Here is a 71,117-nt window from a genome sequence, read left to right as displayed (position 1 = left end):
GCTCCAGAGTTTCTTGAGTAGTGAAGTGCATAAGAGAGTGTTTTCCAAACCAGGGCAGCCCTTTGGAGGGCTGAGCAGGGTATGAGCATATGGCTTGAGCTCATGGGCATGACCTCAAGCTAATGAGCTCTGGGCCTGAGCTAGTGTCCAGGCCCAGAGGAAATCCCTGTGCGTCCCATCAGCATGGCCCTTGCTGCAGGCTAGCCAGTGAGTGCGGGAGCCACACTGCTCACTCAGGAGAGGACCACCACACCGATGAGCCTGGGAAACACGGGCTTAAGCACAGTTAACTGATTGCATTCTCTAAGGATGCAAAGCAAACACAGGCACTTAAAAAAAAAAAAAAAATCTGTACAAATGTGATGTTTTGAAGACAAATAGCTTTTCTATACACTTCTTCATTGCCTCTCATGTTGCCTTTGACTTTCTTTTCAGGCATCCTGTTGTCCCTCTATGCTATTGACTTGCTACATGCCTCATAGTGAGAAACACACCTCAGCCAAAATCTGCTGATTTTATGAACATACAGATTCACGTGAGTAACTGGATAACAGCTGACACTTCTATGCTCAGAGATAGAGGGGCTCTGAATACGCACAAAAATAAATGAGTGCAAAAGCATAGCAACATGAGGAAGGCATCCTTGTGCTGGGGAGGGAAAGAAGAACAGATGAATTAACCGAAGAAAAAGATATAGTAGCTGGGTGTTGAATCCTTCATTCAGCATCCCTCCAGTTATGCTGAAATGCATCATCCTTTCAGCCCACTGGAAATTCAGAGATCATTTACTGTGTGAAGGAACGCTTTTAAAGATCTTTGGATGTTTTCCTGCCTAACTGGGAAAATTATTTAAAGAACAATCAGAGGGGATTTTCAATACTCTTCTACAAATCTGAAATCTCCCACATCTTGCGTCCTTTATGCCTAAGCATTTGCACCACACTGCAGTCACAAATCTAAAACCCAGCGCACATCTAACACACAGGCAGCCAGTAAGGCTGGAATATCAATTTCAACCTCAGATACACTTAACTTGGTAGAGGTTTTTCCCTAACCTACTTTTATGAGGGTTAAATCCCACTCTGGATATAGATCAGCAAGTGTTTTGTGTTGAGTTGCATATTTCAGACCCAAGGTAAAATTTGGTCTTTTGCTGAGAGTGCTTTCACGTGTGCTTGCACAGACGCCTCAAGGAACCGCCTTAGCAAGCGGGTGGTGCTCCGGAAGGAGCCCGAGCCGTCGCTGCGGTGCAGCATCCTGCTCTTCAACCACTGTTTCATGGTACTTGGATACCCTAAGCAGTCGCGTAATAACACTCACTCTGGAACTACCCACGCCAGTGCAGATGTTTATCAGGGAACAGCCATATAACGTCAGGATTTTGTGGTGCTTAAACTTTTATGTTTCCCCAAGATATATTTGAACTCTGTCCATGGTGTTTGTAGAACACTGAGATATTTGGATAGCATTAGAGTTTGCTGTGTTTGAAATGTTCTCGCGCTGCATAAATTTGTCATGACTGAAGATTGTATTAAACATAAACTAGCACAGCAAAATCACGCAGCCAGACTTCCCTCCCCCAGACACTCTTGCTCACTAGGTGCACAAAGAACCCTTTTAGCCTGAGTTCATGATTCAGTGAACCAACTCAGAAATGAAATTCCACTTTTGTGAGAGGTGCTCTCATTTTACTCCCATATCTGCAAAGTTTTACCTCTTTTTTTCTTCGTCTGCCCTGGTGTTTTGCCTTGATGTAGGCTTATACTTCATTGCAAAGAATGATACACTTGAAAGAAAATCTGGGGGCAATCTGAAAGGTATCTTAGGAAGTTTTGACTGTTGCCAGAAGGCCTCAAAAGAAACAACTTAGCTGGCAGATAAATTGGTGTAATAAGTGACCTGATATTTCTTTTCTGTTTGACCATGTTACACAGTTAAAATTGACAAAAATATTGTTCCAAATGAAAATATTTTCTGCTGGTTGTATAGTTGGTTAGTCCAGGTTTTTCATCCCATAGCAGAAGAGCTCAGCTATAAGTGTTGCTCACTATTCCCAGCTGGATGATATTATTAATTGTTCTCATTCTGGGGTATTGTTCTAGTTCACCTTACACCAGTTACATTAAAAACATCTCTGATAATGGCAATGGCACCATTTTCTGTGCAGTTGAGGACTCCAAAGCATGACAACCAAACTGGCAGATGGAGTCAATCTGCAAAAGTCAGCTCAAAATCAATAAGATGACAGATACCAGGTGAGAAGATGCTGAATAGTTATTTTTAAATGCCTTGGGATTAGATAAAACGTACTTCACATCCCATTCATGTATAATAAGTTGTCGGCACTTTCTGCATGACTGAATTTCATTTTGTATCTGTGTTGTACATTAAGGTTCACCTCCACTTGTATTTTTCCTTCAGCCCACAGCATATTGCAGAGGTGTTTTTGAAAATAAAACAATATCAGCACACAGAAGGCAATGAGAGCAAATAGTTCTCTGGGATCTACTTGCGGTTAAAGACCTTTGCTTGTAACGAGACTTCCTCAGTAACCCTTGGAGAAGATGGATGAAACATCCCCACGGGAAAGAACAGCCACGTGAGTTTGGTGGGGATGGGAGCGTCTGATACTCTGCCTGCTTGCCTGAGGGCACGGGCGCAAGGCCGGGATACGCCAGTTGTGTGGGTTTCACAGGCACCTGCATAGAAGGGAATGATTTTAGTAAAAAGTAATACCAGCTCAGTCCAAAAGTGATTTAGTTACCTCCAAGATTGATGATTCATGAAGAAAAGGTTAATAAGCTGAGTAAAGAGAAAATACACGGATTTCTTTATTTAAGTTTCTTCCAGTCAGTTTGGGCATTATATATGCACTGGATGCCAGGCAAGCTTCCAACTGAAGTTAATGGGTATTTTGCCTTTGGCTTGGCCAGTCCTTGAGTTGAATCTAGCACAGCGAGGATCTCATTTCGGAAACGAGGACAATAGTGCAAAGGAGAAGGGCCTGCACAGCGGTCCAGGCTTGGCTGGCTCCGAGTAGCCCAAAGATAGTGAGGGGCTTCACTTCCCCAGGTAGGGGCATCTAGGACGCATGACTGGCTCTGTAACCTCCATGTTTGGTCCTCCACGTCCCAGCACAGGAGGCTGACTGCTCTTGTCTGAGTTCAGGGGATGGGGGAGATCTCCCTGGGCACAACAGCATATTTGCAATCCTACCAGTTTAACATTTTCCAAACTCTCTGCTCTGTGGGACACAATCCTGATTTCCGTGTTTACAACCAGCTTTCGTGTTTTCTACAACAAAAAGCAGCCCATGCCAAGCAAGCTCCATCCCCTGTGTATGACTCCCACACTTTTCCAGGGGCACTGTCCACTGCAAATAAATATCAGTCTTAGAGTTTACTAATAATTTCAATGGATTAATATTATGATAAAAAAAATTGTAGCACGAAGATATACATTTTGCCTCTAGTAGTTCTTCCATCTGTTGATAGGCCTAGCAGGGTGTGATGCTCAGCCTCTACAAATTTCAAATTAAAGGTTTGCCAAGACACTTAACAGAGTTACAGGCAAATCAAATATAGCAGCTTTAGGAAATTACAGCAACAGCTCCATTGTTTCATTTCGACAGTCTATTTCAAGCCTTCTGATTCTTAAGCAAATCAAATTCAACTTATTATTTTAACAGTATGAAATTCTGGGCACTGATCACAGGTGGAACGACTTGTCCTGTGAGAGCAAAGTGACTGCTCTCCCACTGTCAGTGCCCAGCATACTTGTATATAACCAGTAAGGTCTGCTCAAGCACTTTTTAACCAGCACTTGAATCACAGTTATGGGAATTACTTACGAATTTTTTTAAAACCTTCCAGTTGATATGAGTAAATAATAATAACGTAATTTACACATTAATGAATATAGGGGTGGAGTAAGTTGTCCAAGAGTGATAAAGAGAAAGTAATGCCTTTTCCTACATAGTTAATGACTCATGAAATGGCATATGAATGAATTAGCAGTCACAAATTTACAAGTAGGTGAGCAATTTCCTAAATATAATATTGATTTTAAAGATTAACAACATTTTCAGAGCTTGTATACAGCCAAGAATTTTCACCAGATGTCCAAATACCTAGCTGTGTAGCTAGAATAAAGACTTAAATAAGAATCTGAATTGAAATAAATGTCCTATTTCCTACTCTCTAATCCTGTTTGAAGCTCTGGGAGTCCTGCCGTTCTCAACACCAGTTGGTAGTCAACAAGTAAATAAAGCCTATGTTGGATTAGTGGATTTTATTCCCCCCTTAGGACCTGAACATTTTTCTTTTCTTTAATGTTCAGACTGAAACACTTACTGCATAATAACAACAACCTGAGTCAGATGCAAGATGCATAACTGTGAAAAATATGTTCACTGCCTTCCATGCCGACTGCCAGTTTGGGAAAGAGAGAACTTGGCTTATGCTCAAAGTTTTGGAACTGTATCATAATTTTGAATGGAGCCCAGAATGGATCTGGAACGGGAAGTCAAACAGCCAGTTCACGATATTAAAATCACTACTGGAGAAATATGAAATGTCCAAAGGAAAAATCAATTAGATGAAAGCTGTAATTAGTCCATGTGAGCTCCTTGAACGAAGGGCCATGCTGTTCTCTGTGTACAGTTCTAATGAGCTATATAGTACCAATGTGTACTACAGAGCTAATGCCAGTTGTGTTCATTTTCCTCACGTTACCCCGCTCAGCGGGTCATCAGAGACATCAGCTATGCAGGGGCTGGCTCCTTGTTCAAGAGGAGTGAAGTTGGTAAAACCAAGCCTATAGCCAAACTCCTCCTTTAATCTTCTCTCTTTCGTATTACAAACCTTCTTCCTATGAAACAGCTCCCCAGCTTGGATGAGTCTGTCCAAAGACATCATTTGGGTTCTTACTTAGGAGATGGCTGGCAGGAGAAAATGCCTCAGTACTGTGCTATGTGAGTGCTTCAAACTGCACTCATCTTGGCAGCAAGTAATCTGCAGTTCTGAAATAAATGTCCATGCATCTCTATTGTATAGGAAATAATTACAGATATATGCATCTTGTTCCTATGTGGCCAAAGAAAGAGTAAATAGGCAAGAACTGGTGCTATTTTCCAGATGTAAACTCATGGTTCTCAGCAATCTGTCATCCTATTCGGTGCAAATGGAGCCAGTCAATATAGCTCTTGACTGAAGGACTGGCAGGCTCTGAGTCTTCTTTCAAGGGAATTTTTTTGTGGGTCTTGCTGCTTTATTGAGTGTCCTCCAGACTTCTCATGTTTTTTTTCTTGATGAGGAAAGAAGACCCTTGGTGATTTTTCCCACTGATAGTAAAAGACCAAAATTCTGCTGCTTATGCTAATGTAGCATCACAACCTATTCTGCAAGTATTGTCACCAAAAACATTGATATTTGTTTTGATGGACATAAAAATAAAGTGAACCCTCGAAGTGTAGGTCTGTAGGAATTCTTCTCCCTTTATGGCTACGGCAGGAATCTTATAGCACTGCACTGACTGCCCTTCAGGCAGAAGCATCTCTTTCTTCACCTGGCTCATGAATCTCACCACTTCACTTGCTTCTTCTGCGAGGGATGAAACTTATTTTATTACCCTGAACCCAGATACTCTGTTTCAGCATTTTTGTATTTTACAACTTGTAGGTGCTGAGTTCTTCCCGGTGAAGTGTCACACCGAGGGTGCCGTCCTTGCACACCATCGCCTCCACGGGCCTGCTGAGACAGGAACGATGTCTCTCTCATGTTTCTGTACTGTGGAGTCACTGTGCTGAAAGTCACACTACTGCAATTGCTCAAAGAGGAAGAGGATTTCCTTTGGCTATTTTTGAAGAAAGAAATAACATCTGAACCATGGCTATTCTCTGATCAGGCTCTGATCTCCAGTAGTAGTTTGATGTTCAGATCTTCAAAATAGCCTTTACTCAGTAACTCTACCTGTATAGTTTGTGCTGCTTTGCTCCTCAGTTTTGTGTATCTTCCCAGTGAGTTTCTTGCTAGATTTTGAGACTGTATGTGATAGAAACCAGGAAAATTTGGCACAACAAGCTACCTATTTTTAATTTTTCTGAAGACAACTAACCCCCTTCCATATGTTCAGCCTGCCGACATCTCCTCTCATTATTCTCTTTGTTAAATAATCTTGAATAGCATCTTTCTCATTCCAAGAAAGCTGTGAAGCAGCCTCTTCCCTGGATAACACTTCTCTGGTCTAGTTCAACTTCTTGAAGTTATTTTCATATCCTGTGCACAGTACTTCTCTACTTGCAGGGACAGATTCCAAGAAATGAAGAGGTTTAAGCTCACGTATTGTACCTTACACATATAGTGACCAAATAGTATGGTTGGCCTAGCTCATTCTGCTGGTGCACAGTAACCTGTTATGTCACGGTGAGTTAGTTAGTTGTGTTTCTGACCTCTCAATCCTGTCCTTCAACTGCCTTCAAACATGCAGCCTTCCTTCTTTGCTCAGCCTTGCTGCTTGATTGTCTCATCAATACATAAATGAACTTCTTCTGAGGACTTCTGCTGAGTTCTCTGCACAGACGATTGGCATCATGAAAGCTGTACAAGCAGCTGTAGCTAGATGAGATACCCTATCAGTCAAGGCCAAATCTTTTTTCCCATTTTAGAGATGATGAAATGAAGACATCTGCCTAACTTGTCTCTTAAATGAGACATTCTGCTTCCATTTCTTCCGGCTTTCTCCAAAAAGAGGGGTCATCAGTGGTCTCTTCACATATTCTATTGTCTATGTGAAGAAAACTGTAAGAAGGGGGAAGTATGGAAATGATAAACAAGAATTCCAGCTCTAATGTGAGGAATGGAGTAGCCTTAGGTGAAAACAAAAATCATCATCTTTACCACCAGCACCAGGGAATGCAGAAAATTTTTGAGATTTTTATTATCTTTCCTGTAAAGCTTTTCTGAGAGTTGTTGACTTCTATGGAGCCATTGAAGGAATGAAAAATGGAGCTAGAGACCACAGGGAAGTCCAATCCCACCATGAGGGTGAGTATGTTCCCCAGGGAGCCCCAGTTTTAATCCCTGCTTTAACTCTGCAGCAATTCCAGGGACACATCAGTTGAGATATTTAAGACTTCCTCCAGTTTTCTTCCTGTATGCTGTTCCTTAGGGATTGCCTGAATGTAGCCTAAAGCCATGCAACTTCTGCCGTGTTACCTAAGGAACAGATCTGAATGACCAGTAAACGTTTTTCCTTTACACCTACCTGCATGTTAGCTCCTCTCTGGGGCTGTTTTACTTGATCTCAGCTTTTCCAGCTGCGCAAATTTTTCTCCATTATGTTCCTATTCCTCTTCGCTCTTGATGGGTCAGCAGCACTTTATAATGATAATGCTGGCCTGTCATTGAGTTTTCAAAGTGCTACAGTCAGCAGGTTGCTCCAGCAGAAACCTCTTCTCCTCCCCACTGAGCAGAACTGCCCCAAAGCTTGATCCAGCCTTTGAATATCAGACACCTGAGGATCCTACAGCTGGACTCTAGCCCAAGTCCCTTCAATAACAGCACAGTGTGAGCCCAGATGAGCTGTCAAGCTGGCTGATGATACTGTTTTAAATTCATGATAATATATTTTTCTAATTTAATCTCTGAAATGGAAGTGCACATTTCAGCTCATGATTTCCAACTTATCTTCTGTTTCCTTTCAGCTTTTCAATGTTTCTGAAATGCCTTATGCTACAGGCAAAACACACTGATTATGATGGGGCTTTTCTTTTAGCAGCTGCCACTGAGCAGTGCCACACATGGAGAAAATGGAAAGTCATCTCTGCTCGGTTGTGTCAAGCATTTAAAAAGAAGAAAGGAAAAAGAGCACATGGGAAGAAACAGGTGGCAACTGTTGCTGCTGAATCCTCCTTTAAGGAAGAGTATAGGAGGGATTTTTTAAGAATTTAAAGACAGTGACTATCCGCAAGGTAAGTAAGCTAAAAAAAATCAGCCCATCAAAAATGCACAGTAAGTTAGACAAAACAATTAACTCAGCATTGGCTTTATGACATTAAGATAAATGCACCTGTATATCTTCAAGAAGGAAGGGGAAGACAGGAAGAAATTAATTTCCATAATGTGTCTGAAAGCGGTGTAGCCATAGTCTTGTTTATGTGAATGTAGCAATTTTCACCCCCTCCCCAATAGGGAAACATTTTTGTCTGGCCCAAAGTGCGAATGGCGCAGTAGGATTTCCATTCTGAAATTAAAATAAGTTCATGTGCATGCCTACTTTCGCAATATAGCCTTCAAAAATACTGCTGATGTACACGTCTGCTGATCCCATCCTCATCGTGAAAGCCAGGCAGACAATTGCTACTCGTAGGAGAGCTGCGGAAGTGGGTGCTTAATAATGATGTAAAATGTATTGTGCAGCATTGCAGGAGACAAGATTTTTCAGTTCAGAGTGTCCTCTGCCTATACACGTAGAAGATATTGTATTTGTACCCAAACTGGGGGAAATGCAGCAAGACATGTTGTTACTTGTTGCCTTCAAATAATAGCTCTTTGGAAGCGCACCTCTCTCTGACTTTTTGCTACAGAGAGATATTGCGTTCCCTGGGAGGGCAACCTCGATTAGGAGGAGCCCGTTGCGGCAGCCGAGGGAACGTCCGCATCAGATCACCAGCTCCCATCTTGCCTTCCGAGAAGGCTCTGCCTCCATTTTTAGATGTAACCTGCTCTGAACCTTTGCTTTGTGCTGTCACCTCCATTTTGGATTAAATCATTCCCCCTTAGCTGGAGTCCAAGCCCTCCAGGTAAACGGCCAGGAAAGAGGGAGCCATCAAACCCAGCAGCTGCGAGTGACTTTCTTCCTGCAACAACAATTTTGTCGCTGATAGGGAGCATTGATTTTGAATGGATTCATCACCCTGAGCCTATCTGGGAACTGCGAGCTGGAATTTCTTGGTCTACCTACATGGCCAAAAGTTTCCTCTGCTTTGAAGGAAAGGGCTGTCTGTGCAGCTGGGAATACCACGTAAGAAAAGGTTGATGGAGAAAGCAAAGATGAGGAGAAACTCTAAATCCCTGAAACAAAACATCTGCTGTGACTTGCGCTGCCACAGACACAGCTGAGGGAGCACTTGGCTGTTGGCCATAGAGACATATTTCTCTCTGTTTTAAAGAGTAAAGAGGTTGTGGAGCAGAAATTCCTGTACATGTCCCGTTCATGCCCTTGTAGGTGCCGATGTAAGGACTGGGACTGGGACAGCAGCCCCACGGCGGGTTCCCGTTGCAGACGCAGCCCTGCCGTAGGGCCGTGCACTCAAGCTGGGAGCAGCAACACATCGCCGCTCAGACCCAGAGGACGTAAAGACATGGGCAAGGGCTGTTGCACCTGCAAGCGTTGCCTGCATGCGAGGCGGCCTGGCACACCACACTTGGCAGAATCGGTGGCTTTCCAGCTCGCTCGCCGCCCACTCCGAGGGCACCTATGGCCTGGCAAAGCAGCAACGCAGCTGCTTTTTGTGGCCATTCCTCCCGCTCTTGGCTGCTGTTCTCCCACAGCTACAACATCCCCGGCGTGTTCAGTCCTTTAAGCCCATAAACGCTGCTAGCTCGAAGCAAAGAGCACTCAGAGATGCAATTTAACATCAGCACAGCTGCACTCTTTGCCCATGCGACACATTTTTAAGGAGCGAGAGTCAGTGTGTACTCCTAAAATGCTGCATTCTGCGGATTTTTTTCTTGTACAGCTCCAGCCTTTCCAGTTAGGGGATTGGAAAAAACATTGCCCCAAGCAACGGTAGGAAGACACACCCGGCAGGACCGCAGACGCACAGGCTGCCACCCCACTGCCCGCGGACCAGAGCGCAGCGGAGATTTGCCACGTGTCACCCTGTGGCTCGGGGAAAGAGTCAGGAATTAAACCCAGGGGAGCTCAATGCCTGTTCTTGCTTTAACCATTGGGGGAGTTGGAGTTCAAATCTGTGCCATGCACTTTGAAAATGTGAGGGATTAATTTAGTCTCTTGAAATATCCCTGCCTTCTAAAGTACGCAGGCTGAGCACGGCTCTCATTTAGTGCTCGTGCTCTGCAAAGAGGTTTTAACGCTTGCTGAGGGGAAGTGGGGATTGTTTTTATCCAGAGCAAGCAAGGAGGGTGCATCTGATGTATGGCCAACAAAAGATGCGATAAAAACGTAGTGCTGGGAAGGGAAGAGGGATGACGGAGCACTCATAGAGAATTGCTTTCAATTAGGTGGCCTATTTTGTTCCCAGGGATGGGGAGACATTTTAAAGTGTTTGCAGGTATATAGCGATTGCACAGGACCGGTGCCCTCTCTGAGGACGCTCATATCTCACATGAAAGCGAAAGGGAGAGAGGTACTTTCAAACAAACGTTAAATAATGAAAGCAGCCGCACATGCCTATTAATGGCTGGCAGAGCTTTGCTGCATCTGCTCTGCTGATAGATCTGCACTTTCAACTTAGGTTCACAACGCAGGAGACGTTCGTGGTGTGCGTTGCTCAGCCATCTGACACAGCAGCAATACCGACTCCTCTTACATTAGCAAGAGCTGGATATTACACTTTTTTGCTGCTGGCCAGTAGTTTTCAGAGTGGATTTGGCCTATAGGGTGGAATTTAAGAGCCTCTTCTTACAAACCAGGTTGAAATCCTAACTATCTGGTAGAATTAATGCATTTGCCGAGTTGTTGAAGACAGTTCTGGAGATCTGAAAATATATTGCTTATGAGCTGCTTTTCATAGTTTCTTCAGTACAATATTCCTTTAGATAAAATTTCCGTCATGACCAACTGACACTGTGGCTGGATGGTTTGTTAGGATATACCATGGCCCTTGTCACTCACCTTGCTCTGTATTCACCTTCCTGGATACAGCCATCTAATATAATAATTTATCCTGACAAGATGCCCCAAGAAAAGGCTCAGAGATACAGATCTGTTAAGAACAGCTTTGTGCATGGTTCAGGGGTCAAATCCAGCAGGGAAGATGGCCAAGTAGCCCCTGGAAGGAGCTGAAAGGGCCGATGTGGCATGAGAGTGCATGGAAAGTGGCCGCTCAGTAAAACCAAACCTCAGTTTCAGTCTCTGCATCCAATGCCGTGCCAATGTCAGGGATATAGCACTGTTTGACTGTTGCTGTGTAAGATTTCTTTCTTTTTTTTCTGGAGAAAAAAATGTGCCTTCAAGGAAGCCACTTCAGTTCTGCCTTTAGGCCCTCTTGGGCGATGGGAACAGGCCAACTGAGTTATGCAGGAATACAGAAATGCCAAGTTCATAATCCCTGTTTATGAAACCCAAACAAAAATGTGCAAAACTTCCAGAATTTACAAATATTGTCCAAAGCAAATCAGCAGATATCCAGGTACGTTATACAATCCCTCCCTTCTTCAGAGTCTGTGAATTCAACACATTCCTTAGTTTCTCTGTGCTTCAGGTTTCTGATTGTAAAAGGTTATTATACATTAGGAATTGCAATCGTAAGGACAACTCAACACTGAAATAGATTATTTAGGGAGGTTGTGGGAATCTCCATCTCTGAGGGGCTCAAGAACAAACTAGATCTAATCAGGAACACTTTTGGCACAGCTAATTCCACCATGGTGCACAAGGGTGGATGCGTTGTCTTCTTGAATTCTCTTTCAGCTCTGTTTTCTCTGAATATGTGTCAGCAGCCTAAGAGCAGGCTTCAAAGGAATACATAATGTGTATTTAAAGAGCACCAGGAGAGGCGCTCTAAAGAGAATACACCCCAGAAACTATTATATTTGTTCTCACCCAATTCTTGGATTTGACCTACTGCATGTCATTGCACGTTGTTCTCTCCTTACAAACAGCGGAGAGAAAGGCAGGGAGAGCAGAAACGGGCAGATCGGGAGAATTGGATCAATTTACAGGCCGACGCTTACCTGGCAGAGCCTGCTGCTCCTAATACCTGACATTTATATTAGCTCCACTCTGACATTGCACTCAGAAGATGGGACTCACCTTACCTAACTTTAAACATCTACAGTGATTTGTCTCTTCCCCAAGTTGCTCAGATGAATTATACTTTAGCAGAAACTCTTTCTCCCAATTTTCTGCAGAGGGAGTCTAGACAAGTGGTTCAGCTGTAGAGCACTGGAAGATGCATTAAGTTAGGCAAAATGAGTCTCCGCTACCGATTGCATCTGTGCTGTCAGGGAATGCTCTGGCCCATGCAATGAGTTCCACTGAATAAAATTACATTTCCATAAGAGATATAAAAACATCTAACTCCAAGACTGCATAAATCCCTTTGTGAGCAGCAGAACCGATAAAAAATAGTTCTCGGGTCATTCCATCTTGAAATTGAACTCTTGTGTGAATTTTATGATGTCTAATAAGATCTAAACTAACATTGCAATGTTTTATGCTTGGCACTTGTATAAAACTTGTAAAAACTAAATATTTCCAAGATTGTACCCCCCAGTCAAATTTGGTTGCAATCAAGCAGTAGGTTCAAAATGTACACAAGTACAGTTGTGTTGGTTTGATTTCTAACAAAACTGGGATGAGATTCTGTCCCTGCCTAAGTCAATCATATCTATACGTCCAGGAGTTTCCTCAGAGTAAATCTGAAATGATTTCGTTCTACAGTGAGTAGATGTTGCCAACTGAGCTCTTTAAAAATGCAAACACTTCCCCATCATGCTTTATTTTCCCATTATCTGGAGTACCCATAAACATATTGCCTTAATTTGAAAAAGATTTCAAAGTTCGGTATAAATACCTTCTATCCATCACAACATTAGAAGAGAAACAATAACACCTTAATTATGTCTTATGCAGAAACTAATTATAACTTTCTGAGTTCCTAATCAATACTTTAAAGCTGTTCTAGCTCAGAGAACAGTTTGTCAATATTTTATACACTGTTAATAATTCATGGTTTTATTATATAATCAGACAGGAATCTCACTACAGAAGATCTCAGCAAAGGAGGAAACAGCAGAGGGAAAAATGAAGTGGAAGAACCCAGAACCTTCAAGGTATTGAGTGGAAGACTGACAGCCAGTTGTGCATGCATCACACCATCAGTCTGCTCTTCAAGTCTCAGCCGTAAGGGTGAGGTCATGTTCATAAGACAGAAGATTTGGTTAGAAGAGAGAAAGAATATGCCAAAAATCCACCTTGGAAAAATCAATTGTAAGGCAGACTGGCATTTTGCAAATTTGCTGTTTCGATGAAAGCTGCTGCAGTTTAGTATTCCCACCAGGAGTGTGCATTCGGGAGTGGAGGAGAGAAGGGAACAAGACTGCCCCTTTTCAGTGGCAACCAGCAGGATATTGGCTCAGCTCTTTCATCAGCTCTATCCAAAAATATGCAAAGAGGTGAGATTAAATCATGGAGTGCCCTTTCTCAACAGCACTCCCTTTCTAACTCAGATGCTCGGTCCTTATTACTGCAGTACTGCAGGTGTTGCCTCCTTGGCCATATGTCTGAAACCGAACTACCTGAGATGACAGTCAGTGGTAAAATGCTGTTCAGGAGTAACTCCCACAGCAGTCAGCTCAAGAGGTACAAAGATGCCTGCAATCCATAAGACACATGAAAGCACAGTTTCTATGACACGAAAAAAAAAGTGGAAGATGATTTATGATGATCTAATTGGCATTTGAAAGAGCTCATCCTCACCTTTTGAAGAGGAGAACCCCAGGGAAACATAGGGAAAGTGTACTCCTGAGCATTTGTTAGCCCATGCATGGGAAAACATTTTCATGGAAAGGAATATGTTGGAGTCATGAGGACTTGGAAGCAGAATGGGGAGAGGAAAGTGTTGACTGTGATCCCGAACATGTAGGGACAGCTGCCTCTACAGCACCAGTAGTGCTGGTGTTGCAGGAGAATGGGAAGACCACAACGGAGACAAAGGTCACCTCAGCCCTGCACAGATACATGAGGAAAGATGGCCTCTGCCTTCTCGAGTGCAGCCTGAGCAGGCGGAGCAAGGAAATCAAGGCTTAGCAGCGCTTCTTTACCAAAGAGAAACCCCAGCAGAGAAGCAGTAAGTGCTCTTGTTTGCACAGGCACTGTGCAACTCTCATCTTCAACGTGCTGCCGCAGTGCTTTACACACAAAATCACCCTTTCTGACAGTTTCTTTTACTTTAATGAGTGCAGAATGGGAATGCTCTCTATTTTTTCTCTCCCTTAGAATTTGTATTGCACTTCATTAGGAACAGATTTTGTATGTCTGTAGTACCGTCCTGGACAAAGTGGTTCTCACTGCATACTTGTCATTTTTTGATCATGTTATTCTTTTTATACCATTATCAACTTCTCTAAGTGTCTATAAAAATAGGTGTAGGGAAGTCTTCAAAGTGAACGGACATTGTGCTAAATGAGTTATGTCTTGGGTGCTATTATCTCTAAATCAGCATAGATTATTCAGACTAGGGGCTTTTAGAATCATAAGTGGTTGAGATCATTTCTCAGTTCATCATCCCATTACCCATAATGAGAAAATACTTCTAAATATGACGATTACTCTTCCGAAAGATCCCTCGTGAATAGTTCCCTAGGCACTAACAATATTTATTAACTCTTTTCTTTCTGCATGGAAAGGGCTGAGAGAAACTAGAAGTCCTGAAGGATTACCTTGAAACATTTAGTAACTCTAAATTTAATATTCCTCTCCTGGGACACCTTTGGTTCTGCACTCCTGTCTCTAACAGCATTCTCTGAGTTTCCACCTCTGTGGCTGCTTTTTTGCAGTATGTAAATTCAGCTGCTGATGCTGAACCTAGAACGCAATAAAGCCTCTTAAAACTTCATTTCATTATTTTGGACTTGTTCTGTTTATGCCAGTTTTATGTTTCCATTTCATCAAGCCCAAGCTTTATTGTTTCTTCAGCTAATGATGTCTGCTTGCAAGCTTGATAAAATGACAGGCCTCCTTCCCTGCCCAAAGTGGGAAAGAACCTCAGCGTATGCGTGATTAAGCTTCCTTGTCATTACTTTATTTTTCCATGCTGTCACTGACTCACTTTCTCATTGTATGGGTAGAACTATTAGTTTTATTTATTGGGCTGCACATTTCTAGGAATCTATTAAATGCATAGTTTCATGAGACAGTTTTCATGGAATATAAGCTTCATATTTCAACTTTTGTGCAAATGATTCCTTTTACCTTGCGTTCCACTGAAAAGGGCAAGGTGAGAAGTTAACATACCATGCCTACAAACTGATCCCACTGGAGAGAAAGCTTCTGCTCTTGCTGAATTTGGAGCCATGGGATTTCTCGGGAAGAAGTTCAGTTCAGTGGTTAAAGGGGTGAGCAGGTATCAAAGGCCTCCACACAGTCTTCCTGCACGTCCCTCCCTACATCACTTAACATCCGCTTCTGCTAACTATCATCACCTATAATGTCCATTTACTCAGGTAGTACTAATAAGAACAGCTACAATAAGGTCAAAATCTGGCTTAATTGTAAATGATTGGGCATCACAGAGAGGTTCTGTAAGAGCTTATACAATATAAATAGAGTCTGCTGTGCAATGCAGAGCACTTCCAAAATTACCATGCTAATGTTTATCACATCGGTGCAGTATTTTCATTTGTGTAAAACTGTACTTATGTGTACTGAACATGAAATATCTTTCACTTTTACAGCAGTAGATGAAAGAAATGCAAATATGTGTCTTGTTCTGTGCGACCTGTTAGACTTCGTGTGTAACACGAAGAGTAATTACAGCTTCCCACCTTTGGCTAGCTTTGCTATTGTTTTGTAACTCATTCTTTTAATGGAAAACTACCTCAGCTGGTGTAATTATTTGCTGTGATTTGCTTGATGGTGGTGGTGAGAGATACATCTGTAAGGAGCACACAATATTTGCAAATGTTTTATTTCAGAATTGTTCGAATGGCCTTGCAAGCAAATATCAGTCTGACCATTCACAAACTGATTTTTTTGTGATGGTTTATGTTAGAAACTTTTTTTATAACATCACAAAAGTGGAACAAGTCTCTTGTTCACCACATGCCATACCACAAGCCTGAGGATTATTTGTTGTAATCATTTACTCATATAAAAATTGGGTAGCAAGAATTTTCAAAAAAGGACAGCTGAGACCTAATGTGAAGGGTGAATTATTTTACAGTAGCCTGCTGCGTAATCTTCACACTTTCATCGGCAGTATTTCACATTGGCTGCTGGCAAGGCCAACGTATTGGATTAGATGGACCTCACATCTAAGGCAATATGACAAACCGTAAGGTCTGAAGTGTAATAAGAGCCATATTCATAAAAAATACCTTCCTGCCATCTGGCCAGACTTTCATCATGAGATAACTTTTCATTATTCTCCAAATGTAGCTCCATAATTACAGGTGGGATAAACTATAAAAGGTCTAAGTTTAGAAAACCATCACTGGAACTATCAGTTTGTCAGAAGATCTGCTTCACAGTAGTCCTGTACACACATACACACGATAGGGAGATAGCTAGATGTGACAAAATTTAGTTTAAAGTGAAATTTGGGGGGGGGGGGTTTAATACATCTGTTTTATTTCATACTATCGTTCTCCAAGTCTTTGAAATTCTGTGTGACATTACCCCATAATTATTTCTTTGTTTAGGCAGAGATGGATAAAGTAATCCGAGCATAGCAGGGCCACACATCTTGGCCCTCTTTGCATACAGTTGGAGTTCAAGCCATGTTCCTGGTATTGTAGCCGCTCTTGCTATTATTAACTTCTGAGTAGGCAAAAAACACCGTGTTGACTTTGCATTAGTCAGAACTGCTAATGCTACGACGCTAAGCCATGATGCTGTGCTAATTTAAATAGCTAGTGCTCATGGTGTGTGCTTCAGGCACCGTGGCTTTGCTGTGAGCGAGAGCTGGTGGCCAGCGGTGAGCGCCGCAGAGCTGCCACGCTTTGGAGCAGACCGCTCTCCTTTGCAGGATCTTTAAATACGGGTCTCGGTGTCGCAGAGGCGCCTGGGCTCCAGCAAAAGGTCGCTCCGGAGCAGAGGCCAGCAGCTCACCTGCAGGGGACATTTTTGGAGACACGTGAGTATAGCTTATTGTATAGAATGATAGAATTTGGCTTTTTCTTTTTATGTAGAAGACACCCTCCTAAACAGTAAAACTCCGTGTATTATTTTATTAAATTTTACAGACATGTTAGATGACAGACAGAAAAGAAAAGATCCGTGGGTGGTACCAAAGAGTACAGTTATGTCCCAGCAAAGAACAATTTCAAACTTATTCATCTAATCTGGAGCTTTTTTCTTCTGAACTGAATTTTCTCCTGATTTAGTGTTAGCTTCTGAATTTAAAATAATGTATGTCAGCCACTTTCAGCTGCAGACAGCACTATTTCACTTCTCCTGTGTCATGACCCCCTCCCCAATAAAGCACATAAATTTTCATTTAAAAAAATAGAAAGAATGGTCCAACAATCTCTTTTTCCAGAAGATATGAATTTCACAATGGCACGCCTGTCTAATAATCATTATCCAGCCATTTAACATAAGGTCTTCCAGAAAAGATATCTTCATCATAAAGAAGATTTTAAATTGATTTTCTATTTTTATTGTTTAAGATTCAGTTAAAGAAAAGCAGAGGCTGCTTTTCAGTACAGCTATGCTCCCAAACATATATAGCCAAAGTCTGTAACCGTCATTCTTTCAGTGGGAATAGAAATGTTTATATATTATCAAAATTAGGTTCCAAAATGAGGTACGGTATCTATAAAAAAGGGGATAATATTATTTTAGAGAAACTAATTGGAAACTTGTTTTTGGCTAAAGTAGTTATTATTTCCATTATGGCAAGCTGGAAGTAGATGAAATTCACCTTTATCTTTCCCAGCCTGGTGTCTTACATTATTTATTTAAACTGAAATTAAAACCTGACAAAACCCCAGCGAGGCATTTCATACCAGTTAAAGATTATTCTTCTGGAAAAGAACTTTTGTTCAAAAATTTCATTATGTTGTTACAAATGTATTTATTATTAAAGCATGATACATAAATCAAAAGCTATCTGTTCTTTTATAAATATTTCCCACCACCACCACCAAAGTGGCCAAAGATTCTCCTTTTCCCAGGAAAGTCAAGTTTTAAGAGGGAATAAGTGAGAACAGCCAGGACTCTCCCAACCGTGGAGCACCACGCCGGCCGGGCTGGTACGGGAACCAGCGTGGGAAAAGGAAGAGCGGAAAATGAGGCAGAGCCGTGCGGTTGCTGTGCTCTGCCCCTGTTCTGCAGCCCTCACCGGCAGCTCTGCCCTGGCCACCGCAGGGAAACTGCAGCATCCTCCGACTTCGCAAGGAGAAGAAAGGGAGGAATTTTAAGCTTGTGTATTAAGTGGTTAAAAACAGCACAAATTAAGCAGCTGGTGGTAATATCCCCCCCAGGGCTACACATGCAGGTGTTATTATTGAGCGAATTTCCAAAGTGACCTGTGCGGCCCTAAGCCAATGCAAACCAAAGCAATCGCCGAAGGGCACGGCCCGGCGATAACGTCGGGCGAGGATTCGTTGCATATGAAAGCAATGGGGTGAAAAATTGTTCCCTGCTCTAATAACTAAAAGATATTAAGAGGGGTATGTTCACAGGGATGTGGGCTACTTTTCATATTTAGGTGAAATTTTCCAGAACTGTAAAATGATAATTGTATGGGGAATGGGTGGTTAATAATTTTCCCTGTTAATTCAAATGCACAAAAGTTAATTGCAGCTTGGCAGTTTGAGATACACAAATTAAGGGAGTTTAATTCTGCTAATCCTCACTTTAAGTTGCAGGGTATTGAATACAAATACGATCAGCTCACAACGGGACAAATCCTGTCTCTGCTGAAGCCAGGAGGAGCTTTGCCATTGAGTTGCGAAGGAGCAGGATCCAGTCCAAGATGCCCGCATTAGCTATGTATGCATGAGTAAACTGGCTCGGAGAAAGGGTGCCCCAATGTGTTTTTCCCTTAGAACACAGGCCAAAAATTCCTCAGAGAGTCTGAAAAACTTTGGAAGACTTCCCCAGCCTCACTCCTGTGCTCATTTTATGCAACTCTCTATTTTCCAGCTTCCCGAAAGTCCTGCGAGAGAGGTTGGTTTTTCCACGGCGTTCTACTTCCCGCTTCATTGTCTGATTAAACAAACAATGCCAAAACACACTAAAAAGGGAGAGATGTAGTACAAACAGGGTCATTTCCCAGAGGGAGTCTCTTTTTTCACCTCCTGTCGTTTGTCTGCTTTGCCAAAGCCTCCTCCCTTCGCCGCTTGCTGCTGTCACCGCGTGTTGTGTTATACATCTAATTTGGGACCGCGTAAGACCTCAGCCACTTCCTCCTGTGAGCGAGCCCCGGGAGATCACAAGAAGCCAAGCGTCCTGGTTGCCAGCGGTTGCATATTGCTCTTTGCCATGGGTATGAGGTTTGCCAGCGGCTTCAGCAAGGGTAGGATCAAGTGGGCTCAGCGTCACGGGCTTTGGTCAGGACCTCTGCCTTTGATCTAACCGTTCATCTTTGAATTCCTCTGAGCTGAGAATAAAGCTGTTTATCCATCTTCGTACAGCATTTTCATATCTGAAGGACTGTAAAGTTGCAAAATGTGATGTGAGGTTGATCGAGTGAATGTGACTTTATCTCTTAGAGCGTAATATATTTGGGCCAAGCACCTTGCCATCATTTATTTTGAATTCATGTGTAAAAATGACATTAGATAAATAGTACGAAGATCTGTCCAATCAGAAATGGATAGTGCTTGAAATACTGCAAGAAAATCAATTCAGGATCGCTACAGAATTGAATAAGAATGTAAGCTACCAAATACATCTGACGCGAGCCAACCCTCCTCCTTTTGAGTTCAGTTATCATTGACATTTCAGCTATTATTCATCAATTTAGGAGGAAAAACTGAACCCAGATCATTTGCAAAAACTGTATGGTATTTCCAAACATTTCTCCTGCCTTCCTGGTGGTAATTATTATCTGCTGCTCCAATTAAACAGATTAATTTACATCCCCTATCATGAGAGGAGATATGAGTACCATCCCAGATTTATTGCTCTGGATTGCTTCCCTCAGTCATTGCTCATAGTTCTGAGGCTACAGCAGTATTTTCTCCTTGGACCTTCAAAACTGCAGAAGCAGAGATGCTCTGTGATTCCAAATGAAATAATTTTAATGTCACAAGAAATGTCATTAAAACTACTGCAGTCTTTTAATAACCTCTTCCTTGGGAAAAGGATTTTCAGCCTCTTCGCATCAGTGTTCCTTAGAATAACTACAGTGAAGCTTTGTGCCTGTGTCCCCATTACAAAATCTGTTTCTCAAGGGCTTATAATTATTACATGCCCATAAAAATTTACTCTAGTCTGAAACTGAGGCTACAGTTTCTCAGACAAGGAGAAAATATTGCTTGCTGAACTTGGTTTAAATCAATTTTAAGTTTCAAGAATCCAAAAAAATAATAAGCTCTGCAGTTTTTATATGCCTTTTCCGTGGTTCTATAACTCAGAAAGAAATCACTTTGTAGAATAAAGTGTCATGTTTGTTTATAAAGCAGAGCAGGGGAAGAAATTACACAGATAAAAGTTCAGACTTTTTATAGTGGCTACTGGAAATTCTAAGAAAATAATTTTCACAAAGAATTTCCCTATAGAGTCCTCATGCACAAATCCTATCCTCAATAGGTTTTGTAATACGTGTCTCAGGAACCCAGTGGCGTGGAGAACTATTCCAGCAGCTACAGAGGTAAGGGATGGCATTGCCTATATCAAATGTTGTTCATTGAGGTGGCTCCAATGAAGATTAGTCTGCTCCTTCCCCATAGCCAGGACAGCAGAAGAGAGTCATGGAGATGAGTTAAGATGCAAAAAGCCACCCTGCCACTGTCTTCAAATAGATTTACATCGTGATTGTGGCTAGTCACACTGCAAGGTTGTGTCGAGTCAGAGCTGTCTTATAGTATCTAAGTGCAACAGGCATTTTCCGTTTTCCTCAGTTCCACTTTATGGCAGTGAGACAGAAGAGCGAATGTGCTGTTATAAGGATTGCTAATAAAAACATCCCTAACTGGACCCCGAACAACGGAGAGTTCCAGTTTATGCTGGCATCACCAAATGCCTAACAATATTTAGCCTTTCAGTTTTATCAGTAAAGAAAAAAATAATGCTGCTGCTAAACTGAAATATTGATGACACAAGCAAAGCCCAGCAAACACAGGCAAAGATAGAAAACCAGCCCTATAAATCTTGGTGCAATATTTGCAATTTCACTTTGAATTCACAGTCAAGTCAGTTTTATCCAATTAAGCATTATTCATTCTGTCTTTGTCAGCTCTTCCCTATTGGACAAACTGTTCCACTTTTCAATAGTCTATTTCTGCATCAAATTGACAGGGTCATTTTTCAATGAAAAAGCAAGCTGGGATTAAGGTGATGATATTAAACCATTATGCATGGAACAACTAAAATCATGCTTCAACAAAAAAAATACAAAAAAAATAGGTATTTTCTTTTGTTGATGTTATTTACAATGCATTTGCTAGCTATTTTGGTGAGCTCCTGAATGCCTACAGTTTTGCTGGCCATATAGGACACTGACATAATTTGCAAGTTTGGAAATCACATCTGGAGCCATGACTCTGGTACTACAGTTTTCCCATTAGCAGCACCAGACACATAGATGCTAGCCATGGCTAGTCTTGGGGTAACATTAGGCCCCCCTAAGAGGCCTTCAATTATATCCCCGAAGTCTTACAAAAAAAACCAATTTGCCATTGATGAGCTTTTTCCTCCCTTTTAGGAGGGGTTGTGCAGGGGGAACTGGTTTTAATTACTTCGTGGCTTTCTTTTATTTTAACGTTTATTTTTTAATTTTTTTGCTTAACACTATGACTTCTTTAAAATCAACCTATACGGAGGATGATCTCTTCTTTTCTTTTTTTTTTTTTTTTTTTTGAGCTGTTATTCCCACTGTGCAACGTATCAAGTATTTTATTTTCATGAAATGATTGAATAAATGATCAAAAATAACCTTGTCAAGGAATATGGTTATAAGTGCATTTCATTCTTCCTTCAACTTCAGGCTTTTAGTATTACTGATTCAGATCCCATATGTAAAGAAATATATTGAGTATGCGCGTGGGTATAAGAGCCTGTTTTCCACAGCTGGCTGAAATCTAAATGTATTCCTAAATCCCGAAGCGATTCTGCCCATGAGTCATCCCTGTAGTACAGTGTGGGAGTACTGTGGCTGCGCGGGAAAGTGTGGGCTCTGATGGAGAGCACACAGCACTATGCAGAGAGACTTAATAACAAACTTTTCTGTGAGGTTTACCTCAATTTAGTGGTTGCCCAGGATTTTTAAAACTTAATTGCTGCAAATCCTAGGGGAGATGTTGAACGTGATACAGGTGTGGGAGTAACGTATGCTCAGCTTTCGGGTTTTCATACTGTGTTTGGTTTCCCAACTGGCCCTGCAAATCAGCTCAATCGTGGCTCTAGCAAGAGGTGCCCTCTGGTGCCACATGCCATTATAGAGCAGATTTTACTCTAAATTTGGACTGAAACCAACCACCAGGGCTTCAAATTGCAAAAATCTGCACTATTAGAAAAAAGATACAGGAATCAATGTCACAAAACTAGTCACTTGCTATAGTCCCATGGCATGGTGTGCAAGCCTGTAAACAGAAATGTCACTGTTTACTTATTATCTCTCCTTTAAAATCCATTTTTCTCCTATAACAGGAAATTCTTTGCCATCATTTCTATGCTTCTTCTATGTTTGTTTGGCACAGCAAAATACTCACCTATATAGAAACAGTGCTATGCAATAGCCCATTTCCTTCTTTAGATGTATATGGGGACAGGGACAGACTCTTTTCAGTTGTCCCGTGTGACAGGACAAGAGGCAATGGGCAGAAATTGAAGCACAGGAAGTTCTGCCTGAACGTGAGGGGGAATTTCTTCACTGCGAGGGTGACAGAGCACTGGAACAGGCTGCCCAGAGAGGTTGTGGAGTCTCCTTCTCTGGAGATCTTCAAGGCCTGCCTGGATGAAACCCTGTCTACCATGCTCTAGGTGACACTGCTGAGCAGGGAGGTTGGACTAGATGATCTCCAGAGGTCCCTTCCAACCTTGCTGATTCTATGATCCTGAAAACGTGTACTCCATGATATAAAAAATAATACCAAAGCAGGCAAACTCAGAAAAAAATCCCAAACTTGTCCCAGGGTGACAGCCAGAAATAGATACTCTACTCAAATGAGGAAAAGTGTAATTCTCATTGGCTCTCATCCCAGGGTGTCCTAGGCCAGCAGCTTTTTCCCCATTGTTTTACATTATTGCTCCATTGCGTTTATCCCTTGCTCAGGCACTGCAATCGCTTAACTGGATTCTGCAGAAGGTTGTGGAGGTTCATCAGTTCATCTCCTCTTGGTCGTACAAGATTTTCGGACAAGGATTTTTCTCGCTTTCTCATCCTCACGTAGCTTTGTAATGAAAAGCTGACTTGGAACCTATAAGCCCAGTTACTTTGAAATATGTTTCAGATAGGCACCTGGACTTTAAGGACCTTATTGAAAAAGAAATGATTTTGATTTGGGATTTTTTGGGGAGGGGAGAGGGGTCCGGAAGCTTTTAAAACTTTATGTTAACTATCTGCCTCACTTCTTACACTGACAAAAATCTGGCTTGAAATTGATGGATTTGTCCTTAAAGGTATAGAAGGTTATTTAAATTAACACTCTGATATGTTCAAATTTTGTTATCTGAGCTTTTTAACATTCATATGTTGGTTAATAGTGGCTATGGAAAGGATAAGGCAGACATCACCCTTTTGAGAAGACCACTCATAGCCAAAAAAATTGAGCCATGCATTTAGTCCATGTGCCAAAATTTGTATTCAGATTTTCCAACTTTGGTGTCTGTATCCTTACTAGGGTCTTACGTACATAGCTAAACCACTTGGCTAATTTCTTTTCCTATGCAATTACTTGTAACAGAATATGTGAATGTTCATCATGCTTGAAAATCTGACTGCACAGTCAAGAGTCAAAGTATGGGCTTAAGGACTGTTGAATACGCATCTACATATGCTCACAGAAAAGTGCTTCACTTGTTGATGTAAATGAAATATTTTCTTTTTTCAGTCAGAGAAAGCAGGGTTCTTGTGGCCCTTCATTTTGAATCCATTAGAGTTTTCAATAATTTATTCACATGCAGAGCTTCTGTTGCAGTGGGTTTGCGTTTGTCACAACACCTCAATTTTTCTAATGAGTTGCTAATGAGAGGTCAATTACTTATGCAAATTAGGAAAACATTCATTGAGGAACTGTACTGAGGTTGTGTGCTACCTCATAATGTTATGATATAAATCATTTCAGCTTTAATGAATGTTTTATGCTTTTCCATGTTACAGCTTACTTCCTACTAGACAAAATGGCCTCAAGACGATTTTGAAATGAAAATGACTAACTTCTCTAAAAAAATCCATCACATCATTGTGTGTTTACTAATAATTGCAGAAGAGTACTTACTTTTTGCTGTTGTTATTAGAAGTTTGCTCATATATCATCATCTCACTGTGAAAGCTTCAGCTGATTGGAAGCAAAGGTGCTAGGAACACAAGGTGGGACATGCTGAATCAGAGCAGTAACCTGCCACCTACCGCAGCATCCTCCTTCTAGTGATCATCTTTAGTTGGCATCGCAGAAAATGGCCATGCCATAAAGCACCCACTAGCAGTACAGTATTCCAGACTGGAAAGTTTCTTCCTGACCCATCTTTGCTTCTCCATGAGCACTTATGGTTGAAGGTAACCAGCACCATCAGGACTACAAGGAAATAACCCCAGCTCTCCATACCACTTCCTTCTAATCCTGAGGTGTTAGTGAGCTTACCTCTGTCTTCTTGGTGAAAAACTTTCAGGAAATCCCAGCAGGTAAAAAGCGTAAATGTTAATTTTGCAATTCACCCTCTTCCTGTGCACCTCTTTTGCACATATAAAGATTTTGAAACAATGGTACAGAAACATAGAAAAAGAGGCAAAAAGAATGGAAGGAACCCAGATGAATTGGGAGTAGGTTGCAGAATCATGCTATTAAATTGAGAGGCAAGGGATATAACTCACTGCTGAAATTCAGCTGTGTGCTGCCCTAAGTTTCAGAGCAGAAGGTGTAACAGCCAGAGAGGTGAAATGGTACAAGTAGAGACATAACTGGACTTCACTGATACCCTGAGATTTCCACTGCTAATTACTGTTTCGGGGTCCAACCAAGGAGACACTGCAGTGAAACAAACTTAAGATCTCCCTTAAACAGCTCATTAGATCTTTTCATTTCCCCTGCAAGCACTGTCAGTCAAAAGCAGAAGACACACAGTTAGGTGCTACGTGACAGTTCTGTCATGCTTTCTTCTCAAACACATTCTGCAACATGGTTTTTACGTGAACCTCACTCTGAGCACGTTTTTCGTGTCAACCTCAGCCACTTCAGCTTTACCGTCTGCAGTACTGGTTTAAATTGGGGGAGAGAAGGAAAGAGAAAAATAAGACCCTGAAACCAAGCAGCTCTCCACAGAGAAGAGTGGCAGCTGAGTATATGAACGCATCACAGGGATGTGATTTTCTCACTATCAAAAGTATTACTAGGTCTTAGTCCCTTCCATTTGGGACTCGGTACAGTTGGGGTGGTGGTAAAAGCCTTGCTGTTGTTCAGAGCCCATCATTTTGGTGCAAAGAAATCTACTGTGCTTATCATGGACTAAATCAGTCAGTCCAAAGTATAGTTCTGTCATTTACACTTAATATTATCTTGGTTAACACTCACATTTGCATCTCTAATTCCCTTGGAGATGCATAGTTTTGCATACTTTATGTGTGCTTTGGCCAGCTGCTTGTACAGAGGAAGGGTGGTCCCATGGTTAGAAATGTAGCTCTGGGTTCAGGACACCCAAGGTCATTCCCCTGCATTATCACACGCTGTCCTGTGAATTTGGAAAGTCATTTGACACAAATCTCTCTGTATCTTAGTAACTATCTCTTAAATATAGACACCTATAAATATAGATACTCTTCCCTATGGAAGGATAAATATGTTAACAACAAGGAAGTGTCCAAATACTAATCGGAAGCAATATACTACCAGACAGATCAGCTCTATGATAAAATAAAAAAGTGACTTTGAATCTATGTACCTTTTCTTTATTATCACAGTCTCTACATTGTTTTCAGGAGCTTTTTTCTCAGGCAGTGATGAAAGGCTGAGAACAAAGTGAGTAAAATTTCCTTTTACTGCTTAAAAATTCTCAGCTGGTTTGCTATATCAAAAAGCTGTCTCTTTAAACAAATCACACGGTTAAAAATGCCAAGTTATAATTCAGCAACTAACTCAAAAAATGACAATTTAATCAATCAGAACCAACCCCCTTGAAAAAGAAAAAAAAATCAAAAAAGCCCTTCAACCTTTCATGAAATGTGACTAGCTGAAACTATAAAAAGGTTCAATCACTGTAGAATAAGCCTGCAGCATCAATGTTTATTAAAGTCAGGGGAGCCATTTATTGACCTGGGAAATAGCAAACTACCACCAGCCCTGCTGGATTGCATTTTTATGGTTAACAAATGGAAGGCGATATTTTCCTATTCTCTTTTAATTGTGATTCCATCAAATCCAAAGTTAAGAGCCTCTAGATTTTTAAAGGAAAGCAAAGAGAAGGACATGTTAAGCTGTTCTTTTGTCATTCTCTCTGCTCTGCCTCCTAACAATGGGATATATCAAATCACTGCAACATAGGATCAAATTTTTAGGCTTGCCCACAGAATAACAGACTGGTATCTGTTATCCGCTCCACTTTAGGTGATGGTAGAAGATAGGGAGCTACCATTATGAAGCTGCTCCTTTTTGTAATCAAAAAGGAATTACTGTATTTATTCACATAAAGGTCACCCTGCCATCGGGACAGCCAAACGCACTTAAAATGAATTGTCTTTTCCCAAACTGACAACAAGCACTTTCTTCAAATAAAAACATTTCTTTGTTATTCTGGAGGGTTTGTAACTCTATTTTTCTGCAAGTACAGTTTTAAGTCATGCCTTTTCACGCTGCGTAAATTGTGATACTGCACAAGGCTATTAAGAGGAAAACACGAGCAACCCAAATTATATGAGCTTAGCTTCTGCTTCAGGCTTTGTATACAGTTCCCCAAGCAAGGGAGATCTTGGAGTTCGCCAAGGATTTAAAATACTCTGCATGTGTCAACGCTGTAACCTAAACTGGTGCCATGTTTTAAAAAGGGGACTTCAAAAGCTAGAAGGATGAGTCAGTACGCTCTGAGCTGAAATGCCACGCTGAGGCTGAGCGCTGTAACAAGCCCATATCCTCTGTGGATTAGGTACAAAGTGGAGTGAGCAACACACACGGGCCGGCAGGTTATACATGCATGCCTCAAAGGCTAATGAATATTGTAACAAATCCCCGGTCACCCAGGACCTTCAGAGCTACCAATATGCTGTATGCATTAGCGATGCAGAACTTTATGGAAGCAACAGAGAGAAAAACTCAGTCTTGCACTTCAAAAACATGGGTCTCGACCACTTGTAGAATTTCATGCTATTTCTGCACAGAGCACGGAGTACAAAACTGTGCATTTCTGACTCCATCCTGTCAGATACAGCACACAGCGCCTCCCACGATGCTTTCAGGTATGCAAGCAAGCCTCCAGGAGCAGCACCTCTCATCTGCTGTTGCTCATTCACAAAGAAAAACACATAATAGCCTCACTTAAAACATAGTGAAGGAGTTCGACCCAAATGAATGACTCACCTGTCACACTATAAGGATTTTGATTCCCATAGGGAAAAAATAGCTTCAAGTATTTTGAGATGTGTAAAACGGTGCTTCATATTCAAAGGCCGTTCATAAGAAATCTAGTCAACTGATGGTTGATGTAGGGTTTGAGAGACCTGGTTTGCACTGGAATCACAATACCACAGCAACACGAAGAAATGAAAGTTACAGAAAAAAGAACTTATGAGTTACCTCAGATTAGAGCCCATTGGCGTGAAACTAGCCACAACTGTAACTTGTGTTGTTTAAAGAAAGATAACTATTTAAATAATGTTAATGACAAGTTCGATTTGACTTCCGTAATTACTGGGGGGAGATGAGACTGCATTGCCTAGGAAGAAAAATCTTTTTATCTGTTTGTTTAAAGTACAGTCCTTGATGGGTTGCAGTATCTTTCCCCTGAATTATCTTCTGAGCATTTTCGTTTTGAAAAATAACTGAATTTTCTGGCTGAGAGCAGAGTTGCCATACAGCTGTCAGGGCTGCAAGAAGTGTCTGACTGTCATTTCAGATGACCCTGGCATCTTCTCTAGACAGAGCATCTTTCCCAACTTGCCTCTATCTCAGAAGCAGGAATATTTTCAGGGCTACTCTCACCTACCCACCACCACTGCCAGTAAATCATAAAGATTTCTGCTCTCATCAGTGGCGTGTCTTCGGATTTACCAGACAGTATAATCCAGTCCGTGAGACAGCTGATTGTTATCTACAACCTCCCCATCCACTTCCAGCGATGGAAGACGTAATCCAAAAATTTCCTTCCGACTTTTTTACGGCTGAAATACATCAAATCCTGTGGCAGCCTTTTTACGATCCCTACTTCTCTAAATAAACATCACAGAGCCTGTACTACATTCACTGCCAAATGCTTCTACCTTCAGGCCTGGGCGCGCCGAGGCAGGCTGTTAGCTGATATCCCGTCGTACAGGGCAGACGCAAGCCGCGCGTCTCCGCGCAAGGCTGCGGTCCTGCACCGAGACACCGTCAGGTCACACGGTGCAGCCAGGCTGCGGCCATGGACCCAGAGCTCCTGCTTGCCAGGGAACACTAGAAAAAAACCCTGTATTTAGATGAGCTCAAAATCCCTCGCTCCTACCCCCCTCGCAGCTAGGCACTGACACTCCAGCATAGCGTTGGAAATTATTATACTCAGCTCCCAAAGATTAAAGAGTTGGTGCTAGCACACTCCTTAACATCAAAGGTATCAGGCAACCGATACGTGCAGTGGCTGCATCCAAAAAAATACTGCAGGCAGAGTTTGCTGAAGAAACGGGCTGCAAGAACAGATGAGACGAGTTGATACGCCAGAACGGGGAGGAAGTGGTGCGAAGGGCCTCGAACAAAGCCCGGCAACGCAGCAGTGCAAAGGCTGGGGAAATGTTGACAGATGCACAGTAACGTATTCAGAAGGAATCATTTGAAGTACGTTCCTGGACTGTAAATTGACTGAAACTCTTGAGAAAAAAAGACCTGAGTGACATTGAAGGCCATGCAATTAAACGCTCAGGGCTCAAATGCACAGCAGCGATCAACAAAAGCATTTTTAGAATGCACAGCAAATTGAAAATAACACCAAAAATAGCAAGATACTGGATGTATTATGCCATTATATTAATTAACAGCTCTCCCGCATTGGTTTATTCTGATCATTCACTAAGACAAATATACTCATTCTTTGATGCATATTTATATTTGTAAAACTGAGAACAACTGCCCAGCTTTCTTTTGCAGGAAAGAGCTGATAAATGTTAAAGTGAAAAAAAAGATCTAAACCCGACGGGGCTAAATGAAGTGGGAGTTATGTGCCACACTCAGACTTTGTGGCTGGGGCCTTTAATTTCAGAAACATTTCTGCACTTTCTACTCGTTTTCAAGCCCTGGAATTGAGGGTGCTCCACATATATGAGAATTACTTACTTAAATGCAGTTTTATCACTGTCCTAAAAGTGGCTGTGGCTCTGTGTTTCAATCATTTTAACCTATGGAGCTCAACTAAGATTGATAATTCTTCCTTCTCCTTTCCTTGAAGGTTTTGCCCTTCATTACACGTTTTTGTGGACTCTGTTAGAACATAAATCTTTACCCATGTTCTCCAAGCTCACTTTGACCTCCCTTTTGGATACATGGGATCATTTTTTCCCCAGATTGTCTTTTTGTGCACCCCGTTCATTATGCTTTCGAATACCGCACCCTCACTCTTCTTAGGTTATTGCCTGGTTTATGCCCTGAATGCCCAAACAGGCATCGGCAATCCAATTTATCAGGATGCACATGGAAATGGTGGTTCCTGCTCGTGATTTGGACGTCAACTGGAAATTCGGTATTAAGATTTCTTCTCAGGCTACCAGGGCCAACGCCAGGGCCAAAGTCAACCGCCACGATTCAGGGCGAATAACACGCTCAAAGTTTTCTATAGTAACTTTCAATTCAGTCAGTTTTTGGTTTTAATCGCGTGACTATTTTGTTTTTATTTTTCTCCCAAGTAAAAGTCAACGCTTGCTTCCAAACACGACAGCTAAGCAGCCGCGCAGACTCCAAACGCCGACACAAGAAAAAAATCAGCATCTCCCCGCTCCTCCCCTGTAACCGCCCCCAGACCAACCTCCCGCCGCCCCAGTTTCCTCAGGGTCGTTTTTAAGGAGAAGCGGGCGGAGCCCGGCCTGGGGCCGCCCCCGCGGCGCCTCCCTCCCGCCCTCCCCCTGCTCGCGGCGGCGGCGGCGGCGGCGCTACGCGAGGGCGGGGACCGGCCGCGGCCTGCTGGCGGCCGCCATGGCGGCGGAGGTGAAGGCCAAGCTCTCCAAGAACCTGCTGCGCATGAAGGTGGGGCGGCCGCGGGGGCTGTGCGGGGCCGGGCCGGGCCGGGCCGGGCCGAGGGGGGAGGGGGGCGGCGGCGGCGAGGCCGGGCCGGGCGGGGGGGCGGCGGCGAGGCCGGGCAGGGCAGGGCCGAGGCCGCCGCGCGGTGCGGGGCCGCCCCAGGCCGCGCCTGCAGCCGCTTTCTGCACCTCTTTCATACGCAACCCTGCATGGGGCGACTGTCCCATAGCGCATGTTTTTTTTTTTTTTTTTTTTTTTTTTAAAAAAAAAAAAAAAAAACGGGTTTGGGTTTTTTTTTAAACGTCTCCAGCCGCTCGCCCCTGGTGTCGTGCGGGGCCGGGCCGGGGCGCCTGCGTCACCCTGGCAGCCCGCTCCCCTTCGGCAGCAGGCCTGAGCCCTCCGGTTCCTCTGCGGGCAGGTTGTTGATCATGAATAAAAAATGATTACACTTCCCTTCTTACCTCCTCCTCAGACTTCCTTTCTTACCTCTCCTCTGCCTCCTCCTTGGATTTCTTTCGTCTTCTCTGCTGCCGCTTCCTTCTTAGACTTCTTCTCAAGCTGCTTTCCACCTTCTCCTTCTCAAACTTCTTCTCAGACTACTTTCCACCTCCTCCTTCTCCTTCTTCTTAGACTTTTTTTTTTTCCTTATTATTAAAATATTAATGCTACTTGCCTTATTTGAGGGAGCTTTTACTCTTGATACTCCTTTGCTTTGTTGTGTGCCTATTTTGTCTGGTTGCATTGATTGCTTATAAGATACCTCATCAGAACATCAGTTTCAACCACCTCTCCCTTCTCTTTTTCTCAACCCATAAACACAGAGGCCATTAATGAAATAGTGATCTACCCGTTACCCTGTTTTTCTCGAGATGCCAGTGGAAAGGAGTTTAGCTGACTCAGTTTGATCTTCCATGTCAAGTGGATTCTGCTGTAGTAAGATGGGTGGAATATTTACCACAGTTAACAGATTCTGCTAATGAAAGACTAAAATTGGTGCACAGAGGGAACCAAGCATAACTTTCCTCATTTTCAAAAGCAGGTAGATGTTTTGGATAGTTAGCCAGCAGCTCGTGACAGAGTAGGACTCCCTTAACCTGGGTTACTAATTGTAATGTAAAACATTCGTTTTAAGTGAAATTTCTGCTACTGGTTTTGTCAGTTTATTAACCCTCAAGAGCCTTTAGAAGCCAGTTTTCAGGTGCCTTCCTTGGAAGGCTGTAGAACAGGCATTTGAATGCCGTGCCATGACATTTGCTGGTTTAGTCTGAGCAGTAGATGTGCTTTGAGTCTCTTTTGAGTAGATCTTGTAAAGGTCGTATTTACCATCTGCCTTCTACAGATCTCCTTGTTTAGCAGTGTTTTAATTAATTGTTTGACAGCTGCCTCTGCATGTACTGATAAGATGTATTATCATAGTTCTATGGGCAAATCCTCTGTTAGCTGGGCCTGGAAGGTGGTATGGTCAGTGGCAGTGCTGTTAAAGCCCATTGCATTAATTGTCAAACTCTGTGCGCTCTCCTCTTGGTGTCAAAGTGTGACTCATGCTTTTAATTCTTGCACCATTTGATTCAGATTCTGATCAGTTTGGGTAAACTGATCCAAATAGCAGCTCCGCTAATGACTTGCATATTCTGGGTCTACCGCAATTGGCATTTTTTTTTAATTCATTCATGCATGTTTATATTTTAGATAAATATGATCACATGTTTTTTTTAATCTAGTTGTTCCCTGTGGTAATCTGTAGGAACATAATCTTTAAAATGTAATGTGAAATGATTATTTAATTGGGTGCTTGTAACAAAATTTCTCCTGTTGAGACTTCTGACTGGCTAACCAATTTCCATGAGCAATATAGTTTTCCACATGATAGATTCCCTTATTTTTCTCAAGCAGATACTGTAATTTTAATTAGAAAGCTTTGACATGTTTTGAGCTGACTCGGAAAACAAAAGTCAATTTTTCTTTCATTAACTTGTACACATGTATGCAAATAGAAATATTAATGGGAAATGAGACGCTTGCACTAGCTTTTACTTCAGGTTTTCTGTTTTGTCTTGCTGTAGGCATTTTGTAAAGACTGAAAAGGGAGATTTTTTTTCTTATTAATAAGCTCAGTGATGTGGGAATTCTGTCTGAGAGAGGCGTTTAGGGACACCTTCTTGGGCTTTATCGCCAAGCCAAGTCTGTTCTAGCTGGGACCAGAAGTATGTCTGAATCTCTGCTGCTGTTCAAGATACAGATGTGCCCCACTGTCAGCGTGCAGGCTTATCTAAACACAGGCGTGATATTGCTGTAAATGAGAGGGGTAGAATTAGTTGCTATGAAATACTTCTGCAGTGTTGCACATGCAGTTATACAGGTATGCTTTGATGGCCGCATAGCAATTTTCGTACACAAATGTGTATCAAATTTACTGATAGAATAGTCTCTTGCTGGGATTGTATTGGTATAAATGCATTCCCCTGACAGATAAGGTTATTCAAAGGCTTTCTCTAGACTCAAAGGGAGGTCCCAGCTCCTAGGGATGTGAGAATATAAGGATTATTACTGTAAAGTTGTAAAGAGTCCCCCCCCCCTTTTTTTTTCCCAGCATGTTTGGTGAAATGGGCTAACATTGTTGATGCTTAAATTGGCAGTTGGCTCAGGCACTGGAGATGATGCAAATTGAAATACAAGGAATGTTTCACATATCTCAGATCCATAGGTTTGCTCTCTCAGCAATCTGTCATGGGCTGTGACAGATGCCCTCTTCTACTCCCAGTAGTGAAAGAAGCTACTGCTCCTCTCTGCCTGTTCCCGCCCTCTGCCGAAGGTGATAGCCAAGGGAGCAGTTCTGAGCAATGTCCTTATATTAGGCAAAATGAGTTATCTTACCCTAAACTATTTCTATTATAAATTCAGTTAACTCGTCAGAGTCTGCCTGATGTGAATTAACAAGTGCTCACACATACTGCCTTATTGGTAGATCGGTGGGTCACTGATGAGATGTTAAATTGGGAAACAGCTTCCTTCTACACAACTGGATGCAGAGGAATACTCCTTTTCATAGCCTTAATTACTCTTTTCACTTCTAAAGGTATCTTCTAGCCTTCTGGGTTATAAGGGAAAACCTGTCTGTAAAATAAAATCTGAAGTTTTAGAAAACAAGAGGAAAATGGTTGAAAGAATAGATCTTTCAAAAAGATGCCAACCTAGTATGACCAAGCTCCAGTTCAGAACTCCAGTGCCACTTGTGTGGGTAATGTTTGTTTCTAATATTTATATTACTACATTTTTTTTCTGGCCTCTGCTGAAACATGAGAAGAATCTTTGCAGAGTTGAGGGGTCGTGGGATGTAACAATTCAGAACCATCAAAAGTGAACAGGGCATGTCTGTGCTTTTGTATCTGAATATAGATGTGGTTGACTGCTAACTTGGAATAGATAGCTATAGATCAGCAGCTGCTTATTTTACACTGTCTATTGCCCTAATTCAGATTGAACACAGAAAAAGACACAAAAAGCATTTACTTGTTGCATCAACTGTTGAATGTTATTTCATGGTAATTGTTGTCATAAAATTATTGCATGTTTAGAACATAAGCAGGAATGAATGTGATGTAGAAAAATCTAGCTGTGTGCTTATGGGTCTTTTCTTTTTAGTTCATGCAGAGAGGCTTGGATTCACAAACTAAAAAACAACTAGAAGAGGAAGAAAAGAAGATAATTAGTGAAGAACACTGGTTTCTCGATTTACCAGATCTTAAGGAGAAAGAGTAAGCTTGTTCACTTTGATAATTCTTATCATCATTGTATTGTTGTGGAGTGGGAGTACAATCTTTTTTAGAAGTTGTTTCAGGAAGCTAATAGTGTTTTTCTGTTTTTTGGTTGGTTTTTTTTTGGGGGGAGGGGAGGTTAAGTAACCAATCAACATAAGCAAAAATAGTGACAGATTGGTATTTCAGCTCTGTATTTTAAAGGACATTCTCAAGGTTGCCTAGTCCAGAATTTGACTGTCTTTCATTTCTTGTGTGTGTTATTTTCTTGCACTCACAGTTTCTCCTAGATACATGTAATTAGTTTCTTTCAGGGACCAACTCAGTGCTGGTTTTTCTCTTCATTTGGGAGAAAAGAAGTTTGAAACCTTTTGTGAGCAAGTTTAGCTCCAGTCACATGATTGGATCTATTCAGGGCAGCTCTGTCTTCTGTAGTCTAGCTCAAATCCTGTTTTTGAAATAGGAGAGATAATAGACAACACAAAGGAAACCTTAGCTCATAAGGAAGCAAATGTCCATTCCTGCTATTAAGAATCATGCTGTAAATAGTAATTGAACTACTTCAAAAGTATCTTGATTTTTTTTTTTTTTTTTTTTTTTTTGTCCTTTCAGAGGAGGACAAAAATTCCATTGGGGAAGAAGATATATCATTTTCAAACAGATGGGATCTAGGAAATTAACTATAGTTGAATAAGGTTTTGATAAACTATTTTTCATGACTGTAGAGGATATTACAGAAAGTTAACTGAACTTCAGTTGCAGCAGGGAGGATTCCAGTTGGATATTGGGGAAATTTTTCTAACAATAAGGCTAGTGAAGCACTGGAATAGGTTGTCTAGGGAGACTGTGGAGTCTTCATCATTGGAAGCCTTTAGAGGACAGCTTTGACAGACCTCTGCTGTTCGTGGCGGGTATTTAGCTGATCCTGCCTTGAGGCAGGAGAATGAACTTGGTGATCTCTTCAGCCTCACTCTTCTATGACTTTAGGAGTTTGTTTTATATGGGAGATGAAGAAGTTGAGGGAGGGATGCACATGTGTGAGAAGATAAGAGGGAACAATTCAAGGAAGTACTTTTATCTAAGGTGTGTATTATGAACGCCTCAGGGTCATGCTTCTTCCCTCGCTCCATGCTCATTAAAGAGGAAAAAAGGAGGGAAAAGGAGAGATCTTTCTCAGCTGAACAGAGAATTATTATATCCTGACAGACTCAACTAATGCCAGGTCTGATATCACAATGAAAAATTAATTAGAGGCTTTTGCTGGTATAGGAGAGTGATATTTATGTGGTATTTTTATTCTGGCAAAAGCAGTAATGTAGATGGAATCATACCAGCAGAGTGTGCTTTTTGTCAGGAGAGTTAATTTTGCTTGTGGAACTGGCACAGCTATCTTGGCAAAAAGTCTTCCTTTGCACTCCAAGCTCCTTGTGCTGAAAGATTTATCAGAGCAATTAAGCTTCAGATGGTAGTTGATGGTATAAAATACACTGTGGTTTTGTTTATTTGTATGGGGGATGACAATGAATGCTTTTTGCATTTGTTTAATTTGATTATATTAAAGCACACTGTTTGACAAATGCTGGCTTTGGGGTTTCATGCAGGAGCTTTATAATAGAAGAAAGGAGCTTTATGCCATGTGAGGATCTACTTTATGGCAGAATGTCCTTTAAAGGATTCAATCCGGAAATTGAGGTACCACTTAAATGTTTTGTTTTGAGATGTTCCCACATTAGAATTGAAACCCTTGAAGATGGGGGTTTAATGTTTGCACTGCCCGCTGTTTGGCACTCGCAGCACCTTCCATAAATTCTCCCATGTACGTCAACTAGGGAAAACTGATTCAAAGGAAATGTTGATGATCAATGCAACATCTGATAAATAGAAGCTTTTCATCTCCTTGTGTTGATGGCCAGTAATTGCATGACTCCTGCAGGTTTTCCTTCCCTGAAGTGAGGAAACTGTCCCTCGTGCTGCTCATCAAAACAGTGGACTGAGCTCACTTTTTTACCACCTGCCATTTAATTTAGAGCCCGATCATACAAGCATTCAGCCCTGTTTATTCAGCACTTACTTGTGTAAATGAGGGCTTGAAGTTTCAAAGCTTAAATTCTTCAGGGCAGGAAAGTCTTTAATTTCTTTCTGGTATGATTCATGCTGATGGCAGTACATTAAAAATGTTACGCTGAATTGAAGCAAGAGTATGGAAAAGGTTGTGCAAGGTGTTTTACCAGGAAATTCTTCTGGTTATTTTGAACTACTTCTCACTGTGATGTGGCATATCACGGCTTCGTGTTTTTTATCTAGCAGTTTACTGTAAAGCCATATAGCTATCATGTCCTTTCATACAAAACCATTTCAAGAACTATGTGCTAGCATCACAAGGAAAAATTTATTAGGGTCTTATTGCCCGATCTCTTGAAGGTGTCTGCCATGCCCTGCAGGTTCTTTGAATAGTACAGTTCACTAAAAACTGTGTTGCCTCTTTCCAGAAGCCAAACTCTTAAGCTCCAATGAGTAACAAGGAAGCATGTTGCCTTTTCTTCAAGGGTACTGGTAACACTGTGGTCTAGCCTGAGTATGATACAGCAAATGAGGAAAAGCAGTATTAAATTGATTCCATCTTTTACATTTTTTTTTTTACCGGTGAATATCAACATAGCTTGAATATGTAATTCTAACACTGTCACTATTTCCTGCTTCTTTTTCAGAAGTTAATGGTACAAATGAACTCTAAGTCCAAGAAAGAAGAAATTGAAGTGGATGATAAGATGGAGGCGGATGTGTCAGATGAAGAAATGGCCAGAAGGTAAGTTGTATTTTATGATACAGTCAGTATTGGCCAGGAAGATGATATTTTACTGCATTATGTGTGTGCGGGGGGAACTCCCAAAAACAAAGCAAGCCAACCAACCTTTGATACCTCACCGAACTGATTTTCTAAGAATTCTGCTGTGTGTTCAGTGGAATCCTCATCACTTCTAGGAGTGATGAGAAGTAGAAGATCTTGTAACTGTTTTCTGCCCTTTGATACCCATGTGTTCTGTGCAAACTCCATCAGGGCTGCAGATTGCTAAGAGACCAAAACTGTCAGAATAAATAATATACAGTGCTTATATTTACACTGGTGAGAAAGGCTTCTCTGACTTCTTTTTTTTTTTAAATGCTAGTTAAACTGTTGATTAGATTTCTGATTTGTTGCACTGAGACTTTCTCTGGTCTCTACTAAAAGCTATCCTTTTTTTTTTTTTTTTTTTTTTTTTTTTTTTTTCTTTACAGATACCAAACATTAGTAGGAACAATAGGGAAGAAATTCTTGAAAAAGAGAGACCAGCGTGTACTCGAGGATGAAGATGAAGATGAGAATAGTAACACAAGACCTAGCAAAACTAAGAAAATGTTCTTAAAACCCCAGGATTAATGTGAACTGCACAACTGGAGTTAAGAGAAATGTTACCTACCAAATACAGTACCATGAACTGGAGATTGCTTGGATTTTTTGCTATGTAATGTAAATCTGAGTCTGTTCTCATTGAAATTTCTGCTGTCCACATGACAAAACACTTTTTCAAAGTGGATGTGTATAGTGGATGTCATACATCCTTTCCTCTCTGAGTAACTTTTAGTGAGTATGGGGCATTAAGCCCATTAGCCATTTTTAATGTTGTACAAGAATAGGATATGTCATGTGCTACTGAGAGCAACAGTATTTACATTTTATGATCATATCTGAAAAAAGCATGTTGAGTAAAGATGAGCTTTTTCCAATCTGGTAAGGCAATTCAACTTTTACTGCTTTTTGTTTTATTATGCAGTGAAAACCTTTGCACTCATCAAAAGGGGAAAAAAACAGGAACTTTTTTTACTATTCTAAAAATAAACTGGGAAAAGAAGAGAGATAAAATCCTTTTTGTTGAATTTTATTTTTTTTATCAAGCTTATTTAAAAATAGAGGGTTTGGTAGCAATACCTTTTTTTCCTAGAGCATGCCAAGTGTTGGGCAGCATTTACAGTTTGACACTTGACCAGATTGAGTCTTAATTTGTCTTCCAAAAGAAGTTTGCTAATCTTGTCTTTTTTTCCAGCCAAAAAAAATCCAATCTTACAATTATCTAGGTCTTGTCATAGGAGCATAATAACTGCTTCAGAAACATGTGTGAAAGCTGAATAAAAACTGATTCTTTGTGGTTAATTATTGTGGTTTAGCTAATTTAATATAAAAAAATGTGTTTAATACAATCAGATATAAGAAATGATCCTATTTTGTGCTTGCTACAGATGTCCCCAAATCCTAGCTGACTGCACTGTCTATTTGTTTAGCATGCAGTAAAGCAATCTGAAGGAATATCAGGATAGAAACATTATGGCCTTTGGTCAGTCAGCGCTGGGCAGATTGAAAAATGTCAATGTGGGTCTTATCTCAAATTGTAACAGTCCTCTGTGTCCAAGCCTTCAACAAGAAATACTTCTATTTCATTTCCACACCGAGATGTCTGAATTACTGCTCCTTAATGCTGACTCTCTGGAGAAAGAAGAATTTTCTAAATTGAAGCAGGTAGTGGCCGTTCCATCATGGACAGAAGAGGTGACTCAGTGAAGCAAGACATGAAACTTAGTTAATTATATAAAGAAAGGTTGTGTGCCTGTACTTTGCATGTATGATATATGAGCTGTAATCCATATATCAAAAGCACCTAATTAGATATTCAGGATGGATCACGTGTGGAAAAAGAAATATACTTCTAACCGGGTAAGGAAGCCTCATACAGGTGAAAAATCTGTGATTCATGATCTGAAATAGTTTTTCAGAGCTAATTAAATGCTACTGGTTCAATTACTTAAAACCTGACCATATATTATCACCAGCTGAAAAGAAGTTAATGATCACAAGGCATTTTTCTTCCTATGGATGATGTGACCAGAGCTAAAAAATGATTTATTGTTGGTCATCACAAGAAAAACTCAGAATATATCCCATTATTCTTTCCTACTTATTACTAGGAAAATGATACATGTGAATACATTTCTTCACTAGAGAGAGAATCTCTGAACAGTTATGCTAGATAGTTTGGGCAGGGGGGAAGTGTGCTCTAGTGAACCATGAGCAACCACGAGATGTCACTGTAATTGCACTTCCATGAAAGACTGAATTTGACACTGTTCCACTGACAAAGGAGCTTTTGGGGTAATTGCTTGTGGCTACAAAGAACTCTGAAGTCCTTTGTAGAGGCTCTGCACAGAGAACTCTTCTGCATTTGGTTTAATTCCATTCTGCCATATATTCATCCCTAATTTAAATTAATTTCCTAGGAAATGGCACTCCTAGAATATGTGAAGCATGGTAAATGGGTCAGTGCATGTGCTGAGCAAACTTGGTATCTTCCTTGAAAATCCCTCATCTGTCTTTCTAGGAATCTGGGGGTAGAAAAGGGTGGTTCTTCTGTTTCCTAAACATGCCCAACACCAACTATAAATACAGGACAGATGTTGGTTTATTATCCAGAGCTCTGCATGCTGTGCTGTTCAAGTTTTGATTAGCTGGTAGGTGAGCTGTTGGAATGCTACTGTAAAACTGACTGCTGATTTTTAACGCACTCTCTTTTTGCTCATGGAGTTTGTAAAATGCAGTTCTAAAAGCATCATTCAAAGTGCATTATTGTGAGCAAGACAAAACTAACAATCTGTTCTACGTGACTTTTTTAAAGGTTTCTGTCCAGAGTTACAAGCAGGTACTTAAGTATATGATAGGATCTTCTGAAATACCCATCTATATCTCCAACCATATAAATACATGCACATATATATACATGTACATATTTTAAGTCTAGCTCTGGTTTCCTGGAAGAAGCATGCCAGGTAGCAAGGCAGAAACATTCTGCCATAAAAAATCTGTACACTAGCTAGACTACAAGAGAGATGCATGTGTAGCAGTAAAATATTTATAATGCAAGCCTTAATTCAAGTTTTCTTGACTCTGATGTAGTCTCAAATGCCATTTTCATGGACAACTTTCTAAGATGTAGAATTTTAGCCATGTTTCTAGATCAAAAGTATTTATTGATAATAGAAGTGAATTGGATTAAGCAGAAAGCATTTTTGCTAAAGAAAATATTTACCTCCAAAATTTATTCCTTAAAGAGATATCAGACACCCTAAGTGTTTGTGTCTCTTATATTACTGTACGTGTTAGACTGAACAAAGAAAGACGTGTGGTGTAGTCTGTGCTCACTGACGGTTCACAGTGTTATGGTGAACGTGTCTCTTGTCATGAGAAATTTTGTTCCTCCCTTTGACAGGCTCAAGAGTGTTTATTGCTGTTGTAACAGCTGATGTTGGGAGCGTGTAAGTGTTGAACAACTTCATCCTTCTTGTTGATTTTTCTTGTTACTTCTATTCTTAATTTTTCATCTTAGAAACTACAGGAGCAGAGTGCAACTGAAGTCAGCCATCCTGTATCCTCCCTTTAGTAATGGATGAGCAGATTAAACTTTTTTTTTTTTTTTCCCAGAGGGGAAATGCTCGATGGTGCCACAGAGTTTAAACCATGTTTTTTTCTGTTATCTGTGTTTGAACTATGTTTTTTTCTGTTATCTGTGACTGATTCCTAATAAGATGCTCATTATACAATTTAACAGTCGCTGATAGCTCTCATTTTCCATTGGGCATTGCCTCTGTGTGTGCGTGTGTGATGGGCAGTTAGGTTGGGATTACGCAAAGCCATCAATGGGATCTGAGTATCCAGTTCCTATTAAAACTAATGCAATTTAATCCAGAATTCAGATTTAAAAGGAAATTGTCTTCTCTCTCTGTTAATTAGAATACCATTCTTTTAAATTGCATTTGGAATTACAAAAGTCCTGGGTCGGAGGTTCAGAATGTTTCTTCTACTCCATTTGAACAGCAGCCTGCAACTAAAACTGTGCAACTGTGCAATAGTTTAGGATCTCATAAAACTTTTCTTGGAGAGAGACTGTTAATAAAGCTCTAAAGTATATTACTGGCAAAAGATGTCAGATAAACATGGGATCTCACAACTGCAAGTTTAACTTCTGAGTGTGAGTGCAAGCTTCTCTGAGAGCTGATTCTTCAAGGAAGCCCTCTTCACTCTCTCTAGGAAAGCATCCATCTTCTGCAGTAATGCCTCCAGACACGGTGTGATGCCTCTTGGTTTTGGTTTGTTTTTACACCATTCTCATCTCAAACCTTTGAGACCTTTTGGGCCTGGCATTCACACCTTAACAGCTTCTGCTTTCATCAGCTTTTGGGGGGTGTTAGCTAAACTGTGAGACTGTTCCTCACCTGTACATGTTGACATTCCTTCGTGCGATCTGATGCTGCACAGTGACCTGGTTATGTTTGTCTCGTCTAGAGGAAAAATTGCTTTCAGAGAGCACTTACGAAAGATCAGGTCGGAGGGTTGAAGCTTGAATCATCTTCAGCCCGACAGATCTTTAGTAAGAGCTGAATACTAAAAGGTGGTATCCGGTATCTTGGCAGTCACAGCTAAAAGTGCCAATGTAGGTCCATAGACCTCTGCCCAAGAAGTCCTCAAGCCCACAGCTCCAGCAGGTAGGGAAGAGCAATTAGCTTGAAGCAGCAGCAGAAACATCCAGGGAAGTATGGAGGCAAAATAACTGGCCTGTAAATGGCTGGTCTTGAGGCAAGAGGTGGTCGCGCCAAAAAACAACGCATAGAGGAGAGTGGTTTGGTGACCTGAGGGAACGCAGATGGGAATTTCCGCTTGCTAAAGCAGACACAGTGAGTGTTTTTGAACTCAGTGTTCCTCAGGTCTTGGGGAACATGTCACTTTGATCAATCACTTAGAAAGGGGTGAAAACCTTTAATGAGGCTTTAATATGAGATAGCAATAAGAATACAAATTGCAAAACGTGGTCCTTAGTTCCACTGATAGAAAAACTCAGTTCTTACCTTGGGAAGCTCTTTCTTCCTCGTGCCCCATAGTGCCTCCCACTTTGCACTCGGTTCCTGTGTCCCAGCACACAGGCGTGCACGCCCGCGGTGACCAGCCACCACCGCAGCCTCAGTTCCTTCCCGCGCTATCGGCAGGACGCTGCTAGCTGGCAGCACGGCCAAGTCGGGTATGGTGCGGACCGCTGAGCCCAGCAGAGACGAGAACCATGGGGGCTCCTCTTCGCCGGCCGTCCCCTTCCGCAGCCTGTGAGCAGTCTGTGCTGTAACCTGTAGGCACTTACAGGCTCCAACATTTCTATCCAACTTGCACGACATCAGCCTGTTCAGCTGAAGAACGTCGTGGTGAGGAGTGCTGGCCAGCAGATCACGAGATTGCACAGCCCTTATTTCCTAAGCAAACCAAGCGTACTAGGATCATGCAGTTACGGGGGGAAGGTCTATATTTACAGCAATCCCTACAGTTTTACTTTCTTTATTTTCAATATATATTTACAATATTTGTGAGATTTATGATCAGATCATGTCTTTGAATAAAAGGATACACCATCAGTGGGAGAAATCAGCACTTTAACCATACTTGGGATTATCATAGATGGAAAAGAAGGAAGGAAAGTGTGTTTTTCAGTGTTTCTGCTATTTTTGTTTAAGCACTGAGAGTGCTTCCCCTTTCTCAGTGGTTTCGTTGCTTGAGCTTTCCGCAGAGACGCATGGCAGGGCACGGCGACAATTTCTCTAAGATGGGGAACTATGATTGTGAAAGAATCAGAAAGAAGAAGGTTCCTTTAGATTTGGTTGACTCTTTACTTTTTTTTTTTTTTCTTTTTTTTTCCACTTTGATAAAGATGAAGAAACTTATTTGTGACCTTAAAGCTCCTGTGCTACGCATTTTGGGTAGCCATATGGAATTCTGACTTTGCTATACACGAAAAGATGGCAGCATAGCTATTAAGGGTCTAGTGGGGTTAGTGTCATTATTCTACCTTCGTTATACATACAATAACTTGCAGCATACATACAATAACTTGCAATAGTAAAACTTTGAAATTTCTACCCCATTTGAGATAGCAGTAAATCTAAGCAAGTCAAGACTCACTCTTAAGCACCGTATCCTAAGTCACTCTGAAACAAGATAATTTTTTGCACGAGAAGCAGAACTTGCGGGTATATCCTTAGCCAAAATTAACACTGCGATTTGTGTCTTAGGAAAAATATATGCATACCAAAAATTACTTTGGGCAGTTCACTATAATAATAACAAAGGGATTTATATGATAATAATCTTTTTTCCACTATGTTTTGTTTGAGCATGATAGTGAAAGAATTGTGCCTCCTGCATTGTGCCTTTCAAAGGTGACGGTACTGCTATACCCATTTTAAAGACAGGGAAATGGCATGAGTTGTGGGTGGTTAGATATTGTAAAAGGTGAAGTCTTAAATGTGTACATAGTTGTCTAAATGCTCACAGGTTATTTTTTTTCTCATAATAACCATAAAAATGTGTTGGCAGCGTATCAAAATTAATAATCCTTACTTCTATTTATGTGCTATAGGCACTCCAGAATTCCCCAGACATATTTCTTGCCCAAGTTTATGAACAGATTCAAATCAGTCTCTACATTTCTGCCGAAAATTGAACTTCAGTCATTTCACAGCAAATAATTCTGTCTACCTGGCAGAAGAGTGTGATATCCCTGATTTTCTTCCCTTTCCCCAACATGAAATTCACTTTAATCTGGTATTAATGTATTTTTCCTTCAATTGCCTGCAAGGGAATCCTGTAATCCTGCAGTAGCGATAGGGCAGACTGTGGAAGACACTGTAAATGTGTAGCAGAGGTTTCTCCGGTAGTCTAAATTGTGTAAAATCCTTTCACGTTAATCGGGACAAGCTTTCTCTCTAGAGTTATGTTGAATTTCTCTTTCAGTGTCTTTTCCACCTCTTCATCCTCAAGAGTTACGAACTCCACCAGATCCATATTTTCCTTGTAATTGTATGTGGTCTCAGTGAATGTCCACCCAATTAACGCTCGAAAGCCATCGGTGGTCTGCAGGGTGCAGATGGACTTCTTCGTGAATAGGGAGTCAGGGGACGTCTGAAGGTACGTGCACTGGAAACGGAAGTCTTCCACCGTCCGTGGCTCAAGACTGAACATATAAACTTTCCGACACTCTTTCTTTTCTAGAAGGTCAGAACTAGAGAAATTATGATTAGGGATATATTGCTTCCTTCTCATTTTCTCCAGGTACCAGACGGCATTTTTTTCTGTGAAGCGAAAGACTCCAGGAGCCTGGGGCTGGTCCTTCCCAGACACAAGCTCCATTGGTTGCCACATCTGATAGGACACACCAAAGCCTCCGTCAACAATATAGGCCTTGTCGTCAATAACTACCTTTACGAGCAGGTGGGTCATGATGGTGGCATACGTGTTTTGATATGGATTAAATACATACGCTCCCAGAAAACTGGCATCATACCCCAGGCATTTCAGGACCCAGCCTAAGAGCTGATTGTTCTCCATGCACCAGCCACCACGCTTCTTCTTCACGATTTTGTTATATACATGCTCCAGCTCCAAAGTAATTTTCTCCCCACAGTGGATGCTGAGATTTTCAAATGGAACAGCACGGATGTGGTGCTGGAATATATCAGTTAAGGTCTCCAAATCTTGTTTTTCAAGGGAACCGTTATAACCAGTTCTTGCAAAATACTCTTCAAGATTCATGTTTCCTGTAAAGGAAAGAAATGTTTTCTGATTTTGTTTCTCTACATCAATGATTTATGATGCTGGGAAGAACTGCCCAGGATATTGCCAGCAGAGATGTTTTAACTTACTGAACCTCATCAGAGAAGTTTTTAAAGGCAACAAATATTCATATCAAACAGTTCCAAGAGCAAAGAAGAGTAGTGCATGTGAGGGTTTGCTTTTTGCCTTAGAATCATCCCTATGGCAAACAGTTGATGCAGTTGCCGCTTGATATGCAAGGTCTGCGTAACAGGGATTTGCTGTATTTGCATTGTAACAGCAGGCTTAAGAAGAAATATAAGATCTCGCTAGGGAATGCTCAAAAGCTTTCATGAAAAAGTCTAAATCCACTTTTCAATGAAAGGAGTAGCAGTGCAGGGAACAGTGTTGTCTAGCAGTTGGAGGGAGAATAATTTGAGCCAGGATTCCCATGTTCCTTTCTTGAGTCTGACATTGATCTACGTGATCATAAATGAACGGTTCATTCTCTACATGGCTCTGTTTCTTCACTTACAAAAAGTAGAAAATGATACTACCTGCCCATTTTGTGAAGTGTCAAGTTTTGTTCAGATAATTATGACTGAGGAAAACCTCTGACCTTTTCAAGAGTCACAGAGCAGTGAGTCTCTTGTCTGCTCTGAGTGTTGCACAAACTCATTTTGGTGTTGGAATAATGATTCTGCATAGAGGTGAGTAATCTAAAAGGCAAAAGCATGTCTCTATTCCCAGCAGTGCCCAGGATCTCCCAGGGTGCACAGAAAGTGGACAGCCAATAGTTTACAGCTCTCTAATCCTGGCCTTTCATAAAACTTCATTTATTCCTTCCAGAGGTGGCTCTGAGAACTACTGCAGCCCACTTCAGTGTCTTCGTGGACTTCCCTGCCTCTAGCAATGCCTGTCTGTATGGGGAAGACCGCTCATGAGCCAGATTGCTGCCTGAGGAACTATTCAACGTATTTTTATGCCTTCCAACGCCATGGGAAGTCACGCACAGCTGTCTGCTGGCTTCTCAGTGGCCTATCACAGTCTGCTGGCTATCACTGGAAGCTGGATGATCAGTAGGTCTCTGAATAGATCCTATTTGTAAATGTTTGCTGTAGATTGCCTGCTAGGTTATGGAGCTTGACACAACATGTTTTGAAACGCTTGAACCTTTGCAAAGAAAGCACTAGCCATTTCAGCAGTTCAGAGTTACTGCAAATATTTAACCTCTTGACAACTCAGAGAGCTGCTTGGAAATCTTTTGTGCATACAGTAAGCTGAGCTTTAGACACTTGGTGTTAGCGACTCAGGAAGTCTATTGTGTTCAGCTAAATTCAGCAGTGAACCACTGAATGTTTACTGCAAGCTAGGATTTCTCAAGATGGTTTTCAGTGACAGATTCATGATGTGCATATGCATGTTATAGAAGCAGCAATCCAAAGTGAATGGGGAGCCCATCAAATACAGTGTTATCTTCTACAGAAAGGAATATCGTTTTCAGTGCTATTTAAGTGTGTTGGAGGATATTCTAAGGTAATATTTGTTAAGTGAAAAATAAGCTTCCAGTATTCTGTAGAATTGGGGTTTTTTGGTGTAAACAAAAGATTGGCCAAAATTAAAACCTTTTGTCTGTGATGCCACCCAACTTTGGTCAGTTGGGTAAGACAGAACTTGAAATCAAAACAGCCTTGATTTTTTTTCCCTCCTTTTTGATTTGCAGGGTCTGATTCTATCCAATTCTACCTGGTCACATTCTGAATGTTAAATACTGGGGACTGATCGTACCAGCATAATATTGGTTCTTGATTTTATATTATTTTTGATTTCTCTCTGCAGCTCCATAACGTGGTTGATCAGCGTTAGATCTTAACTGCTAGGAGATGCAAACTACAGTTCTTTTGAATCGTGAGCAGATCAGACGAAAAGCTAGATATTGGAAAGATAATCCCACAAACGTGACTAAGATTTATACAGAGAAAAGCAGCAGCAGTTGAACTTTCAAGGCCTGTTTCTAAATGTACAAATAAAGGTGCTCATGCAAAAATATTTACTACCAGCACCTCCTTATCATGACTGTACACATAATCAGTAATTATACTATTAAAACAGGTATCTATTTTCATCCTAATGCAGCTGGTACATGGGCTTTCTGGGATAGGCAAAACACAGTCTTACTAGTTTCATTTTTAAGTTGTTTTTAAAGGACTGTAAAGAAAGCAAAATTTATTAAGTTTTTCTCTGCTTCCTTTACATTTGCAATACTTCAAAATACAGTTATTAAAAAAAAAAAAAAAAAAAAAAAACTTCCAAAAACAGGCTGTAGTTCTGAATTTACACCCACTGGTGTATCTAAACAAATGCATCTCCCTGCTAGTCAAGTGAATTGCCTTCTGAAGAGCAGAAAAACAAGAAGAACTGAAATTGTGTTATTACTGCTTTGCCCTCTTTAAGAGCCCATATTTAGCAGGCAGTACTTTAGTTCTCTCTCTCACATACTTTTATAGTATCTTTTCCTAAAGGGAATTTTGCTTGAATTTATTCCCCATGACCTTTACCATCATAAAGAAACCAGTTTGTGTTTGTATTTTTTTTTAAATAAAAGCAACTTACCTCTTAACATAGCCTTATTTATTTACGTATTCAGCTGCTGGACTGTTTATTACTGAGGTAGCAGTCAGTGGAGCCAGGAGCAGATACAACTTGCAAGGGCCGTCCTCCTCTTTAAGTCTGTCTTCCTGTCCTGCACTCCTGAAACTTAAACTACAAGAAAGGGCAAAGTCCACCCAAAATGCATGCACATTTTTTTGGGCTTCACTGATCCATGAGCAAATTAAACTTTGTTTCTTCTCTATTAGGTGATGTTTGTCTCCTGCTGGTTAAGACCAGACTGCACTGGTATTCTCTGTAAAATAATTTCCGCAGATCTTTAAAAAATGGCTCAGCAATTTTTATGATTAATTTAATGTTATTTGGTGACCAGCACCTTGTGGTGGGGCTTGGTGTTCTCTTTACTTGTGGGTGCCCTATGTTGCCTAGACATTGCAGGCTACGTTTGTGCAGATGCACAAAGTAACTCTTCTTTTCTCACAACTTTTTGGGTCTCTTCCACCACACCAGCTGGTCATTTGGTAGCAATCTGATGTAATGAATGCCATGACAAATATTTATTTGACCAGCGTTACATATGAAATGAAGTAAATAATGCGTTTCCACTTGAAAACTTGGCCTTCTGCACCTTTGACATATTGGATCTTTCCCTTTCCAGCTTGCATGGTTTCACTGGAGGTGGAAAGTGAAAGACAGTAAGGGTGAGGTCCCACTGGGGGAGGCGACAGGCGTGCTGGACTGCACATGGGAAGCAACGGAGTTTTAGGCACATCAGCTACATCAGTCACATCAGTGAGCATGAGTGATGCACACACATGTTGAATGAGGGCCAATGTCAGTCCCTGAGCGAGTTCACCCCCGTGGCATGGCAGGTTTTCCAGTGCAAAAGGACCTACTTCCAACCCCCAGGCCAGGCTGCCTCAAGAGAAGGCACAAATTAAAAGGCTCTGTTTTGCACGACTGAAAGACTCTTACTTGGCAATAGCATTTTTCCTTCCCTCACCTTCTTGCAGCTCCTCTACAGGGCTGGAGACCAGTCTCCCTTGGAGAAGAGTCAACACCAGAAAATCAAAAAGCTGTTGTGCTACACACACTACATTGTGAAATCACCCTGGTGGCATGTCCTAACTTCTCAAGGGTTTCTTCTGCAGCATTAGTTGTAGTCTTTGTGTGGAACAATATTTATTAAAAAATATAAAGCTTTTTGTCTACAATATTGCAGTGCCCATTTGACGTCAGAGAAAAGTTAGGCCTCAGAATGTTTAGACTATATTTTTCAAAGGTTGATCTAATTTTGTTTGTTTACATTTTTGATTCTAAATGCATGATTTTTAAGAACTATTGAAGAGCATCAGCTCTTGTTGGCTTTGTTTAGATTTCAGAGAAACAGAAAAAACATGCTGCAAGTAACTAAATTTGGACACTCGCAGAGCATTTTTTTGTAAGTGTCCTTGCATAACTAGCTCACTGGAAGTCAGTTTGAGGTAAGGTAATAGAACACAAGTCTTTCAACTTATTTTCAGCATCGGCTCATCAGCACCTCCAGAGTGGCTTGTTTTAAGAAAGGCTTAACCTCTCATTTATCATGGATTCTCTGAAGGCCAAAATCATCTCAATTCTCTATTTCAGACTGTTCAAGAAAGTGAATAATTCATAAAACTATGTTGAGGAGGAGATGGGCTATCATACCAAAAAACATTAGATGTCTTTTGTGTAAAATGGGTAATACAGTTTCTCCTTATATATCATATTGGTTTCCTTTGCCACAAAAATATATCAGAAATAAAATGAAAGCCAGAGAGGTGAAACAAAATTTAATGGAGTCAAAAGGCAATTTCCATACAAGCAAATTAAAGGTATCTCAGTTTGTACAGAAGAAGTTAAAAAAAATGAAATGGATATAGGGAGGTAATTAATGATATGCTTAAATTTACCAGGCATTGTGTTCATCTGAACAGCTGAACTTTAGAATCAGCTTAATATGTTATTAATGTTAATTTTAGAAATTTTTATATCGAGTATTTAAAGATCCATCTTGCACAATGCTAGAATTAGAGCATATCCACTAAATTAGGTGGCAGGCCACGAACATTTACTGGTATAAGTTTGTTCGCTAAGGTTATATTGAATTTATCTTTCAGTGTCTTCTCAACCTCTTCATCTGTAAGAGTTGTGATCTTCACCAGGTCCATGTCCTCCATGTAGTTGTACTTCACCTCGGTGAAGGTCCATCCAACTAAGGCACAAACCCCTTCAGTGGTCTGGAGAGAGCAGATTGACTTTTTCCGAAATAAGGTGTCCGGAGACGTCTGTAGGTATGTGTTTAGCTCCTGGAAGTCATTCATATGTCGTGGCTCAAGAGTGAAAGAACACATTTTTCTGATCTTCCCTGTTTCTGGAGTATCAGTCGAAGGGGCACTTTGTTCTGAAATATAATTCTTCCTTTTTATTTTCTCAAGGTACCATATACCATTGTCCTCTGTGAAGCGAAAGATGCCAGGAATCTGAGGTTGATCCTTCCCAGAAATCAACATCATTGGCTGCCATATTTGATAGATGCCACCAAAACCACCGTCTACAATGTAGGGATTGCCATCGATCACTACCTTCAGTAGGACATGATTTATGTTGGTGGTGTATGTTTTCTCTGCTGGATCATAACTATTGCCTCCAAGAATAGAGACGTCATATCCTATTCTTTGCAAAGCCCAAAATAAAAGGTAGTTGTTTTCCAGGCACCATCCACCACGTTTCTTTCTCACAATCTTGTTGTAAATAGGTTCCAAATCCAGATCAATGCTCTCCCCACAGTGCATGCTGAGATTTTCAAAAGGAATCGCCTGGACATGGTGCTGGAAGATGACTGTTAAGGTTTTCAAGTCTGCATCCTTATGGGACCCATGATAAGAAATTCTTGAGAAATATTCTTGAATGTTCATTTTGCCTGTGTGAGCAGAAAAAGAGCTGGTTACTGTTGGATGGCTCTCAAGGGATTCACTCCTATTTCTGTAGCACCGGTTAAGCAGCCAGCAAAGGTACCCTGTGCTTTCTGCCTAGTATCTGAAAGAAACCTCTGCCCTTGATAGGAGGTGAAAATAGTCTAGAGCTGCTAGTATCGTCTGTATTTCTTTTTAAAAAAGAGAGATAAGGATAGGAGCAGGTGAGAAAAATGCTTTAGCTCTCCGAAAATTTCTTCAGCTCAAGTAGCTCTCTGTATTGTAGGCACCTGCAGCGCTTAGCACAGCAGAACCTTTGGTGTGATGACAGGCGACAAAAAAATTATAAAACTGACAAACAACAGGTCTGCAGACTATACTGGAATAAAAGTCGCCACGATTTTGTACTGTTTCTTCTTACAGTAGCAGGTAAGCAATTCTTTACTTATCGCTCAGGTAATTTAACTAGAAGGTTTTACATTCACAGTTTTAGCTAAGGGGGATTAACTTCTCAGTGTGTCACCATTTTAGACAAGCTCTCATGTGAAGTAGATTGTTGTTTTCTTAATCTCTTTGGTTTCCCTGTTGAGTTCAGGCAGAGCTTTGACCTTGGCTGTTGATGAAAAAGGAAAAAAAAAAGTCAATTTTTCTACTTCCAGGGTCAGAGGAATTGACAATTATTAAGAATATATTCAAGGCATATTTGGTGGCTTTCTGCTTTGGCTTTTACAAACCAAAGGTGGCAGTTGGAGCTGATTGGACATGTTTTATGTCACGGCCCTGATCTGCTTCTCTTCCTTAGCAGAAAGCGACTCTCTTTTCTACTGACTGCGTGGCCAAGATGCAAAAGGCTCCTGAGAACGTTACTAATCCACTGACTCATCTGCAACCTACAAAGATTTGTTTTGCCCTTAATTTAGCTTTAATTTGGCATTTTTCCATGCAAGGATGTTTTTTTTTTTCCCAGAACTGTTCACAATCTGCTAAGGTCTGCATTAATTTCTGAAAAGTCTGAGGATTTCCTTGAAATTGATCCCACATTCTTGGGAGGATTTTCCAAAAAGCACTTGCTGTAGATTACGAGGGAGAAACGACTTTCCTGCTAGTAGTTTCGGCGCTGGCCCAGCAGCTCCAGCAGAAACGACCGGGAGTTTAGCTCCGTTTGCCTGCAAGCAGCTGCGCGAGTGCCCAGAGCTTTGGGAAATCCCACCTCAAACAGCTGGGCAGAAACGCCTGCCCTGGCAGGTGGGCGCATCAGGTGACCTCATCTCTAGACTTTCACCCCAAACTCCGTGTCAGTGGCATAACTCACTTGGCTTCATCCTACTGTTTCTGACGGGCGCTAGGAGCAGGATGCAGGCTGCGTGATGCAAAACCATGGGAAAATGCAATAAAGCAGAGAACTGTCCCACTAAGGGAATAAGAAATAAACATTTTCACTTCAAAAGAACCTAAGGGACCACATGAAAACACAGTAATGGGGCTTTGACGCTGCATTTTGTGCTTTTCTCCCATCTCCTTTCAGGACCAGGGCAGGGTCTCCTTGGTAACCGTGCTTGCGGGAAGCCCTCGCTCCCTCCCCGGCGGACGGGCTCGCCCTGCCGCCGTTTCCAGCCGTTCTGCATAACCGGATAGAAACATCTCCGCCGTGCCGGCATCAAGCTAAAGCCCCGCGCCCGGCAGGGCCTCACCACCGGCGCTCACCCGGTGGACCTCGCCCGGAGCCGGCGATGAGACAAGAGCATCGCCGGTCCCCCGCGAAAGCGTTGGTGAAAGCGTTGGCTGCAGCCCTATAAAACACGCCCGCGGGAAGAGCGCCGCAAAAAGCCAGCCAGCGCCGTGCTCCTCCCGGCCGTGAAGTCCCTCGGGGTGGCTGACCAAAGGGGTTCTGATCTCCATTAATACAAAAGGGGGGTTAATACGACAAACCCGCCGTGCAAAATCGCTGGTGTCGGTGGCCGCGGCCCGACGGCAGCCGTGCGGAGCGCAGCGCTTGCTCTCCCGAGTTTCCCGGCGGCAGCTCTCCTTCTCGTCGCGCTTTGGGCCGCTCTGCGCCGTTGTTCGTCCCGCGTTAGCGATGGCCCTGAAACAGAGAGCGAGCCTTTGCGTACGGGATGGTTTGCGTGCCAAAGCTGGGCTGCCCAAATACCCACTCAGCTCTCGCTCGTGTTTGCTTTCGCTCCCACGGCAGCCCAATTCCGTTCAGCGTTCATGCACGTTCATAGGATCAGCTCGGTGAGTAGCAAGATTCAGACATTAGTTCTGCCCGACTGCAAACGTCCCTGGGGATATCTGTATCTTTTCATAATTAGAACGAATAGCAGAAATTGTTCCTCGCTGCTAGAATTCGCGACGGGCTTCCAAGGTATGTTTCCCTTGCACATGCCAGTCCAATTTGTTTGATTTTAAGCTACGTTGTGTGTGAGGCAATAGCGGGGTTTTTCATACGCTCTGGCTCAGCATAAATGGGGAAGTTTAAGTCTCAGCACCTGCTCTTTGCACTCGGACAATGTCCTCATGCTGCAGTTCATGGTGGTGGCCCTGGGGGTGGTCATTTCTCCCTTGCTAACGTGCCTCCAGGGCTAAGCACGGGCAACGCAGATACACGCAAGAGGCTTTTCCAAGCTGCCTGACCTGCGCCCACAAGATCAAGTTAAAAAGCAGACCCCTGGGGACTTACCTCCGAGCCAGCAAGCGTTGGGCTTTCTGTGCTGGATTGCTCCAAAGTTCCCAGGAGTGTTTGCACTGGGAACTCTGTTCTTAAAGCTCCAGCTTCCCTTTTACTTCCTGGCACTGGTGGCATTAGCCTCTAGCAGAACCAGCAGAATGGGGACTTAGTTTTTTCTTTTATAGTATTTTCTGCTGTGATGGCTTTATTGTTTTCCTTGAAAAGGCATCGTGTGTGGGGAAAAAAAAAAAAAAAACAGTCATGCAATTCATCGTGTTAGGTGCCGTAAAAAGAGCTGGAAGACAAGCTGTTCCCTGAAGAGCTTACAGTACTGAGTAGGCTTAAACCTCCCGTGTTACTGGTGGAGAATCAAAGCCCTCCAGGAAGACAAGGGAGAAATACAGTTTGAGGAGTGTGAGTAACCCCTGAAGGTGGTTATAGCCCTGTGCTCTGCAGGTCTCTGCAGAAGCAGCTTGCTTTTTGCTCCCATGCAGCAGCAAAACAACACGGCAACTTCTGATGATGCAGCCTGTGCCGTTGACACTGGTGTGGCCAGAACCCCTGCGGGAAACTCCTTACGGCGGAGAGCTGCTCATTCGAGCCAAGGAGGTCATTGATCTACTAGCCGTGGGTGGCAGCTGTTGAGTTAAGCACCAGCTCTGAGTTGTTCCTCGCGGCTGCTACCAAAGCCCCAAAGCAGCAAGGCCAGATTTCCAAGGGCATTGGGCTGCCCAGGTCCCCTCGGTCGCAGCGAGGATGCTGCTCCCCGGAGCTGCTGCGCTCCCTAAGCCTGCAGTGCCTTTAAGAATTTGCCTCCTGACTCAGTGATAAGAAAAAAAGCAAACTAGTGAAATCTGAGACTGAGGGATTCTTTCCTCCGTTCCAACTGTGAGCTTCGAGCTTCGTGCGATCGCTCAGCGATAAGATCTGCCGCCCTGCGAGCACTGAGCAAGGGGCACGGGGGCTGCGAGCAGCAGCGGCGCTGAGCTGGGCTGCGGAGCGGGGAGAAGAGCGGCCGGGGCAGGGGTTCGAGGGGATGAGTCAGCTGAAAGCAAGGCATTTTCATTAATTATTCTTTGCCCTTCACGTGTTGGATGTCTGGCCAATAGACGTAACCAGCTACCCGTGAGCCACCTCGGAGCCCGCAGCCGTCCCTCCTGCCCGTGTCTTTCCACAGCCTGGCCGAGGGTTTTGGCCTCTGCTCCTGATGCGCTGCCAGGATAAGGATAAGCGCGACAGGGTTGGTGCAGCTTTTTCCGTACCCTGGGGCTGCTAAAGTGCTGAAGGAGGCCACAGCTTTCACATCCTTCCACGACGAGCCAGATCCCCGGACAATTTCCTCTGCCCATCGGTGTTGAAAGCTGCTGGCCACACTATAAGGAGCCCCAGTTTCCTCCGCAATCTGCTACAGGGTCACCATTAACATTTCATTTCCGCCCACCCTAGGCAGGGGGAGAGCCTGGTTTGCTATAAGTGACTATTAACATGCAGCCAAGCACATCCGGACGTGTTTGACACCAGGAGGAGGGGGATTTGGGGGACTTACTGTGTCTCTGGGAAACATATTCTGAGTATGCAGAACAGCAGCACTTTTTATTAACTAGTACACAGATTGCTAGTTGTAGGAAGCCACATACATTGCATAACAAAATAAAAAAGGGACCGTGAGGCTATTGTATTTTAAAAAGCCTTATCTACAAAAACACATAATCAGGACAACTGCAGTGATTAATGAAGGATCTTTGAAAATTTTTACTTTGGAAGAAATCGTAGTTTGCAGAAAAGAAACAACTGAATATTTGTAGTTCACGATATTTGATTTTTTTATTGAATTGTAATTTACTTAATTATAAGTGCGTAGTTGTAATGCTTCTGTGATTTGCACATAGAGCAACATCAAGCATCATCTCAAAGGGCAATGTGATTACATTTGAGTAACTTCTCATCCTAAAAATGTTAGCCTTTAGGTATCTGATGAAGATTTATCCTTTCTCCTTATATCAATATAATTAGCATCACTGCAAACACTTCTTCAGTAGAACAGATATGTTTTGGAAAAATCCTGCTGTGCATGAATTTGAATTCAGCCACAGCAATTAATGTGCAATAATATTCCGAGTAGGAAGAACACCCCTGTGAGCGCAGGACGCATTCCTAGCAGTCCACTGCTGGATTTTGCAGACAAACTGCATAGGAGGCACTTCAGATCCAAAGTGAGCGCCAGAATTACTGCTTTTGGGATACGTCACTGAGAGAATGGGAGTTGTGTAACATCAAAACGTGGCCAAATTGTCTCCTGATGTTTCTGATCATCAGATTTAGGCCATAACTAGCCCCTCTGTAAGTATTTGCCCTGTATGTCCTAAGTGCGGAGCTGCATGGTGGCAGCGTGAAGGGGTGTTACGAATGGAAGAGCAAAGAGCGCAGGCTTCAGCTTGCTGTACCAAACTGAACCCTGAACGTCTTTGTTTTTCCAGCTATTAAATTACAGAAAGAATATGGCAGTCATTTAAGATGCAGGTATGGTTTCCCCAGGTGGCAGTGCAAAGTAATAAGGAAAGAGACATACTGCCTGGGTTCCCCACCCTGCCAGGTTTAGTGGGAAAAGCTTTTAAGAGATGAAAGGAGAAGGGAATGGCAGAGCCTGCTTCCAGCTACGCATGAACAGAATGGGAGTGATTTGATTGAGCCGGGAGGAAATTATTTGTACTGAACCAAGGAGGGATGCTGCAACAGTTGTGAAAATCAATTTCTGATCCAGATTCATGCTAATATGTTCTGCCTTACGCTGGGGTAGAGGGAAAGAGAAAGCCTAACCTTTAGTGGTTGTCAAAAATAGGGGGAAAGATTGTATTTAATATCAGGCGGTGAGTTAGAATAGAGACAACCTGCTAGTATTGATGGGTACAAATTTCTTATCTAGTGTTATGTTGAATTTCTCTTTCAGCGTTTTCTCTATTTCTTCATCTGCAAGGATTCTGATTTCCACCAGATCCATATTATCCTTATAGTTGTACTTCATCTCCGTGAGTTTCCACCCAATCAAAGCCCGGATGCCATCGGAGGTCTGCAAGCTGCAGATAGACTTGGTAACAAAGAGGGAGTCTGGCGCTGTCTGCAGGTGCAGGTTGCAGGACCTGAACTCTTCGATGTCTCGTGGCTGAAGAGTAAAGAGATAAATTCGACGGCAAACTTCTTTTTCCACATTGTGAGAAGAAGAAATGCTTTGGTTGGGGACATACTGCTTCCTTTTTACTTTCTCAAAGTACCAGGTCCCATCTTCTTCCAGGAAGCGAAAGGTGCCGGGAGTCTGAGGCTGATCTTTCCCCGAAACCAGCTCCATGGGCTGCCAGAGCTGGTAGGCCAGCCCAAAGCCTCCGTCCACAATGTAGGATTTGCCATGAAGGACCACCCTGAGCAGAAGATGATCGATCTCATCAGCGTACGCATCGTACTCTGGGACATAAACTTTTGCGCCCAAAAGCGTGACGTTATAGCCTAGAGTTTTCAGGGCCCAGGACAAGAGGTGGTTGTTTTCCATGCACCAGCCGCCGCGGTTCCTCCTCACGATCTTGTGGTAGACCGGCTCCAGGTCCAGCTCCACGCGCTCGCCGCAGTGGATGCTGAGGTTTTCAAAAGGCACCGCGCGGATGTGGTGCTGGAATATCCCCGTTAAGGTATCCAGATCCGTTTTATCGTAGGCACCCTGGTAAGAAATTCTGGCAAAATACTCCTTGATGTCCATGTTGCGTCTGAAAGAAGGGTAAGAAAAAAAAAAAAAAAAATCAGCGGCTCGTGCTGGAAGTGACGGAAGGATCGTTATCGCGGGGCCCTGGTCGGTACGAGCAGCCTGCTCGGGAGAGGCCGGGTTGGACTAACAGCCCTGCCGAGGCCAGCTGCGCCGGCGCTGCCAGGAGCCGAGGGGACGCTGCTGAGGGGCACAAATGTTATTTTTAATTGCGTCTCTGAGAGCTGTGACCAGGGGCTCCGGCTGTGCTCGGAGCCTCCCCAGACCCTGCAGGGAAACCCTCCCTGCCCGGGCTGGAGCCGGCCTGCCTCGGGGTTTCCTGCCCTGCCCGCTCCGGCTTTCCCAGCCCCTCGGCAGCGGGACGGGATTTTGATGCCGCCGGGGGAGCTCGTTATTCCCATCCGGGCACCATGAGATTTCAGAGGGCTCCGAGTTCTGTACAGGTTATCGGCCCAAGAGACCCCAAAATGTTCTGAAGTCCCGTTTACGCATCTTCGGTTAAAATTACAAGAAGCAGGCAAGGTAGGTGGGTTTAAATTATCCCTAGAGTGAAAAACGGCACGCACCAAATCGCCCGGGGGTTTTGGACAGATCCTTTCAGCAGCAAAAAAGCCAGAGGTCCACTCGGTACCATTTCCCGGCACAAGCAGGAGGCGTTGCCGGTCTGGCAACCCCCCCTCCCCCCCCCCCCGTCACCTAAAATTTAGGCTACAAAGGTTCAGAAATCTGTAACGACTGCGCCAGGGCCAGCGACCCGGCCGCAAGATGCAGGCTGCCTCACGGCCCCGCGGGGGCACGCACCACGTTCCTCTCCCGGGGATCCTCCTCGCTCCGCTTTGGGCTGGTTTCCGAGCTTTTCCCCACAGCACCAGAAGGACAACTTTATTTATCTTTATCGATGATTATGTTTTTTTCGGAAGTGTCGTTTTTGCCAGATGACGCTTTAAAGCAGCCTCACCAGCCATGACCTCTTCCCCTTTCTTTTGGCAGAAGTAGGGAAAACATTTGTATTAATTCCTATTTAAAGGAAGAACCGTATTGGTGCAAGGGTTTGGGGGGGTCTCTCCATCCCAGCGGCGGTATCTGACATAAGGCAGCTGCCCCGAATGCCCGATCAGCTGGAGGCTGCCAGCCCGGTAAATAAGCCAGCAGGTCTGCTGCACCGTCGCGGAGGCGCCTGCCTGCTGCTCCGCAGCGTTTTGCCTTAGCACGTCTTTAACTTCCTGTTTAGGAAGCACTTGGCTATCAAAACACTGGGTTTAGAAAAGGTCTTACCTGCAAAATCAGTTCAGCAGCAAATGTCTCTCCTGGGTTTGTTTGGGTTTTTTTTTTTGTCTGTTTGTTTAGGCTAAAGCAGGTGCTGTGGCTGCGCGTCCTGCACCTAGCGCGGGCGCGGACCGAGACCTGTCTGCAGCTGCTCTTCGGGGAATGTCTTTTCCCTCAACTCGCTTTCACTCTCCTCTGTCAGATTGCAAAAGCTGCAAGGGAGGAGGGAAAAAAAAAAAAAAAAGGGTGGAGCGCGGCAAGCGCTGGAGCGAGCTAGCAGACACCCGCAGCGCTGCCACCATCCGCCTTCGCAAGCCCTTCGCTGCGGGCACGGCGGTGGCTGCACGGTCTCGCCGCTGAAATGCTTCCTGCAGCGGCTAGTTTGAGCTTGTGAAGAAGAAAAGGTATTTTCTGTTTCAGTAGCTGGCCGTATGCCTAAGGATAATAGATATTTTTCCCAGGTATTCGGTTCCTTGTTGTTGGGGGAGTGTGGGGAATGTTGCAATGGATTTAATTGGAGAAGGATCTTCCACTTTTCCCTAAAAGTAGCAAGATTTCCGCACGGTTGCAGCCCCCTCACCCCAGTCAGCATGTGCGAGAACGTCAACACTGCTGCCTTTGCCTAATTTACTCTTTGTAATTTCTGTGCATTGCTTTATTTCCCTAAGTTTCACAGAATGCAAAAAAAAAAAAAAAAAAAAAAAGGAGAGAGAAAGAAAAAAAAAGTGAGAGAAAGAGAGAAGTGAGACAACAGCGTGTCTTCTTTGATCTTTGCCCAAAATTAGCACCCAAGGATGCCACGGTGTTGAAGATAAGATTTGCAAAGCAGTAATGAATATGAAGCACTAACACAAAGGGCTCACCGTGCTTTCAGGGTGTTTCATCCTGGTTTTCTCTCCGAACATTTTGCCTGCATTTTCCCGAGCTAAGTCTCATTCATTCTCATATATACATATATATAATATATATGCCCGCTGTGTATAATATATATATGTGCCACTGCCACAATGACACCGTAGGCATTTCAGCTCTGCAGACTGAAACTGGAGGCCGTACGGAATCATCCTTTGCTGAAAAAAAAATAAATAAAAATAAAAAACCCCACAGGGACGGATCTTGCTGACGGCACTACGCCCGCGGAGCGCCCGGCTCCGAGAGCGCGGCTCGGCGCCCGCCCTGGGCAAAGCTCACTGCTCCCGATCCGTGGCAAAGGTACCGCGAGGGCCGGTCCGGCCCCGGGAGCTCTGCCGAAACGCTGAACCGTTCGTGTTTGCGCCCGGGGCCAGGTCGCTGCGGCTGGGTTCGGCGAGCTGCCAGCAGCGCGGCTGGGTAGCGCCCACCCCAGCAGAGGAAACAGAGGAAAAATAATAGAGAAAAGCTGCTGTAATGCAAGTGAAAGTGGTAAATAATATTCGTAGCCTATAAACATACTCATAATGGTAGAACTTTCTCATGCTTTATATTCGTTGGCTTCTCTGCATAATTATACACACCAGCTGCAGCTGTCTTACATCCCTTTGCAATGGCTGTCTAACACATCCATCACGTGCAGGTCTTGTGGTCCTTGCTTCCCCTCCGCTTGCTAAAGGATGACTGTGGGACTGTGTGGCCAACTTTTGCCTGGGGATTACTATGCTGGACATTTCTTGGGATTTTTTTCAGTGAGGAAGAGACCAATTCTCAATTTTAGTGACTTTACTATCCGAGAAATATTTCTGAGGGCTGGTGAAAGTCAAAAATTATGTACTTGGCTTATCTATATCCAGTATCAATATGAGGTTTTCACACAAGCCAGCACAAAGTATAGTAACACAGGCCTAGGAGATAGCTTTGGCCTTCTGGGCCTTTCAGTCCTGAGGGTTTCAACATAAATCTTTTAAATATAAGTGGTCATAATTCATTTAAATCCCATTACAAGGGGAACAATTGGCTTTTCTACCTGAATGGATTTATCTAGCGGAAGGTTTGAAGCAAAAACGTTCTATGGAACTGCTTTGATGAAAAATACATTCATACATCCAGCTTTTATTTTCCCATGTATCATGACTTCTGCAGTGAGGAACAGCAGGCCATGACCACTCGTCAAGGTGCGGTCACAGCACTGGGAGGACAGCCTATACTTTCTCGTGCTTCTGCCACCCCAGCAGGAGACTGTGGGACATGTATTAGGAAGCGGAAGTTGTCCTTCACTTCACAAGCAGTCATCAAACCCTAAATGCGCTATTTTCATCTCCATCTCATGGTCCACCTCTCTTTGAGCTACCAGCATCACTGTCAAACTATGGAAATATTGAGGAGGAGGTTCTCCAGACTGCAGCTCAGGCACTCGCACTGTTCCCTTCAACGTGGCTCACTTCCAGCAGCAGGTAACTTCATCTGTTCTTGCCACCTGGCTAACAAGCAGCTGGTTAGACTTTGTACTACCTTAGCAGCAACAGCTACAACTTCACCTTTCCATTCCCTGCTGGCGTGTGGAGAGGAGAGGTGGCTGAGGGTTCTGACAAGGAGGAAGAAGACAGGAGATCAAGAAAGGTGAGCCCAGGACTGCTTACTTGTTCTGGTAGGCAGAGAAAGGCCCAGTGGAGGAGCAACAAGCACACTGGTCAACAGTGTGGGAGCTTTCTGTATCTGATCTTTCACTGCCCAATCCTGCCATGGTCAAATAACTCTTTAACATTTTGGGTACCTCCGACTTTTCCAGCAGCTCTTTGGTCCCCACTACCTGCTGTGGACAGAGATGACGTCTTACTTGGGCTCACGTACTTTTTCTGTTGATCACTGGGTTCCTCCACAAGGGCCTTGGCACAGACTCCTCTGGTCTTTCTTTGTAGATGGTCCAGTTCCAGACAGGTTGATCAGCAGTTAACACTGGTCTCCTCCAGGGTACTAAACCTGTAAGCAAAATAAAAAACAACACGTTTGTTCTGCCACATTGGTATTTAATATTAGGGACTGGCCTAACCGTGCTTGCAGAGTCTCTCCTAGGACTCTGACCTAGGTGGGCCTTTGCCCGGCGGTGGGCACCACGCGAGAGCTGCGGGCAACGCGGAACTGCGCGAGCGGGCAGCGAGGACAGCCGGCTCCTCCTCGCCAAAGGGAGCTGCGCGTCGGAGCCCTGGTCTCGGGGCGCACGGCTCGGCAGAGGAAGGATGAGGAACGGCAGCCGGCTCTGCAGCTGCCCTTGCAGCTTTGGCTCTGCAAGAAGTGCCTGCACAAGCGCTGCCCCTCGCTCCCACCCCTGCTCTCCATTCCTGACCATTTTGCATCCTCATCCTCAAAAAATATTCCAGCACCTTCTAAAATCAATATGCAATATATCCCCCTTGAAGACCCAGGGCTTTAATCATCTCTGTCTTCATTTCAACGTCTCGTCTAGAAATTGGGTTTACTCCTTTTTACTGGATTTTTGTGACGATAAATACTCCCAGGATGAAGCAGTTATTAGTTACAGTCACATTACATGATAGTTGCCTACGGGAAGTATGATGGTATAAGAGGTATAAGATGTAACTGGGCACCCGCATTGCCCACTGGACCCCGAGACAGCTTCGTTTCCAGCTGTGCGGCGAGAGCCAGTGGTCAGAAGCCCACCAGGGCCTTTTCCTCACACAGGAACCGGTGCTAAATGTGCCTTACGCACGTGCGGCCAGGCCAACGGGGCCTCCGCAGCCGTGCCCATGAGCAAGCCCCTTTTGGTAAGGCCTCCTTTGAAAATAAAGATGCTATGTTGAGCTTGTTGCAAAACTTGACGTGGGATAGTCTTTTAAAATTAATCAGCCAATAATTTCTCTTTCAGCTGAAAAAATATCCATAATTTTGATTGATAAATATATAAAATATCTTGTGACCTCGGCACACAAACTTCTACCAATTTATATGTGACCTACACACACAAACAAGATGTGGAAGTCAACAGTCTCTGTCACTACTGGGTCCATAAATGACTAGGTGTCCAAATCTACATATCACACACAAAGAAAATGACTAACAAGGAATTTTCGAAAGAAAATATTCCCAGGTAATCAACAGGTGTATTGACTAAAGGAGAGGCATATGTGCATGCTGCGCATACTGTGGGGAAAAAAATGAAAGTTCATTTAGCCCTCTAAAATTCCTCTGGTGAGCTCACATTTGGGATAGTAGCGAAGTACTTAATAAAACACTTTTGGGACTGGGATATAAAGCAAGATGAAAAGCGTCTCAAAGGAAAATATTCCTTAATTTGCCTAAAAAGAAAATAACTTGGCTTTATAAATCTTACATTCTCTATGTAGAGATATAATTTATATAAGAGAAATTAGACACACACGCTCATCCATATTAGCTCAGGAAAAAAAAAAATCTGTGTGCATGTGCCTAAATGCAGCAGCAGAGCGATAACCACTCATTAGCAGTTGGTCTTTACTTTCTGGTCATGAAACCTCCAGGGTGCATCCTTGGAAGCAGGGTTAAATTGCCATAATTCCCCTGCAGGTCACAGAGCGATGCTGCTTCCACTCGCCTGGCTTTGGGCCTGCTCCAAGCGCCTCCAAAATAAAATGGTTGTTTTGGTGAAAAGGTTCCCATTGACTTCAGTGGGAATTTGGATCAGCCCTGACTCAGGCTAGAAACATGCAAAGCGAGAAAGCATTTACACGAGTCCTGTCATTCCCTCTACTTAGATTTTGCTTTTTTTTTCCTGGAGGTAGGTGGGAGGGAAACTTTTCATCTCGGTGAAGAATAAAAAACAGAGAGTTACAGTGACAGAAAAGAAAAAAAAAAACAACTAAGCCTTCAGACAACAAATATTCATTATAGTGCAGCAAGCACAGGAATAATATACATTGGAGATGACAACATATTCCCTCCACCCCATTCAGCAGTACAAGGAGGGAAGAGAAACCGGAGCGATCGCTGGGTGCAAAGTGCCCCCTCCCCACCAGGCTTACCCTTCTTCTGGATGTGTCAGGGAGGGTCTGGAAGTTGTAGGAAGACTCAGAAACGTGAAAATGCTCCTGCAATGCTCCTCTTCATCGATCCTCGGCAACCAACAGTCACCCCATAGATTTGCTCCGGGTATGTCACCTACATGCAGCTGGGTGTTGGTGGAGTGAAAGATTTTCCTGATGGAAAAACACAAGGCGGTAGAGCAAGGGTTACTGTGGCAACCTGGACTCCGAATCTCTTTGCTCTTCTGCCACTGCACTGAGGAGCAATGCAGCAGTCACTGAGGACACCGCTATGATTTTTTAAATCGTGGAAGCATAAAATGACTTTTCACATGGCTTGTCCACCTGCCCATGCATGGTCATCTGGTGCCCAGAAAAACAAACCTGAGAGCAAAGCAAACAGGCAATGGGCAACATATAGCTCTATAGAAAAAAAAAAGAAAAAAAAAGAAAGAAAGAAAGAAATTATTCACACCTGAAACAGGAGGCTATGCCAGGAAGCAGATGTAGCTGTGAGAAATCGCACTTTCTTATGTAGCTGACAGTCTTGTGTACTTCTGTGCACTAGGGTGGATGGAAAGAGACAACGTGGCCCTGTAGGTGTTTAGAAAGAACCGAAAGTTGTGAGGCAGATTCTATATATGGTCAATGTGTCAAATTGTATTCTGGACAACAGAGGAAAAAAAATCTATTTACTATTAACAAGGTAAATTGTCCTAGCCAGTGTCATCTCGGATCACATCCACTTCTATATTGTTTGGCTGGGAACTAACTGAGTCTTTCTTTAGAAATATTCTGAGGTTACTGAATATCACTCTCTTCCAGGAATCAAGCCATGCAAGGAACAGTTCTTTCCCAGAAATCAGCTCCAGGTCTATGTTGCTCCAGGGCTGATGTCTATAATTTTTTTTTCTCCGACAAGGACCAGTTTGATCCTTGATCATCTGAACTTGTGAATGGCCTTCTCTTTAGGGAGATGAACTTGATTAAAATGACATCAACCTTGTACATTTTTGTTGCATAAATTAAAAGATAGCTAATGTCCGTGCAGTGGCAACTGTACTTTTTTTTCCCTAATCACAGTGTTGCAAATTAATGCTCTATCCGGTTCAGCACTTCCTTTCAAGGGGATGCTGAGGTTTCTAGAAGGAGCAGCATAGCTGTTGCGCTGGAAGTTATCACCAGACTTTGCAAAACCTTTATTTAACAGGAACTGCAGTGAGAAACTCTGGTGAAATAGTCCTTGGAAAGTAACCTCCCGTGACTGGAGGCCCCTCTCCTCTGTTCCCTGCGTCAGGGCCCCTGGGCTCCCCTATTTAAAGCAGATCTGTCACGAAGAAAGGAGCAGGGCTCAGCTGCACAGCACCCGAAAGGCCCGTTGTGGTGCTGGCTCAGACGCTGCAATGAGAGGAACGAGGACGGTGCCGAGAGGCAGCAGTCTGCTCCGTCCCCTTCCCTCTTCCTTCCCAAAGAAAAGGTCTCCTGCATTTCTCCTGGCATGACTTAGCTCCGTGCCACCAACAAACTCTATCAGTCTGCTCCTACTTTTTATACTAATGAGAACGTTAAGCAACCTATCCAAAAGTAATCACCAGGACCTCCTCTGCAAATTTCTTTCAAATCTTCTCAGTGCTGTTTTTGCCAGATTCTCACCCACTTTGCAAATATTCTTCTAATTGCTGCCTTTGCCAGTTTAACCAACAGCTTTCCAAATAGTAATGTATCAAAAGCCCTGTTGAAATCCCAGGACACATTTGTTCCATCTAGAAAACCAGTTACCTAATCATAGAAATCCGACGGTTAATTTGGACTACTAATCTTTAATAATCTCCTTCTCTATTGTTATAACTTACAGCCATCAAAAGCAGCTATGGTATCTGATGTGTCTGAATACGTCTCTCCCGTACGCATATTTCCAAGTCGTATTCTCCAGTGGCGTCTGAAATGAATCAGATGGGGTGAATGTATATTCTGCCTTCAGCTGGTAATTGAGAGACTAACCCTGCACGGCTGCGAGAGACTCAAGGGAAAGCCTCCGAAATTGGCTGGAAGCTAATAAAGTTGAGCTAAAAGCTCAACTTTTATCAAATGGTCCCCTGAATGTTTCATCAGAAGAAAATTTGACTGCATATTTATACAGCCACGAAGATACCCAGTCTGAAACTGCAAAATCAATTCACCAACAAGTGCGTCACTTATCACTCACGGTTGTTATTCCAGCTAAGTGAACTGATTTGGTTTTCATCACTTTGCACAATGAGGACATGAATAGACAGTGGCCTGCCTGAGTCCCTTCAGGGAAAACACTTCTAACCATTTTCTCGGTGGCAGTTCACATATACCCAAGGCTTCAGCCTAGGTTGAGAGGTGCTGCAGGGTACTTCAGAGGACAGCAGCATTTAAGCTCCATTTGACCTGGTCCTGATTAAAGGACCTGGAGGCCTTGAGTCAGGCTGCTTATTAAACATTCGAAACCATTCTTAATAATAATAATAATAAGGTCAATCAGGAATTTAAAATAGAAAACATTCAGTCAGTTGATCTAAACTGTCTAAGTCGATCTTCAGTGAGTTTCCAGTTCTACTGAATGCAGACCTAAATCCTATTTTGATTCAAGATGCAAACCTGAATTGTAGTTTGGCTGTTTTATGTCCAATTGCTATTCTACCTTTATTTGTTTTTCTCTTTAGTGTTGGTCCAGTGCTCAGTAAGAGTTACTGCAGTACTGAATATTCCTATCACTGAAGAGGTTTCATTTTGCTTTTTTCTCCCTGGGGACTAGCACGTACTTTTCAAAGCTACACATCATTTTATTAGTTCTATTCCCAGGCTCAAAAACGTCTAGGTCCTTTCATATGAATGTGCTCTAATTTAGTACCACCAGCAAATTCTACTGAAATAGTCAGAAATAATACAGATGTAGCTAAAGATCCCTGCAGTAACCTACCCACAACCCTTCCCCAGTGCCAGCGCTTCGCGCTCTGTCATCACTACGACAGGTTAATTCACAGCGTATACATCCATTTGTACTCCACTTCATTCCCTGGAGTTGGTTAATGATCTGATTTTGTGCATTATGTGTTTAAAATGCACTTTAACAATAAATGCTTTGGGTTTTTTTGCTTGTAGCACTTCCATGAACTATTTATGATCACTAGGTATCAGTGTGATTTTGCTGGCTTGGGCCCTACTGAGCCAGTACGATCCCCTGGTACTCCAGCGAGCTTGCTTTAAAATCCTTTTAAGGAATTTATTAGTGATCGGGAGAATATTCAAATGCCAGCCTGATACAGGGTTCCTTGAGGTGGGAAGGCAGAGCAAGCCTGGGTCGCGGCGCTGGCTGAGCTTTTGCGGGCGTTGCGAGGCTGAGGCAAGGCAAAACTTGGCGACGTTGAAGCTTTGGCGTGTGGGTGTGCGTGAGTGAGCGTGCACGGGCGGCCACAGCACCCTGCTGGGGTCAGCCAAGGCCTGTTAACTGAGTGCTTTGACATGAAAAATCCCTCCAGCGGAGGCATGCAGCAAAACGCATAGGCACCCTCATCGGTTATGTGCACAGGTGTGGGGGTTAACTGGCGCATCGGTTTGGCCACCACTCTACTGCACACCTCCCCGCAGCTTTACGTCGCCAAATGCCCTGAAAAACCATCGATGACGTCGTACACGGCTTGTCCGGGACAAGCCTGTCCTCGTTTCTTGCCCTGCAATACTTCTCACGAAACCTTTTAATCTGGTCGTCGTGTTCCTACTGTAATTTCAGTCTATTGCACAGGTTTTTGACCCCAAGAATGTTTATACAAGCAGCTTGTCTACTTCGCTTGCTTTAAAAGATTTTTATAGCATAAATTTCTTCAAGGCCAACTCATGTTTACACTCCTTATTTCCTAAACTGTGATTTCTCTGTTGTATTCAGCCTTTGGTATGTGACAATTTTAACATTATAGGCCACATTCCTGTGTTCACACATACGGGATTTTTTTAATCAGAAAACTCACCGCTGTTATTACTGGGGAGGCTTCCTTAAAACTCGTTTGTCTCCACCAGAGGTCATTATTTGTATCATTAGATGTATTCCACCCTTATTCATTCCATATTCTAGGTCTTGTCGAGAAATATGTCAAAAGCAGGGTTTTTTTCAAGAAAAATCAGTTAGCTGCTGTGCTGTGCGAAACTGAAGGCTCCTGATACACCCTGTTGCAGAGCTAAGTGTGAGGAAATAAGGCTCTTTGCTGGCATCTCTTGGTGAGCAAGAGAAACAATCCAGGGGCCAAGGCCTTCTCCATGTCTGTGATGGAGCAAGGAAAGGTGCTCCCACTAGCTTCAAGGAGGCTTTGCATCCAGGGAAATAAGATTCTGTTTTTCTCTCTTCAGCTAATGTGCAAATGGGAAGATGAATTCAAAACTCTTTGGATAAGGAGTCATTGCAACAGCAGAAAGCATTAGAGTAAATGAACCCTGGGCAGGATAATGCAGGAAAGACACTACTGGGGCCTTCTTTTTTTAGAGATCACACCTGAAGCCAACACCAGCTTCGAAGGAGTCATAATGCAGCAAGAGGAGCTGAATTCAAGCACACTGAAAGCCACAAGCAGAGCTGAAATGAAGGGGAGGTAGCTACTAGTGGCAAACAGAGAAGAAACCCAACGAAAGCCACTGCGAAGTGCCTAGAGGAGCAGAAATGGGACAGAGATGGCTGTGAAGCAGTTCAATAGAGCCAGGATGGTAAAAGGGGAACTCCGAGGCAATGAGCAGAGCAAACTGTCAGCTTTGGACAGAAGGTCTGAACCAGCTTTGGCTGATGGCTCAGGGATTTCAGCAAGCCAGACCAGGGACAAGGCAGTGCCGGGCAGAGCATCTCATGGGGCCCATGAGGTCCTGCAGCTCTCAACTGCAGATGCCAAGCAACTTGTAGCAGAGAGGGGCACAGCTTAGTACCTTATGAGTTACTTATACCAGTAAGAGGAAGATGGGCTGGAAATCTCTTAAAAGGAGCCCCTGAGCATGCTTGCCCACATATTTGCCAACCATAAATAGTCTTTCTACAACTTGATTTCTCCTTAGCTTCAATGGTAAAATGATCTTTGTTTTAAATCCTTAGGTATGTCCTTGATATGGAAATCATAGCTTGTTGTGACCATCCAGACAACTTCTCTAAATCCCCTGTTTTTGCAAGAGGGGAGGAGAATGGGGATTGGCAGGATCAAGCCAGTCTTACCTGACTTTACTCTGAAGATGCATCCAGGTCCACAAGGGAAGGTCTTTTGCTGATTCCTTTTATTAATTAGACTGTGAAAAGCCTCAGAATAAGGCTGCTCATCGGACCACTAGTCTTTACCCAGAAGTGACTGCCGAGTGCAGGCTATAGGAACCACTAGACAGAAAATAATTGCAATACTGGGATGTTTTAGGAGCCTAGCTTGACGTCAGCAGCTTTTTTAAAGGCTCCAAGTGCCTGGTTTCCCTGGCAAGTTGGAGCACAGCCTGGTCTAGAGATGTCTCGTCTGGCACGGCTCTGCTAGAAGCACCCGCACTGTTTGGGCAGGGGCTACGTAACAAATCAAGGCATCTTCTGGTTCTGTCCCTACTACTTTCACGTGAATTATACTGCCTGTCCACCTGCCTTAATTCCAACATCTTGGATGTTCTAATATATTACATGCTGATATTGGCATTGTTTCAATTTTGAAGAGCTTTTCTTTTCAGTTTTCATTAGAATGAACCAAAATGAGCAATAATGCTTCTGGACAAGCATTTTACTTCTCTGCGGAGCTGCCAGGGGAGCTCTGTTGGTTCTCTTGAGGTCAAACTCCTTTCATCTTCTGTGCCAGCCACAGAATAAAAAGTCCTAACTTCCCTTTGAATTCTGTTGATCAGTTAAAGCAACATAGCCCTCTCTTTAAAAACTTTGAAGCAGAAATGGCTCCATTCTGAACCCGTCCCATTCAGATGCACTTTGCTTAATGAGTAGCAGCAACATGAAAACAAAACAACCAAGGCAGTTTTAGAAGTTTTGTCCCTGACTTTAGAAAAATACTGTTAGAGTGATGCTGGTAATCCTTGCTAATCCTAAAAAGGGATTAACCAGGAACCTTATTAATGCAACTACATCTGTGCTAGATTAACAGCAGGTAGACGAAAGGATATCCCCTTCTTAACTGGAGGCACATCAGTCCTGGGTTAGAGCTAGCGTAGGCTGGCCCGTAGCACCAAGGGCAGCTTGCCTGGCCATGCACCTCTGCAGGGGGAGAGAGTTTGGGCTGTGCGGGGTCGGCGCCAGGTTTATACAGACCCGTCGCTCCAGCCCAGGCCTTCGTGCGCCGGGACCGTGACAGATGCTCCCAATTACAGCAGCTCTTCCATGCAGTTACTCTGCCAGGAGCAGTGCTGAAACATCTTTCATCAAGAAAATTTGGGGGGGGGAGGGAGAGAGTAAAGTAGGATGAGAAACCAAAGGAGTAAACAAACTAAGTAACTAAAATCACATCCTGGAGCTTTTTTTCTTTTTTTTTTTTTCTTTTTGTATACATGTATGTATATATATTCCTCTTCTTAAGGAATTGCATGAATTTTCTTATTTGTTTTGAAGGATTACAAATTACCTAGGAGCCTGAGTGGGCACACATAAAAAGTGTTGAAACAGTTCACTTAAAGGTGTGACGTTAAATCCATTTAGTTAAATCTGAGCAATTCCCTAAATATCAGATCTCTTTCCAGGTCACTGACCAATTCTATCCCATTTAATTCCATCAGGAGTCCTTTCAACATTACTTTCTATAAACCATTATCAATCCAAAATTAGAGGTTACATATTATGTGTTTATATACATTTCATTGTATCAGTTCTAAAACAGATTAAAGTTACCTGGAACTGTTTTAAAACAGACTAAAGTTAGGTGGAACATCTCTATGTAGACATTAGTGTAAGTCATATTTTTTAAGCAGATTTAATCTCTGTTTCTCCAGCAATACCCCAGAAGACTAACTGGAACAATACAGTGTTATGAATTTATAGAACAAATGAGTTAAAGCAGATGGCAAGTCTGAGTGGATTCACTCCCTCAGAGCAAATGCAGCCATAATTTGGTTTATTTTAATTCACTTACACCAGTATTTTTCCTGTAGCCAAAGTTCCTCATGTAGACGAGCCCTGAGGTTAGAGCTTTCAGGGAGCTGTTGGTTTCCTTGCTCTCAACTGTTTTGAAAATTGGACTTAAATGCAAAAAAAAGAAAAAAAAAACACTTAGATGCTTTTTTAAAAAGTGAATCTCCAGTCTTAAAATCTTTATTCATGGCGAGATCTTGTGGCCTCAGTTCCTTCTGGCTGGCACTTCACTCAAGTGGCCCTGAACAAAATGCTGCTACCTGTAAACAGTATCTCCTGTATCAAGTGTTTTGCCCAAACAAAGGGCGTATCACTGGCCCCCCCTAATTTGCACAGGCTTTACACCACCATGCTACTGCCACAGCACTTCCTCTGCTGCTGGGGAGCCCACCTCTCACCAAGGACCTGCTTGCCCTCTCTCCATCTGCAAGCGTCTTCCTGTCCCATGCATCCTAGGTGCTGTGTGGATGGCAACGTAATCATCGTTCTTCCGTTGGCTCCATCTGAAAAAGGAAAGGGCACGGTGGTGTGGGGTCTGACTTGCTGGAGGATATGCACAACGGCTGAGCAGGGAAGGGGAAGAAGTTCATGTCCTCATGTACCCGCTGGCCATGAGCGTGAATACATCCGTGGCACTCCAGCAATTATGGTCATATCGACATGCAAACACATAATAAATGCAACTTGGACTTCCTTATGACTTCTGCGCAACAAGCCGCTCACGCTATGTGCTGGGCCACCCCTGACACTGAGTGTCTCTGTTGAAACCTGCCCATCCTACCATCCCAAGCCTCAGTTTCCCTTGCAATTTCCTCCAC

At 42.8% G+C, this 71,117-nt stretch overlaps 4 protein-coding genes across 4 annotated transcripts; 1 reads left to right on the top strand and 3 right to left on the bottom strand.

The window, feature by feature from the left end:
- The first annotated feature begins 30,529 nt into the window (after nt 1-30,529).
- On the top strand, nt 30,530-38,582 carry MPHOSPH6 (M-phase phosphoprotein 6). Its single transcript, XM_062586389.1, has 5 exons — nt 30,530-30,644; nt 34,281-34,393; nt 35,995-36,085; nt 37,102-37,199; nt 37,670-38,582. Exons 1-5 carry the CDS (start codon nt 30,594-30,596, stop codon nt 37,809-37,811), a joined length of 495 nt encoding a protein of 164 aa, XP_062442373.1. The 5' UTR covers nt 30,530-30,593; the 3' UTR covers nt 37,812-38,582.
- Nucleotides 38,583-44,171: 5,589 nt separating this feature from the next.
- LOC134146291 (arylamine N-acetyltransferase, pineal gland isozyme NAT-10) lies at nt 44,172-45,044 on the bottom strand. The gene has a single exon (XM_062586613.1). The coding sequence runs from the start codon at nt 45,042-45,044 to the stop codon at nt 44,172-44,174; it is 873 nt and encodes a 290-aa protein (XP_062442597.1).
- A 4,661-nt stretch (nt 45,045-49,705) lies between these two features.
- On the bottom strand, nt 49,706-50,593 carry LOC134146290 (arylamine N-acetyltransferase, liver isozyme-like). Its single transcript, XM_062586612.1, has one exon. The coding sequence runs from the start codon at nt 50,591-50,593 to the stop codon at nt 49,706-49,708; it is 888 nt and encodes a 295-aa protein (XP_062442596.1).
- A 5,380-nt stretch (nt 50,594-55,973) lies between these two features.
- Nucleotides 55,974-58,367, bottom strand: LOC134146283 (arylamine N-acetyltransferase, pineal gland isozyme NAT-3). Its single transcript, XM_062586599.1, has 2 exons — nt 58,282-58,367; nt 55,974-57,010 (listed from the first exon to the last, which is right to left on the bottom strand). The coding sequence occupies exon 2, from the start codon at nt 57,001-57,003 to the stop codon at nt 56,131-56,133; it is 873 nt and encodes a 290-aa protein (XP_062442583.1). The 5' UTR covers nt 57,004-57,010; nt 58,282-58,367; the 3' UTR covers nt 55,974-56,130.
- Nucleotides 58,368-71,117: the final 12,750 nt, after the last annotated feature.

Source organism: Rhea pennata, chromosome 13 (genome assembly GCF_028389875.1).
Source record: "Rhea pennata isolate bPtePen1 chromosome 13, bPtePen1.pri, whole genome shotgun sequence".
In the NCBI taxonomy this organism is placed as follows: Eukaryota; Metazoa; Chordata; class Aves; order Rheiformes; family Rheidae; genus Rhea; species Rhea pennata.
The sequence above is the reverse complement of the archived record's forward strand: the minus strand, read 5'-3'. Positions and strand labels throughout refer to the sequence as shown.

What these genes read in the sequence shown, in the direction of transcription:
- MPHOSPH6 (XM_062586389.1), top strand. Translation starts at nt 30,594, where the DNA reads ATGGCGGCGGAGGTGAAGGCCAAGCTCTCCAAGAACCTGCTGCGCATG. An exon ending in GATTCAATCCGGAAATTGAG is followed by an intron (nt 36,086 to 37,101) that starts GTACCACTTAAA and finishes CTTCTTTTTCAG; the next exon opens with AAGTTAATGGTACAAATGAA. An exon ending in GATGAAGAAATGGCCAGAAG is followed by an intron (nt 37,200 to 37,669) that starts GTAAGTTGTATT and finishes TTTTCTTTACAG; the next exon opens with ATACCAAACATTAGTAGGAA.
- LOC134146291 (XM_062586613.1), bottom strand. Translation starts at nt 45,044, where the DNA reads ATGAATCTTGAAGAGTATTTTGCAAGAACTGGTTATAACGGTTCCCTT.
- LOC134146290 (XM_062586612.1), bottom strand. Translation starts at nt 50,593, where the DNA reads ATGAACATTCAAGAATATTTCTCAAGAATTTCTTATCATGGGTCCCAT.
- LOC134146283 (XM_062586599.1), bottom strand. Translation starts at nt 57,003, where the DNA reads ATGGACATCAAGGAGTATTTTGCCAGAATTTCTTACCAGGGTGCCTAC.